Raw genomic sequence first — 72,089 nt, forward strand, 5'->3', positions numbered from 1 at the left:
GAATTTATGTCTCCAGAACGAGTGTCGTACAGTGATATAATATTGTAGGTGCATTCGGCGAAATATGTGGATGCAATCTGCGAAATGTATTGCAATAAATTTAAAAGCAAAGAAGTAATAAATTTAAAAGTGATGCATAATGCGACTGACTGTTTATCATGCTTCTCAATATTTATTGTGTCATATCTCACGAACTGTAGGTGGTACGACGTTATAGTTTTGGACGTACATTCAGATGTGAATGTGAATATTGTCTCACAAGTGTATTGCGAATACAGTTAGTAAAAAACAAATAACATAATATAACGTCACGCCTGATCCGAAAATGAATGGCGAAAATGTAATAAGCAATAAACATTTTCACGTTCATCGTTATCTGGTGGGTGTTAGCGAGAAAATGCGTCCTGATGGTTTGAATTTATGTGTGAACTGTGTTGCAACCCTCTAAATGCTTTCTTTCTCAAATATAAGAGGAATAAAATGTTGATACTCCCGTGTCGTGGGCTACACTTCTTTTTCACCCCCTCCGCCTCAATCCTTTGATAGGTAGGTTGTTCTTCCCACATATCAATTCTTTCCAGACAGTAAATGATGTGTATATCAAGTTAAGTTGAATCGGTTCAGTGGTTTAACCGAAGGTGAGCCTCATACATAGATATATTTTTATTTTTCTTGCGAATACCTCACAATCCAATTAGATGCTCTTTCTCGTAGCGTTACTTGCTCCCTGGCTGAAAAAAGGCTTAAAGGTACCGGTGGCAGTCCACCTCCGCCTCATATGGGTGAGGAGGATGAAACAACAGCAACAACAACAAAACAATGGCTATTGATGGTTGGCTTGTCACAAAGACGTCGAACAAATGATTATCTCAAATGTAAGCCCATGTCACGCGACCCTGAACACCGACAGCTAGCCTCACATTCTGTTTCTTCTGCTTCTGATTTTTGCTTTTATTCCTCATATTCTGTATATTATGAAATTTTTAAGTCATTTCATATAAATTAATCTTATAACAAGAAGTCTGCTTCACGCAGCGTCCTTTTTGCTTAAAACATACGGCCGACATTGCATAAATGCACTCTTTTGCCTTCCAATTAACATTTTTACAGGTGTACTTTTGCATTGTTTATAGTTGTTTTCATATTTGTAAAGTATTTGATTTACACAAATTGTACACAAATGTCTACTACAGAGAGTCTTCCAGTTTTGAATAGGAAATATATAAAATTTAATCAGTAACTGCATGTACGGTGTTGTGTTTATAGGATTGTTTGAATACTTATTATTTTCGTAAATGCAGCGCATGAAGTGGAGGGTGCTAGATGGTTTGCCTCACCAGTGAAGCAGAGACCAAATGATGATCAAGAGTGTAATGCTCTGCCGACAATACCTTAAATAGTGTTAGTCGGACTTCCATTTTTGTTTTACCTCTCACCTTAATTTTTAGACATCACTGCAGTCCATTCAAACCCGTTGGGTTCTATGTTAGGGCCACTGTTTGGCAGCTTGCACAAGGGAGTAATCTTATTCAAACCTTGTTCCACGAAGAGAGTCTTTCAGTTTCCCAAAGGGATCATAGTCACATGGAGCCAGCTCACGACTGTAAGGCAGGTATTTCAGTGTTGTCCACCCGAGTTTTGTGATCGCTTCCATGGTTTTTTGACTGACATGTGGCCGTGCATTGTGATACAGCAGCAAAACATCCTGCTTTTGCCGATGTGGTCGAACACGAATCTGTCGAGCTTGAAGTTTCTTCAGTGTCGTCATATATGCATCAGAATTTATCGTGGTTCCACTTGGCATGATGTCCACAAGCAAGAGTCCTCCGGAATCGAAAACCGCCGTAGCCATAACTTTTCCAGCAGAAGGTGTGGTTTTGAATTATTTTTTCTTGGGTGAATTTGCATGATGCCACTCCATCGACTGCCTCTTCGTCTCTCGTAAAAATGATGGAGTCATGTTTCATCCCCTGTCACAATTCTTCCAAGAAATTCATCTCCACCATTCTCGTTCTGTTCCAAAAGTTCACTTCATACAGTTTTTCTTGTTTTTCTGTGAGCCACTGTCAACATCCAGGGGACCCAACTGGCGCAAACCTTTTTTAATGCCAACACTTTCAGTATTCTGCAAACACTTCCTTCCCCTATCCAAACGTAGCTCTTTTCAACCTCTTGTGGATGTTTCCCACTGTCTTGTTTTTACAACACAGGAATTCTATGACAACACGTTGCTTCTGACGAACGTCAAGTGTAGCAGCTCTCTTGAAGACATGTTGTGATGGCTCCACTCACGGGAACAGGTTGAACTAAGTTTGAAAACAAGCGGGAAGGATGTATCTACACACTGTAAAAATGTAAACTGTATTTTTACAAAAATAGTGTGCATTTATTTTGGAGTGACCCTCGTATTACAAAATGTTTACATCAAGTAAATTATAAGTACATGTTAGACAGTAAGTGAACACTTACCCGCTAGTGTGAGAAGCGCGTCGTCTCATACTGATTTCTATTCCAGGCGACGTCCTCTGCTTGATTTCTCCTCTGGTTGTCCGGCGGCGCTGCCGCCGTGTCGCGGCCGGTGGGCCGAATTTTCGCGGCGTTCGCATCTCGTTTGGACAGCCCTGAGAGGAAGTTGGGATTCCTACCTGGAGAGGTCGGGACGATGGTGCGGGAAGTGACCAAAGGCTCCGTTCCATGAGAGGCTGATCGCTATTGGTTTTCTATCGAAAGTGTATTGCCGCCGCCGCCTATTGTGTTGCTGTCCTTAGAAGAGATCTCCTGGTAACAAGCTGTCAGTTGGCGTTTCACTTCAAGCCTTTTTCGTCGTCAGTGATTTCATCAGGAACGACCATTGGTTGCTCGGTCGGTAGTCTCAGCGGACGACGTGCACTGAGTCTCGTCTACGCTTCTGATTTCTGTGTGCCCCTGATTAGTTGCGGTTCGTGCCTGTTTCAGCACAGTGATAGGTTTTAGTATTTTTTCAGTTGCTCGTGGTATTGTTTTTTGGTGGATCTGTGAAGGGGTCCAACTAATGGGAGTCCTAGTGGGATAGATAGGGCAACTGTTGCGCCGAGTTTTTAAATGATTTTTTTTTTTTTTTTAAATTGACGTTTGGATTTACAATGGCCATCCAGTGGTGCGTTCGTTAGACACAGCGGCACAGGGAGACGGCTGTCATGTAGCAGATGCTGTTTACTGTTGATGAATGCCCTAAGTTGAAAAGGTGCAGTATTTGTATTTGGTGAAATTGTTGAACGAGCAGTCAACCGTAACGCTGTCATAGTACTGGACTTGCAGATTACATTGAATTATTCTTGTCATTAAATATTACGCACATGTTGAAATGTTCGTCAGTATATACAGTACAGATTTTTTTCACAGTTACGGAGGCAAATAATAGTTTCAGTGCAGTTATCTTTGATTATTTCTTGGGTTTAAGTTTTATAACCCTTTATTTAAGCGCTTTTTTTTTTTAAGAGAACAAATTTGCAGAAGGTTCAAGAGATGAATTAGTATTATGTTTTACGTAGTTAACGTCTAAGTTGACATAACACTGATATGTAATTGTCGGTATTGCAGAGTAGTCTAGTTAGCCATATTGTACGCTGACACAGTTCCTGGTTGTCCGACCGGTCAACAAATCGTTCCGGTGTGCCTCACCAGCCGGCCGACTCGAAGACAGGAGAGCTAGCGGGCAAGGCTCTGATCGGAGACCGGTACTAGGACCTCATTGGAACCACCATCCCGTGGCGAGTTGCGGTTGCGAGTCGTTGGTCACTTAAATTCTCATGGTTGTTGCAAGGCTCCGTCCCTGGGATCATCTCAACTTTCCGTTCCTCGTTAACTTTCTCCTTGTCTGCCTTCCCCTCCCAGAATGAAACTTCAATTGTGCAAATAGGAAGGTTTCAAGACATCAGACTGTTAATACATTTCATGAAGTTATACTCTGTTTCATGCTTAGCTAATCACATATATATATTTCGAATTATTTCCAATTTACCAAACGCTTAAGCCTTTACTGTCCTCCTTGGTGTAACTGTTTTTAGATTTGCTGTATACATGATAGGCACCACGATGGCCCACTTGTTTTGAAGTGGGGCATTTACTCTCTTAAATCCTTCTGGGAGAATTGTAAAATACGTTGATCAGTTTCTGTTAAAATGTTTTCTTTCTTACTTTATTCTAAGTCTTCTTGGGCTCTGTTTTGATCTTGACGTTCCTGTAATACTTAAAAAATTTCAAGGCAAGTTTGATCTTGTTGCAAATTTCTTAGAAGAGAATTTTAAAATAAATTTCTAGCATTCTGGGGCTGTGTGATTATTGATGTTAATCTTGTAGTAATTTTTTTTAAAAAGAGGATACGTTTCAAAGCAAGTTTTAAGCCCTTCTGGAGCTCTGTAATTGTTTGCTGTTAACTGGCTTTTCGATTCATTCTATTGTAAAGGAAAATTTTAAATGTTTTAGTGAAATAAATGTAGATGTAGTCAGCTCCAAGTCATGTTGAACCTGGGGCCTGACCCTTCTATGAATTCCTGCACCAACCAATGAAATAACATTTAAGTGTACACGTATGATATTAAACTGTTCATTTTAAATTGTACATTTACTACTTTTGGAAGTGCGAAGATATGTATTCCTTGCAAGACAGTTCCAGCTTTATACGTTAGTAAAGTGGAGCAAAGCCTCTGTCCTTATACGTACATCGCCACACGTAAGGCGGTTTGCACTTACGCTTCATGTAAGTAACTTCATCGTGATACTATGCAACAGTTGAATTTTTGGAGGTGCTATTTCTGCTGTTTTCGTAATATTACCCGTACGTATTGGTCACATGTTTCTCAATAGTACGCTCTTTCCAATTTTATTCAATGTCTTTTTTCGTTTAGTTCCTTTGAAAAATGGCCTTACGCTGGAAGGCTTAAGAACCGGAGAAACACACTGGAGCGCAAAACTTAACGACTCAAGCAGATCTCTCATTGCTGGCCGTGGTGGTCTAGAGCTTCTAGGCGCTCAATCCGGAACCGCGTGACTGCTACGGTCGCAGTTTCGAATCCTGCCTCGGGCATGGATGTGTGTGATGTCCTTAGGTTAGTTATTTTTAAGTAGTTCTAAGTTCTAGGGGACTGATGACCACAGATGTTAAGTCCCATAGTGCACGGAGCCATTTGAACGATTTAGATCTCTCATGATGTGTCACTGCAAATTGACATAGCCCGATGCAACCTGTACCATAGATAGAAAGAACTACAAAAGGTAGTTGAAAAATATGCGCGATGACAGTGACGGAAATAACACTTCTATGCAAAGAAAGGAATTACAACGAATTCACAGCGAGTTGTGGTTGTCCCCTGTGCTTTAGGAATGGCGAGACATGATTCTCAGTAGATAGTATGACCACTTTTGTGGCGGTGTTCGTAGCGACAAGCAATTCGCTGTAGAAACGGCTTACGAAGTCACCGCCACACTTTTAATAGCGGGCCGACCGGTCCGCTGGAACAGTGAACACAAAGATGAAAACCCAAACACTCTGATTAAATAAAAGTCGGTACTTATCTTTATTAACGAAGATACAGACATACAGTAGTGGACTCCGTGTCTACAGAGATCTGTCTAGTTCGAGTCGGAGCGGCTAGGTCAGCGTCGGCTGACGACAAACAACAACTCTGCTGCGATGAACACACAACTGACTAGCAAGTACACAATTCGGTGTCGAGTATACAACTGAGCGGCGAATACAGAACTGTCCTAGCGCTCGCGACTCCAGCGCTTAAGAAACCAGAAGCCAGCGGTGGCGCGCGCAGACTTGCGGCGATTTCCTGTCTCGCTGGCGCTGCTTATGCTGACGGCGTCCGGACTTTGCTGCTGCCAACCTTTTGGCAGCGGGCTCGGGTGGCATTACTGGCTGGGATATAACACTCCTCCCCCCCAAATCGCCGCACCGTCGTTGAGTAATGACGTGGCGAGCGTCGACGGCGGGGGAGGGGTCTGGCCGCAGGCGTAGCAGAAGAGACCGGGGCGGAGACTGTTGTCGGTGGCAGTCCCCGGTCCGCACCCCAGCATTGGCTGCGCGGGGCCTCGGGAAACACCGACTGAAAACCGAGGTCAGGGTGCACGCCTGTGACCACGGGCGCAGCTTCTGGCACTGGGCGCGACGGGGCGTCGGGACCCACGAAGAGAGGCAGCGTCTCCTGACGCTGCGTCGACGGCTGCTGAGTGGGAGCCGGACAAGGCGCTGCTGTGTCAGACTCCTTGGGGGTGCCCAAGGAAAGCGGCTGCAGGACAGGCTGCACAGCCACCGCTTGGGAAGGCGGCCCGGCTGAGGGGTCGACGTCCATCAGCTCCGAAGGCGGTGGCGACTGAAGAGGGACCGCAGGCGCCGGAGCGACCACCAGGGGAGCTCCCGGATGAAGCTGCGCGGGAGGCATCAACGGGACGGGTTGTCGGCGTGGTAGCGGCGATGGCTGCTGCTGCTGCTGCTGCCCTGGGGGCGGCAGCGAAGTCGGAAGGCGCGGCTGGAACCCGCCGCGGACCAAATCTGTGGACAAAGAACGAGCGGCAGAATCCGGGCGGCCAGCGCGGCGCAACTGGTTCTGATGCCTCCTGTGCACCCCAGTAGCACCTTGAACAGTATAGAAACCGCGACCCTGGACACGTATCACGGTACCACGTTCCCAACGACGGCGACCGTGATAAACTCTGAAAAAAACGGCGTCGTTGCGCTGAAAACGCGTGCGATGCTCAGAAGCGGCGGGTCGATCCGGGGGGTGCAACAACCGTAGTAGGGTGCGATGACGACGGCCGTGGAGAAGCTCCGCAAGCGAAGGGCCGTCGCGTGGCGTGGTCCGGTACGACGACAGGAACGTGATGAGGGCCTGCTGACGAGAGTGCGTAGCACGAAGGCGGTCCATATGATCCTTGAATGTGCGTACAAAACGTTCCGCTGCACCATTCAATTTAGGGTGGAACGTCGGAGTAAGAACATGGCGAATGCCATTGGCAGAACAAAAACTTTCAAATTCAGCAGAGGTAAATTGTGGGCCATTGTCAGACACTAAAACTTCTGGAAGACCCTCAATACAAAAAATTGAAGTCAACGCCTGTATAGTTTGTGCAGACGTTGTAGACTGCATGGGCACAACAAACGGAAAATTACTAAATGCATCTTTCACGATGAGCCAACGAGAATTCCAATATGGACCAGCGAAATCAATATGTACTCGCTGCCAGGGACCGGCAGGGCGTGCCCACTCAAAATAGCGTTGAGGCGGAGCAGCTTGGTGTTCGGCACACGTCGAACAATCTGTAGACATCTGCGTAATCTGCTTATCAATGCCGATCCATGTACAATGACGGCGGGCAAGCTGCTTGGTGCGGACCACTCCCCAATGACCTTGATGCAACAAGTCGAGGACCTTGGATTGGAGCACTTGGGGAACCACTACACGAAGCTGGTCATTCTCGGTGCGTAACAGCAAAACTCCGTGCGAAACAGACAACAGATGACGTTGCGGATAATAGCGACGAACCACAGGATCCGATATGTCCTTTGCCTTGGACGGCCAACCACGTTGAACAAAACGTAATAGTAAACTCAGATGAGGATCCGTAGCTGTCTCACGTGCCACCTGACGATAATCAATCGGAAAATCCCAGAGGGATTGATGCTCATCGGCGTCAATCTGATGGCAAGAGTCGTCAGAGGAATCGCAGACATCATCCGCGGCAATCGGCAATCTAGAAAGCGCGTCAGCGTTTGCATGCTGAGCTGTAGGGCGATACAGTATCTCATACTGGTATTGTGATAACAAAAGAGCCCAACGTTGTAGTCTCTGAGCTGTCCGCTGAGGAACTGGTTTAGACGGATGAAACAGTGACGTCAGGGGCTTGTGATCTGTTACCAAATAGAATGGTCTACCATAGAGGTAGTGATGGAATTTTGTGACACCGAACACAATAGCCAACGCTTCCTTGTCCAATTGGCTATAATTACACTGAGCTTTGTTTAGCAATTTAGATGCGAACGCAATAGGACGTTCGGTGTTACTGACTCGGTGAGACAACACAGCACCGAGGCCGAAAGAAGAGGCATCACAAGCTAACACCAGAGGCTTGTTAGGGTCGTAATGGACCAGACAACGATCATTCAATAAAGCCTCTATAAGCTGCTGAAAGGCTGATTGGCAATCAGCTGACGACACGAACGGAACATTCTTACGGCGGAGACGATGCAACGGTGCCGCAATCTGTGATGCATTAGATATAAACCTAATATAATATGTCAATTTGCCAAGAACTGCTTGCAATTCATGCAGATTGCGAGGGGCGGGCAAATCACGAATAGCTGCTAAATGTGACTGGGAGGGATGAATGCCTTGAGCATTAATAACATGTCCCAGATACTCCATCTCCGTAAGGAAAAATGAACATTTATCGATGTTGCAACGTAGGCCTGCCTGAGACAACACTGTAAACAAACACTCCAAATTACGGAAATGTTCAGCAGGCGTCCGACCGGACACAACAATATCGTCTAAATAGTTGCAACACGATGGCACATTAGCCAGAGGTTGTGACAAAAAACGCTGAAAAACAGCTGGAGCTGACGCACAACCAAAAGGCAAACGCAGGAAACGGAACAACCCCAACGACGTGTTTATGACAAAATACTGTTGTGATTGCTCGTCGAGGGGCAATTGCAAATATGCTTCACGGAGATCAATTTTGGAAAAGAAACGAGCTTCCCCTAACTTATCCATCAGCTCGTCCGGTCTAGGCAAAGGAAAAGAATCAATGACAGTCTGAGGATTAACTGTCGACTTAAAATCAGCACACAAACGTAACTTGCCAGACGTTTTCTTTATAATAACTAAGGGAGAAGCCCACTGGCTCGCTGAAACGGGTTGAATAACACCGCTGTTTTGCCAACGACGAAGTTCATCTTCTACAGGGGCCCGGAGGGCGTGAGGCACTGGACGAGCACGACAAAATCGAGGCTGAGCATTATCTTTTAACGTAATATGAGCGGCAAAGTTCGCAGCACAACCTAGTTCGTCTTTAAATATGTCACTGTATCGTTTACACAAATCGGTTATGCTGTCTTGAGGAACAACAACAGAATTAATTTGCAACACATTGTCTTGGATAGACAGGCCAAACAAGTCAAAACAGTCTAATCCGAAAATGTTTACACTGTCTGTAGCGCGGAGCACTGTGAATGAAACTGTTTTTGTATTGCCACGGAATGTGGCTGGCACGCTACATACACCTAACACAGGAATTTGTTCTCCACTATAAGTAGCCAAAGAATGTTTTGCCGCTGAAAGTTTAGGGCGGCCGATAGCCGCATACGTAGCACTATTTATGAGAGTCACAGACGCACCAGTGTCTAATTGAAAATTGAAGGTCTTATCCTGGATACGTAGCTTCACAAATAGTTTATTACACTGTCTCTGGATCGGCGCATTGGAGGCGGAAGACACAAAATCAGCGCGTTTAGCGCGTGTTCGCTGCTTACGACAACTCGTGGGTTGGGCGGGTGGAACAACAACTCCTGCTTCACTTGCAGTCTGTACATTACGTTTTACAGCGTTTGAATTACGCTTGGGTCGCATAGCAGAGGGCTGGGTCGGTGGCTTATTGCGAACAAGTTTATTACCCACACGAACCGTGGAAGAGTCTTTAAACGCGACCTTCTGGGCGGGCTGGCTTCGAATAACATGAATATCCATGGGCTGGGCAGCACTAGAATTGTTCTTGCGTTTACGCAAACAAACAGTCTGGATGTGTCCTTTCCTTTGACAAAAGTGACAAACCGCGGTTCTTAACGGGAAACGTTCACGAGGATGAGCAAGAACACACTTAGGGCAAGACTTAACTCTATCATTTTGCACACGCGGCTGACGAATGTGTTTAACATGACGCGGCCGGCTAGTGTTTACAGTCTGACTCTGCCGGTGGGGCCGCGGGCGTGACATAACTTGCTTAGCACAGGCAATTTTCAGAAATACATGGCTGATCTAACTCACACTCAGCATAGTCAAAAGTATCTTGGGCTTCAATGATGTTCATCACAGTCTCTAATGACGGGTCAGGCAACTTTAAGATAGCAGCACGAATACGAGAATCTGCAATGTTTTGAGTAATAGCGTCTCGTAACATGACATCACTGTAGGAAGCTCCACACACACAATTAAATCGGGACTGACGGGTGAGGCCCCGTAAATCTGTTAACCACTGTTTATTAGATTGATGTGGCAGTTTCTTTAATCTGAAGAACTTGAATCTGGCTGCTGCCACATGAACTCGCGACTCGAAATACTCAGCAAGCTTGTTAACAACAACGTCATAGTCTAAAGCTTCTGGCTGGGATTCCGGGAACAACTTACAAAGTAGTTCAAATGGTTCAAATGGCTCTGAGCACTATGCGACTTAACTTCTGAGGTCATTAGTCGCCTAGAACTTAGAACTAATTAAACCTAACTAACCTAAGGACATCACACACATCCATGCCCGAGGCAGGATTCCTGCCTGTGCTTGTTCCTTTTGTGTTGGAGGATTAGCCGCTTGTTTGGCGATTGCTTCCACCAGACTTTGTATTTGCTGACTCTGTAACAAGATCAACTGTTGTAAGTCGGCAGACATAGTGAACACAAATTAAACCAGCCCCCAAAATTTTATCGCTATAATTAGTATAACCAGAAACAAGTTGAACCAGCCCTGCATACGAGTTCGGAAGTCCTCGTCGCCAGTTTTGTGGCGGTGTTCGTAGCGACAAGCAATTCGCTGTAGAAACGGCTTACGAAGTCACCGCCACACTTTTAATAGCGGGCCGACCGGTCCGCTGGAACAGTGAACACAAAGATGAAAACCCAAACACTCTGATTAAATAAAAGTCGGTACTTATCTTTATTAACGAAGATACAGACATACAGTAGTGGACTCCGTGTCTACAGAGATCTGTCTAGTTCGAGTCGGAGGGGCTAGGTCAGCGTCGGCTGACAACAAACAACAACTCTGCTGCGATGAACACACAACTGACTAGCAAGTACACAATTCGGTGTCGAGTATACAACTGAGCGGCGAATACAGAACTGTCCTAGCGCTCGCGACTCCAGCGCTTAAGAAACCAGAAGCCAGCGGTGGCGCGCGCAGACTTGCGGCGATTTCCTGTCTCGCTGGCGCTGCTTATGCTGACGGCGTCCGGACTTTGATGCTGCCAACCTTTTGGCAGCGGGCTCGGGTGGCATTACTGGCTAGGATATAACAACCACCATGAAGAGCATTGTATGCTCTTTACGTGTTGCTGCGCTGGTCACGAGGTCGGTAAGGAGTTCCTGTGTTAGGGCGTACCATTCCTGCAACATGGCAGATCACAGCTCTTGTATGGTCGTTGGTGTAACTAAACGTGCTACGGTAAGTCTCTCCAGTGCGCCCAACATGTGCTCCATGGGATTAATGTGGGGGGAACGGGCAGGCCTGTCTATTCGTCGAATATCCTTTCGTTACAGAAACTCCCCACATACGTCGTTCGATGCAGTCACCCATTGTCATCCATAAAAGTGAAGTCTGGGCCCAACGTACTCCTGAAAAGACGCACATGTGGAAGGAGTACAGTGTCGCATTAACGTTGGTCGGTGAGCGTGCCGTCTCCGAAGATTTGAAGATCAGTTACCACATCCAAAGCTATGCCTCTCCACACAATAACTTCTTGACCACGACAACGATCATGATCGACAATGTCCCTGGATGAATTACGTATTGTCACCTCTCACCACGTGAGGCTAATTATAGAATCACTACGCAGACTGAATCTGTTACCATCCGAGAAAAGCCCGCGAGCCCTTTAAGCGTTGCTCCAGTCCCTCTGCGCTTGGTAACGCAGCTAATCTTCGAATACGGTACACTCGCTGATAAACGTTATTATGACAGTGTACTGCATACCCATGTGCATCTTTCCAAGAGTGCATTCGTCCCTGAGTGAGTCTTTATGCATGACAAAGCGTGACCGGGACGAGGGGCACATTCAGCTAACGAACTAGTGTCTGCGTTCCTGCTACTCCAGTTCCATGGACCACATGTGGAATGCTTCGGGAGAACTACAACAGCTAACGATATTGAAAAAATCGCAATACAAAGAGGGTGTAACCTCCCCCATCACTTATCGACCTTAATGACAGTGAAAAATTAAACCGCGTGCACCTAATGGAAATTTGGGAAAAGCAATCGTCACCGAAGTTAATTTGTCGGTAAAGAGGGAGGAAAGGGTTACGTCTAAATGAAAGGAAAAATGCAAATGAAATTGGTGGAAATTAATTTAGAGAAAAGGGTAAAATTAATAAAGAAAGTAAATTTGCGGTCGTTACATTAACAATTAATTGGCGTTAATTAGATATTTGAGATTTGGGGAAAATTACGGTCGCCAGTCCTATGGACAACTACTGTAATAACTGAAAATGAAAGATTAATGCACATATATACTCCTGGAAATGGAAAAAAGAACACATTGACACCGGTGTGTCAGACCCACCATACTTGCTCCGGACACTGCGAGAGGGCTGTACAAGCAATGATCACACGCACGGCACAGCGGACACACCAGGAACCGCGGTGTTGGCCGTCGAATGGCGCTAGCTGCGCAGCATTTGTGCACCGCCGCCGTCAATGTCAGCCAGTTTGCCGTTGCATACGGAGCTCCATCGCAGTCTTTAACACTGGTAGCATGCCGCGACAGCGTGGACGTGAACCGTATGTGCAGTTGACGGACTTTGAGCGAGGGCGTATAGTGGGCATGCGGGAGGCCGGGTGGACGTACCGCCGAATTGCTCAACACGTGGGGCGTGAGGTCTCCACAGTACATCGATGTTGTCGCCAGTGGTCGGCGGAAGGTGAACGTGCCCGTCGACCTGGGACCGGACCGCAGTGACGCACGGATGCACGCCAAGACCGTAGGATCCTACGCAGTGCCGTAGGGGACCGCACCGCCACTTCACAGCAAATTAGGGACACTGTTGCTCCTGAGGTATCGGCGAGGACCATTCGCAACCGTCTCCATGAAGCTGGGCTACGGTCCCGCACACCGTTAGGCCGTATTCCGCTCACGCCCCAACATCGTGCAGCCCGCCTCCAGTGGTGTCGCGACAGGCGTGAATGGAGGGACGAATGGAGACGTGTCGTCTTCAGCGATGAGAGTCGCTTCTGCCTTGGTGCCAATGATGGTCGTATGCGTGTTTGGCGCCGTGCAGGTGAGCGCCACAATCAGGACTGCATACGACCGAGGCACACAGGGCCAACACCCGGCATCATGGTGTGGGGAGCGATCTCCTACACTGGCCGTACACCACTGGTGATCGTCGAGGGGACACTGAATAGTGCACGGTACATTCAAACCGTCATCGAACCCATCGTTCTACCATTCCTAGACCGGCAAGGGAACTTGCTGTTCCAACAGGACAATGCACGTCCGCATGTATCCCGTGCCACCCAACGTGCTCTAGAAGGTGTAAGTCAACTGCCCTGGCCAGCAAGATCTCCGGATATGTCCCCCATTGAGCATGTTTGGGACTGGATGAAGCGTCGTCTCACGCGGTCTGCACGTCCAGCACGAACGCTGGTCCAACTGAGGCGCGAGGTGGAAATGGCATGGCAAGCCGTTCCACAGGACTACATCCAGCATCTCTACGATCGTCTCCATGGGAGAATAGCAGCCTTCATTGCTGCGAAAGGTGGATATACACTGTACTAGTGCCGACATTGTGCATGCTCTGTTGCCTGTGTCTATGTGCCTGTGGTTCTGTCAGTGTGATCATGTGATGTATCTGACCCCAGGAATGTGTCAATAAAGTTTCCCCTTCCTGGGACAATGAATTCACGGTGTTCTTATTTCAATTTCCAGGAGTGTAATTAGAACTAAAAGCGTGGCAACTGAAGGTTGACACGTGTTGTGTGAAAACTGAATGATTGTCAGAAGTAATAAATTTCACTACACTCTGGCTTAATTTAGCAAAAGAATTAATAAAATTAATAAAATTTATTAATAAAATTAATAAAATAAAATTAATAAAACTGGAACCGTAAAGCGCGGCAACTCACGGGAGCGTAACACAACACACCTGCTCCACCGCGCTACTCCAGCCAGACTCCCTGTGCCTGCGCTCAATGCGGCAGAGTTAACACTACCAAAGATCCTAAACACTCTGGTTCTCCACACAACCTATCGATGTAGGCGTTCGATAGCATAGTTTTCCCTAGACCAGACCATGCGTAAAAGTACAAATAATATTGACAAATGGTTCAAATGGCTCTGAGCACTATGGGACTTAACATCTGAGGTCATCAGTCCCCTAGAACTTAGAACTACTTAAACCTAACTAACCTAAGGACATCTCACACATCCACGCCCGAGGCAGGATTCAAACCTGCGACCGTAGCGGTCGCACGGTTCCATACTGAAGCGCCTAGATCCGCTCAGCCACACTGGCCGGCATAATATTTACAGTATATATATATATATATATATATATATATATATATATATATATATATAGTAAAATAATTACAATATGTAAAGACAGAAATGTCGTATCTTCAGGTAACAAAATAAGGAAAAAATTTATAGTACAATAGATGGAAATACGAGGATATGCATTTCCGGCTTTAGAAGCGTTCAAAAAGTTTTGCACAGTCGTCTCGAATTTTGTTATTTATTGCAGGAGGAGAAGGAAATTTTTTGTTAACATACTTGGAACATTTAGCTATAAGTTGGTGTATAAAAGTATTTCCTTTTATCTGCACGTGAGCCATAATGGACCGTGAAGTAGATGACAGGTTGCGACAACGGTCGGTGATGGAGTTCCTCTTCAACACTCACGATGACTCTGCCACATCGATTAACACTAAGTTCCTCCCTGTTTATAGGGAGGACACAGTGGATCGCAGCAGTATGCAGCGGTGATTGCAGAGGATTGAAGAAGGTGATTTCTCTCTACCGGACATCCAGTGAGTGATGTGAATAAGGAGACCATTGATCAAATCATCCAAAATGACAGATATGTGACGACACGACAGCTAGCTTAAACCACTGGTTTGTCATTGGGTAGTGTGGTATCACTGGTACAGTCAATGGGTGCAGAAAAATCTGTGCACGTTGAGTGCCTAGTTTATTGACAAGAGAAATGAAAACGATGAGGAAGAATGTGTGCGAGGGTTCCTCGACTGAAGAGTGGAAACCGTGTTTCTACGGCGTCTTTACCCAGGATGAATCATGGTTGCTTTTATCCGAACCTGAGAAAAGACCCCAGTCCATGGAGTGACGTCATCCGGGATCCCCTCGGAAGATAAAACCAAGACTTTCACGAACAAAAAGCGGAAAGGTGATGGCCCCCTTCTTCTGGGATCAGTGTGGTGTCATTTTCATTGACTTTTTGGAACCTGGTTCCACAATTAACCTGGATTGTTACTGTTTGCCACTGGACAAGCTGCGACGCGCCATCAAGACCCACAGACCACAGCTTCAGGGTCAGCTTTGTGGCCGTGCGGTTCTAGGCGCTTCAGTTTGGAGCAGCGTGACCGCTACGGTCACAGGTTCGAATCCTGCCTCGGGCATGGATGTGTGTGATGGCCTTAGGTTAGTTAGGTTTAAGTAATTCTAAGTTCTAGGGGACCTCAGAAGTTAAGTCCCATAGTGCTTAGAGCCATTTCAACCATCTGAGGGTCAGCTCATCAGACTACACCATGACAATGCCAAGCGCCATACAACCCATACGACGCAGGAGAAAATCAGGAAAATGTGTTGGAAAATTGTCCCTAATCCTCCCTACAATCCGGACTTGGCTCCGTCTGATTTTTACTTTGGTCGTCTGAAGGGCCACATCCGCGGTTAAACATTTCATGGTGAGGAAGACCTTATTTCCTGTGTGAGGCGATGGTGTAATATTCAATCCACAGAATTTTACCAAAGTGAATTTACATTATGGAAAGAACGTTGGGCCAGATGCGTCACAGCTGATAGAGGCTAAATTTAGTCGGCTCAATGTATAGCTAGATGTTCCAAGTATGTTCACAAATAGTTTCATTCTCCTCTTGAGGAAAAAAAAAGGTAAATTAGAGACGGCTGTGAGAAACATTTTGAACGCCCTTTGTACATCGATATTTTCATCAAAATATATCGATGTATGTTATCAATATTTCATTTCTCAGCATGTCTAATAAAATATCTATACTTAAATGTACAGCCGATATATTTATATTCCAGAACGTCGATTTCTTCTGCTACGGATATGTCGATACACGGGTACTTCTTACGACACATCGACTTCCGATAACGATTTTTCTCTAAATATCGATACATCGGATTTTCGTTATCTTTAAAAATATCAACAGTCCTAACTGTAGCATGCCCATATTCACCAACGACCATTCAGGCGTTGCAATCTGCTCTTTCGAAGGAATGGAACGTCCTACCACTAAAACTCCTCACCAGTATTTTGGCCAGGGTGGGAAATTGCTGCATAGCGTCCATTTCTGTCCGTGGTGACCACGCACCCTATTAAGATACCTACTCACTCTTTGTTATATCCAGGGGATCACCATAAGTAGCGGTGGATTATGTGTAATTACTGCCCAGGAATAGAAGTGTCACTTCTGTACGTCTCATTTCTTTCAGTTACCTCCTGTACTATACAGTAGCAGTTCTTTCTATGTATGGTCCTATAGTCTTTTCAGACTACGGGATAGCACTAGGCGACCTCAGATCTGCTTACTGTACAATCAACCATAGACTGCTCTTCCAGAAACTCTATGACAAATCGAGAGATTACCATTTTCACAATACCGTTGAGTCTCTCCTTCAAGACAGACAACTTTGCGTCGACAGAAAAACCAATTAAATGTACTGGCCGCGGGAAGCGCCTTTTTCACCTATAAACTAACGACCAGCCAGTACCTAAGCAGTGTATTGTATGGTAACCGGGGGCCCAGAAACGACGGAGAGGCTCCGTCCCCGCCGCAGCCGCAGTGGTCCATCATCCCACGACGACTAACGCAGTCCACTTCATCCCTCCGCCACCCCACACCAAATCGCTCTTTCGGGTTTATTGTGCGGTTCAGCCCCCAGTGGAGACCCCCCTCCCCCCCCCCCCCCGCCCCTCCGCCGTCGAGGGAACGTCTCACACCATACGAGTGTAACCGTGTGACCTCCACCTCAATTATAGACCTTAATGACAGTGAAAAATTAAACCGCGTGCACCTAATGGAAATTTGGGAAAAGCAATCGTCACCGAAGTTAATTTGTCGGTAAAGAGGGAGGAAAGGGTTACATCTAAATGAAAGGAAAAATGCAAATGAAATTGGTGGAAATTAATTTTGAGAAAAAGGTAAAATTAATAAAGAAAGTAAATGAGCGGTCGTGACGTCAACAATTAATTGGCGTTAATTAGATATTTGGATTTGGGGAAAATTACGGTCGCCAGTCCTATGGAAAACTACTACAATAACTGAAAATGAAAGGTTATTGCACATATAATTAGCACTAAAAGCGTGGCAACTGAAGCTTGACACATGTTGTGAAATTAATAGTGAGCTTCGTTTCTGAAGCACTACGAAATTCAATAAAATAAGGTTAGTCTTGGGCTACCTCAACAATCATTTCAAAAGCTACTTGAATCTACGCAATTTAGAAATAAGAGATTTAACTTTGAACTTGAATGAAATGATTCTGAACAATTAACAATAGTAAAATTTAGCAGTCACAGGTACGCTAAAATATGGTAACAAAACTCGCACTTTTAATTTGTGCTTGTCTAATCTAAATATTGTAGCCAGCTATGAATACCTTAACTGAATTTTGAAATTAAAGCAGTGAAATCGAATGATATTACTTTAATGCTGGCGTTTGAATTTCAACGACACTCGGGTTCATTCCGGAAAAGGAAGGGACCCTGCTTGGTAATGCAGTTGGAACAATGAGCAACAAAGGTTCATGCTACGTTGCTGTAATTTAAAGAGGCAAATGGAACAATTTTAAAAGCTGAGGTCTGCCATACAGTTCTAAAACTTTACGTGCTCGCAGTCTTCCTTGCTGGTTGATTGAAGGTTTGAAGTCGTCGATCGAGGAGATGGCGACAGTCACTCTTTGTCGGCCGTCGCTGTTGCAGAAGCTGGATGTTGGCGCGCCTCCTTCTCGACACGGTCACCAGGTGGAACGGGCTCTTGATGTGAGCCAGCTAATGCTTCCCGTCCGCGACACCGTGTCAGAAACTATCATAGCAAGTCGAGCGCAGTTACATGCTGCCAAACCTCGAAAGCGCGGCAACTCGCGGGAGCGTCTCACAACACACCTGCTCAACCGCACTACTCCAGCCAGACTCTCCGCTCTGCCCGCGCTTCACGCGACAGAGTTCACTACTAAAGATCCTAACACTTTGGTTCTCCACACGACCTATCGATGTAATCGTTCGATAGCATAGTTTTCCCTAGGCAACACCCAGCGTAAAAATACAAATAATAATTACAAAACAAACCAATTATACACCGACATAAATGCATAAATATATATATATATACAAATAGTAAAACAATTACAATATATAAAGACACAGAAATGTTTTATCTTCAGGTAACAAATAGGGAAAAAAATTATAGTACAATGGATGGAAATAGGAGGATATGCATTTCCGGCGTTACAACCGCTATGTTTTCGTGGTAAAGCAATGGTGGTGTACGCATAGGTGGAGAACTTGTTTGCGCAGATATCACCGACATAGCGTAGCTGAGGCGGAATAAGGGGAAGCAGCCCGCATTCGCCGAGGCTGGTGGAAAACCGTCTAAAAACCATCCATAGACTAGCCAGATCACCAGACCTCAACACTAGTCCGCCGGGCGGATTCGTGCCGGGGACCAGGCGCTCCTTCCCTGTGTTAGACCGCACGGCTAACCGGGCAGGCTACCTAATCATACTAAGTATTTCCGATACGAAAATGGCCTTGCTGGGCTTTGGAGGATACAGAGCAGAAGCTCGAGAAAGCACTCAGAGTCGCGTCAGAATATTATCACAATAACTCTCTTAAACTGAAACCTTCGAAGGCTCAAGAAAATTCTTTCCATCTTTGATTTCGGCAAGCAAAGCGAAAGCTCAATATTGCGTGGAATAATGCAACATTAGAACACACAGATAAACCAACCTATCAGAGTGTGATGTCAAATGATATGTAGATACCATTTTCGAAATTGGCCTACAATAATAATATCTTGCGGAAAGTCGTAAATAGCAGATGTGGAGCAAAGCCTAATGTCTTGAGAATCACGCACCACTGAATGTACCACAAAAATTACATCATTGTACGATACTTACCGCAGGAGATATAACATCATAAACACTTAGTTGCGTGAAAAACTACCGCATCACACAAGACGTTGAAATTTAGTATCTCGTTGCTACTGACTCTATTCACAACACATTTCGCAGGCAGTATCTACATAAGCCGCTGAATATACCTTCAGAAATATGACACTGTATGAAACATTATTCAGGAGAGATATAACGTCAACAACACAGAGATGCGTAAGAAATTGCCGAATCACGCATCATGTTTTAATTTATTATTTCTTCACTAATAACTAATTCAGATTTCATTTCGCTGACAGTAGGCACATATACCAATGGTCGCATCTGCAAAAGTATATCATTTTACATCACAGAGTTCAAGAGATACTACGTCTTAAACACTGAGCTTCGTGGAAATGAAAGTGCTGGACAAAATTTGCTAGACATACACCTCAAATTTGACAAATGCGCTTGAAATTTGTTAAATAAATGCGAAATATATTTGACATGGGCGTATGTCGCAAGGCCGTCGGTAAAAAGCTCATCCTAAACCCTTGGAACGATTTAAATCATGTATAGTACATACATTATTTAAAATCTGGAGAGCAATACTGCAGGGCTAAGAACCACCAGTCTCCATTTGGGGTGAGCGTGATAAAGTGCTAACAGAAGGGAGGACGAGGTGGGGGGCAGAGAGCAAGCGTGAAGGAGGAGACAGACACAGATGGAAAGCGGAGGGGATGGACGGATATAGAGGAGCAGAAATGATCAGAGACAAAGGAGAGGAGGAGATGGACGGAGAAAGAAAAGAAAGGAAGATGGACAGAGACAGGAAGAGGAAGATATCAGAGAGATGGGAGAGAAGAACAGGATGATTCGGAGGAGGAAATAGAGAGAAAAATTGAAGAGGAAGAAATGAACAGAGAGAGGGGGTGAGAGGAAATGGACAGAGAGAGGGGCAGGAGGACACGGATAGAGAGTGGGAGATGCAGAAGGTGATGAAAGAAAGGAGGTAGTGGAGATGGACAAAGGCATGTGGAGGGGGGGGGGGGGAGGATATGGAGTGATAGATGATTGGAATAAATACGTACCCGTGAAACGCCGGGTAAGCAGCTAGTGAAAAAAAAGAGGATAACAAAAATAAATGGCAGTTAAAACATGTACGAATGCTGTCTGGAATAACAAGGGGCGGTAACAAGTGACAGGAAGGCGCGGCGCCGGCGTGGCAAAAGCGTAGCTCTCTGCCTGGTCTGGATTCAGGTTCTCGGCGACAGGTGGAGCGGCAATATGTTGAGCGCAAACCAATGATGGCAGCGCGGCCGTGGCCGGCGTTAACGCCGCTGGTTTAGGGCCCGAGAAATCAGGCGCGCTCGTAATTGAGCCCGACACCTCCTTCAAACGCCGGCTTTATGGCGCCCGTTAACCAGGGAGCCGGGGAGCGCAGCCGGACTGATAAATGTGAAATAGCGGTCGCTACCGGAGCATTACGAGCCTCGGCGACTGCCGACTTTATTGTCTCTTTCGCGGCAGAGAGTCGATTTCGCAGTTGGCCACCAACCGACGCCACCCCACTTTGCAGCAGAGGTGGCTCCGTTTATCTCCAGTCTTTTCCACTCGTTGACCACTCGCCGGCACGTCTCGTAAGGAACCACTGTGACGTGACTGTAGCAGTCGAAACGACGTGTTGTAAAGATTTCTCTTACAACACCTTTTAATCTCCACTCTTTGGTTCCAGTAATCTTGAACGGTTCGAAATATAGAATCATAATGTTCAGCGAATATGAGAGTGGAAAGATTCCTAACTATTCTGCAGTGTTTCATATTCACATTAAAATTATTACTGTCTTCTTTCTTAATCGTAAAAATTTACTCTTTCAATCGTTAATCAGTTGGTAGTGCAAAAGGTGTCAATAATACGACGAATATAATATTCATTGTGGTACATTTTAAAAATTAAAGGAAAAAATCAGAAGAAATATTAATGCAATTGAGACAGAAATCACACAGCACTCAGCAGATTTATCCTGTTATTCAAGTTTTTCATGCCAGGAAGTAAAAATGTGATGTGCTTGAGCACTGTCACACACACTCAGACACTGCAAAGCAGTTTCATGGTTGAAGTCGTCATAGATATAGAGATGCCGGAGTGGAAGCTGTGAGGTGGGGCACAGGGCAGATCACGGCTGCAGAGAGACGCTGCGGCAATCTGTAAACGTTTTACTTTCCTTTGCCTCAGGCGGTATAGGTGTCCGTCGTCCCGCTCACGTCGATTGCCATTCACTCGGCGGCTTGGTCGCCCTACTTTGTTGAGGACACGAACCTGTTGTCTGTGGCCCATTTTCGACAGCCACGGAAAGGCTCACCACTCCCTCAGCCAACTCCTCGATGACGGCCGCGCACTGGCCTCCAACGTCAAGTGGCACTCGTGCCACGCCGATCCGCTCCCCGCGATGACGAAAGGCTGATACTGATACATGAATGTCCTCTGCAGCGGCCGGGATGTGACCCTACATGCCTCCTGGCATGAGTCGACCAGGGTGCTGAAGGGCCTGGTGCAGCCCGCTGCTGGCTGGCTCGGATGTTCAATAGCGTCCGAATTGTTATTTTGTACCAGGAAGGCACACGTATGTGTGTGTGTGTGTGTGTGTGTGTGTGTGTGTGTGAAATCTTATGGAACTGCTAAGGTCATCAGTCCCTAAGCTTACAGACCACTTAACCTAAAGTATCCTGAAGACAAACACACACATCCTTGCCCGAGGGAGGACTCGAACCTCCGCCGGGACCAGTTGCACATTCCATGACTCAAGGGAAGTGTCCAGGCGTCTCGGAGTGAACCAAAGCGATTTCGTTCGGACATGAAGGAGATAGGGAGAGACAGAAACTTTTGATGACATGCCTTGCTCAGGCCGCCTAGGGGCTACTAATGCAGTGAATGACCGCTAACCACGGATTATGCCTCGGAGGAACCCTCACAGTAACGCCGCCTTGTTGGATAATGCTTTTGGTGCTGCCAGTCTTATTACGACTCACACTGTTCGCAATAGGTTGTATGACGCGCAACTTCACTCTCAACGTCCATGGCGAGGTCAATCTTTGCAGCCAGGACAGCATGCGGCGCGGTACAGTGAGCCCAACAACATGCCGAACGGACCGCTCACGATTGGGATCACGTTTTTTTCACCGACGAACCGACGAGTGCCGTTTATGCCTTCAACCAGACAATCGTCGGAAACTTGTTTGGGGCAACCCGGTCAGGCTGAACGCCTTAGACATACTCTCCAACAAGTGCAACAACGTTAAGGTTCCCTGCTATTTTGGGATGGCATTATCTATGGCCGACGTACGTCGCTGGTGATCGTGGAAGGCGCCGTAACGGCTGTACTATACGTGAATGCCATCCTCGGACCGTTAGTGCTACCATATCGGCAGCATTTTGGCGAGGCATTCGTCTTCATGAACGACAATTCGCTCCCCCATCGTCCACATATTGTGAATGACTTCCTTCAGGATAATGACATCGCTCGACTAGAGTGGCCAGACATGAACCCTATCGAACATGCCTGGAATAGATCGAAAAGGGCTGTTTATGGACGACGTGACCCATTGATCTGTGTAACTATTTTGATCTGATGAGTAGTTTTCGGGATACGTGAACGTCTTCATTTAAAATGAAAACCGTATATGAGACAGACAGAACGAGCCACAGGACGCGATGTAATGAGATATATGGGTGACTCTTTCAATACAACTGACAAATTATTTAGAAAATACGTTGCTACATTTTTGTTTTACATCGACAGTAAATGGTAGAGAAACGTGCCTCAAAGTCTATGACACAATCATATTAGCATATTTAAACATTAAGGTGTACTCGAATTAAAGTGGCAGACTGCCGTAAAAGTTATCTCGGAGAAACGGAGGCAAATTGTTCAATTAAATTTAAGGGACATGTACAACGGAACAAAAGAGCTAAATTTTCCATTGGAATGCAATGAAAAATGGCAAACTATCAGTAGTATAGAACAGTTTGCCATATTGAACGAGGATAGTTCCACAACTAACTTTTTGTGAAAATTTTTATATTTTAGCCAGTTCCCATAATCTACGCGTTTGTTTGCTTCAAGCTGCTTTTTCATGTGCGTCACAAAATCGACAGTTGGATAGTGAGTAAACATTACGCAACGCGGCGTAATCTGTCATGTCAGTGGCTCTAAAACTTCGCCACGACCTTAGAAACGCATGCCAATCATCGCGACGTCCGCAACTCCTATCGCTGGCTCCAGCACAACATTGCTATTGCTGTTTTCAAACACAAATGAAAAGAGAGTATTTCGACAAACATGAAATCGTAACGTGCTCCGAACCATTCCGGAGCACCTTTACATTTGTGTATACATGCTCTAATATTTTTTTCTTAAGGGTATGGTACTCATTCCCCTTCTCTGTCATCATAGCCCTTTTCTGAAACATGGTTTTGATTGGCTCGCAATAGAAGTCAAAATTTTCACTTGTATTGTAGCATATCCACCATCGCTATCTAATGCATGTATAGCAAATTCTAGAACTTTTTCATTATGATCAGTCATCTTCAGTAGGTCAGATTTGAGAACGAACCAGTTGGCTCGAAACTAGTCGCAATAATATAAAATAAAGCAAAAAATCTGGTGTCCTGAATTAAAGCAACAAACCGCTGTTTCCCAGTCGTGTGTCTAATTCACGAGATTATCATATAAACTGTCAACGGATTTCCGTATGATCACGCTCTGCACGGAAGATGGCATTCCGATCAACGGACAACAGGCCAACGATGACATCAGGGCACCTATGAAACGAGTTAGTGTTTGCCGTGTAGCCTCACATGCACAAGCGCCATATACAGAATCACAGACGGTTCAGTATGGCACAAAGAAGATGCTTACCAGACTCTCTGCGGTGGAGGGCCATGGAAAGCACGGTAGCAGGACAGTTACAAACTGAATTGGCCCAATGGCTTAATGTGAATTGTTCTGTTGTTCCTCGCAAGTGGCGACGGATTGTAGAGACCGAAACTATATCCCGAAGGCCAGGTAAGGGCCGACCTCGTGTGATTTCAAATGAGAGGACCGTTATTTGACTGTAAGCGCAAGTCGTTACAGCCTTAGTACTGCACGGCAACTGGCATGTGAGCTCACAGTATTCACTGGACGTGTTGTATCGAGGCATACGGTGTGCAGATGTCGGAGACATGCGGTATGTCTAACCCTAACGCGTCTTCACAGAAGGGAAAGTCTAGAGTGTAGTTTACAACATGCCACTTTGACGGTAGAACTGTGGGCAGATGTTTTCACAGATGAGTCCCGATTTTGTCTGGAGAGTGATTCTCTATGGATACACGCTGGAGGAAACGTGAAACACGATTTCGGGACCCAAACATTGCGGGAACAGACCGAGATAGAGGAGGATAGTGTGTGCAGGGATAATCTTACCACTCGAACCACTTTCATGAAATTGTACGAGAGAATCGGCGAGGTTCAACTGCTATCAGGTACCTTGACGATGTCTTGACACCTCATCTGCGGCTGTTGCGAGGTGATGTGGGCCCAGACGTCGTCACATAAAAAGAGAGTACTACGGCAAATATAAAATCGCAACGTACTCCGAATCATTCCAGGTCATCTTTTTTTTCTAAGGGGATGGTATTCATTCTGCTTCTCTCTGACTATAGCTCTCTTCTGGAACCTAGTTTCGATTGGCTCACAATACAAGTGCTGGACGATAGCGCTCAACACCATAGAGTGTTTTCTTGGAAACGGAAGATATTACACGCATGGTGTGGCCTGCTCACTCTTCCGATTTGAATCACATAGACCATGTCTGGGAAGCACGAAGGAGACGGCTTGCATTACGTCAACATCCACCAAACACTCTCCAAGACTGCGAAGAGCTCTGCAGGAAGAATGGGCGTTACCGCCTCAACATGAGACTGATGACATCATTAACAGCATTCCACGTCGTTGTCAGGCTAGTATTGCTGCCAGAGGTTCACACACCCCTTACCAGTTGTCGGAATGTGTGTGAAAATACGTTAAGTTGGGGAAAACAAAGAACATTTTTGTCTACCGCTATGCATCTTGCGATTGGTTACGTTATGTACTCCTTAAATTATTTCTACTTTACTATCACGTGTTCATATTGTTTTGTGGCAAAACAAACGCAGTGTTGCAAAATTCCTTTTTCTTGCTTTAGTTTTGGACGCCAGTGTATATGCACTGCAACTGTGACGGATTTGAAGTAAACTCCTTATGAAATTAAAGTGTTGCTGGTCCAACATCAACAACATAGTGAAACAGCCGAATAATTTCGTAAATTCAATTGCATATCCATTTTCTCTCAACAAACCTTTTACGTAATTACTTTTCTGTTTTACTCATAAATAATTTACTTTTATGTTTTCCTCACAGGTTCCTTTTTTGCAACATAATTTGAGAAGTACGTAAACGATTTACTTATTTCAAAGATTATTCAATTTACATTTTCATAAAAGCTTCATGTACGCTGATTCTCATACCTTTGATCTTCACTACATTCATCCGTATTCCACTGTAGTTCATAAGAGTCTTTTCAAGTCTTATGAAGGATTGTTCTCTGCACTTTGTCAAATACATCTTCCCAGCAAACAAAACAGATTTACACACCTCTTAAATTTTAAGCTTTTTTACAGATAATTCTCAAAAATGTTCCTTTTATTTTTCTGATCTTTTCTCAAGTATTCCTCAACTTTTCTTTCTGCTGAGAACCAGCGTGCACCCGATGTTTTTGGCGTGTCATCTGAAACTAATTTTAGAATAATCCTTGTAAGTCCTACTGTTTTTCGATTTCTTCTTAGGTAAAAGGAAAGAGCCGTTTTACCGACATATTACGCTACGCAGCGTATCAATTTATGATTTTCCAGACATTACGGCAAAAAATAACATCATCGAATGTTGGTCTGGCGGTTGCTATATCAAACTACAAATATACACGGATTCTGCGTCAAGATACTGTTAACTTGCTAATTCTGGACCCTTTTCGAACCCTCTACAACATGCGAAAAATAGAGAATGATTTTAGCGTGTGTGATAACGACGGAGCCACCGTTGCGGGTTTGGAAGCCAGGTAGGAGGTTCGCCATAGGCGGCGGATATCGGTGTCGGCTATGGCCATTGGCATTCATGGCTGGGGGTGGTATTGCCCCCGCAACAGGTAATGCGCGACGGAACGGCCAACCTGACCACGCCAGCTGCTGCCGGCGGCGACGTGGCTCTCCACACAGTGGTGGCCTCAGGGCTGCCAACCTCCCCGAGCAGGATCACGATCTTCTTGTGTTACAGGAAACTCTCTGAGAGGAACAGTGCAGGCGCATTCTACAGTTCTCTCCAACACTACACAGCTTATTATTTTCTCTTCTGTAAACTGACCACGTTTCTAATTTCCTCCTTGGATGCGTATGCGAATTTCTAAATGTAATTATACGATATGAGAACTACACATGCAATACACAACGTTCATTACAGTTTTTGTTTTAGCGATGCTAAATACTTATGAGTGCTGTGCTTGCGTAAATAGTGAATGCTGTGAGCAGTGCTGAGTTAACAACACGTGGTGGAATTGAACTGAACTTTTATTTCGTATGTCATCTGCTGACAACAGCTAGTTTGGTTGCAGTGAATATAATTGAAACAGCTTTCACAGTTTTGTGAATGAGAGGTTGCGTTCGCCAATAGTGGTCGAGATATCAGTACCTTGTGGATTACCTTGAGTCCGAACATCATATACTGAGCGTAAATTTATATATAGATAACGTGCACCTCTAGTTTTTTATGCTACAGTGATTGGAATAGCTTAACATACAGCTAACAATTCATCACTTTTAGTCGTGTAACAGCCCATAGCATGCGTAGACGGTGTAGAAGCAACACATAGATTCTTTATATTTTCAGTGTTATCTTAAGACGACCTATAAATATTGACATACTTCGTGCGAGACACCCTACAGTATAAGAAGTATGTATGAACATTTTACATGAGACTCAAAGAGGATGTGACATAGTGAAGAGGTTCGTATGGTACTAAATACTTCAATTTTATTGAAATTTCTCTCTTGCTACTTCTGGCCTGCCGTGTTTAGACTAAAATGATCTCCAACTTGCCCCCATTTCCCTAATGGATGTAATATATGGAGCGACTTAGAATCCTGGTCTACTGCTGACACGGACCATGGCTCATCCATTCGTTTTATGATGTAGAGCTTTCTCCGACATTGTTCTGAATGCTAAAAGTAACCATACGTTGATTTCCCTAACATTCAGACGACGCACCACGAAGAAGCCTTGCAAACTGGTCACAAACTGATATCAATAAAGATATCGACGCAAAATACAACGCTTTCAGCTTTGGTGGCCGAAGGAGGAATTACCACGCTTAGCTGGCAATGATGGTAAACTTGGGATATGTCAACACAAGAGCACAACGTCTTTGCAAATTTGACTCCTTATACTGAGTTGGACAGTAATCATGCCTCATGGACAGGTGCGTGAACAATATACCTAGGATTTGAAAGAGGACGTGTAGTTGAGCTCAAAGGAGCCAGTTGGAATAACCAGCGAATGGTTCGACGTTTGGATAAGAGAGATGGGACTGTTGGGCGATGTTGGAAGAAATGGGTAAACAAAGACCGAACAAAACGTCAAGAAGGAAACGGTCGACTTAGAGAGATGACAGATCGTGAGGACCAAGCAATCGTCACAGAGGAACTCATTGCCCCGGATTCACCATTGTAATCTATCCGACATGCAACTGGCGCTTCAGTGATTAGAAGGACCATTAGTAGGCGGTCCACAGAAAGAGGGCTGAGCTCATCGCGCCCCTTGCGCCGGCTACCATTAACCTCTCTACATCAACAAGCACGTTTCGGTTGTGTCTTGCACATGAGGCCTGGAATCTCATTAATCTGCGTAGAACTGTCTTTAGTGATGAGTCTCGCTTCAAGTTGAGCCCCAGTGACCAGCCAAGACGTGTCTGAAGACACCCCAAACAGCGCTGGGATATCAGCCTTACTATCCCTCGCTATACGGTCCGACAACTAGGGCTGATGCCTGGGGTGCCATTTCTTTTCGCTTGTCATTCGCAGCACCTTACAGCGTAGAGGTAAGTCGACAATATTCTACACCCTTTGTGTTGCGCCGGCCGCTGTGGTCGAGTTGTTCTAGGCGCTTCAGTCCGGAACTGCGTTGCTCCTACGGTCGCAGGTTCGAATCCTTCCTCGGGAATCGATGTGTGTGATGTACTTAGGTTAGTTAGGTTTAAGATGTTCTAAGACTAGGGGACTGATGATCTCAGATGTTAAGTCCCATAGTGCTTAGAGCCACTTGAACCGTTTGGTTGTCCTTCATGGCAAGCCATCGTGGGCTCACATTTCAGCAAGATAATTACCGTCCAAAAACAGTGTGAAATTTTACTGCTTATTTTCGTGCTTGGCAAAAAGTATCTTCGCCAGCAAGGTCGCTGGATCAATTCACAAATGAGAACGTTTGGAACGTTATAGGGCCCTTTAACCAGCTCGGGATCTTCACTATCTGAAGCACCGGACGGACAGAATTTGGCACGATATGCGGCAGGAGGACATCGAACAAGTCTGTGCATCAACGACAAGCCCAGTAACGGTTTTCGTAAGGGCTACAGATGGACCAAAGCATTATTTACGTTTTCAACTTTTGAAGGTCTGTTGAAAGAATCACCCAGTTTTTTTGAAATGGTACTCATTTGCAAGCTTGTACATATCTACCGATTTCCGCCCGATTCAGATAATCCTTCGTATTTCATCTTAGAGCGGATACGGAGTCTTTTCGAATCCTGGTCTACAACAAACGCAGAACATGGTCCATCCATTTATTTTGTACTGCACAGCTTTCTTTGTCATAGTCCTCAAACATAAAACTGACCGTATGTTGATTTTCCTGATTTTATCGTCCTCACTGCAACATATTCCAGGTATGCGGAACTTTACACTTTATGTACAAAATTGCGTATGATAAGGGCACCACACACGAAAGTAGCCACCTCTTGGAGGCATCACGCTAATACACCGTAACACCGCCGCTGGCCCAGATAATGTCCTGAACTGGGCGAGGAGGACAGTTCACATCTTTCTTCAGGTCTGCCGTAGCCAGGTAACGGTGGAGGGTGACATGACGGAATAGTTCCAGTTCTACACCATACACAGCAGAACGGCCACAGCGTGCCAAACTACTGTGTGTGCTGTGCGGGCCGCGGGCGGTCCAAGGCGTTACCTGTGTGGGCTTTGCGCGTTCTCTTCCGGAAACACTCGGTACAGAGTGACACTTCATTTGGTATTGCAGTGTGGCGCTGATTTGGTCGGCACGTCTCTCCTCAGATCGGTAGAATCTTTGCCTCAGTGCTGTTTACCCTTCGCGTTTTCTTCGTAATATGGAGGACGTTTCCTAAAAAACAGGCAGTCTAGAGATCTGTGGTCACAAGCCTTTTAAAAATGAGTGGTACTGATATCCGAGAGAGATGCGAATTCTCAGTATCTATTATGCAGTTGCAAATATGTCATGAAATGATATTACAATGACATGTGGAAACAATTTAAGGATTCGGTTGGCAATAACATTACTACGATCGACAGGCAGGATACATGGTTCTGTACATCAGCAAGTATATTGTGCTAAATTGGCAGGCATGCAGATCGTGAAGAAATTGGTGGCACGAACAGTCAAATTTCTTGACTTGCACGCATTATTCCACTGTCAATTGCAACAATTTTCCATGGATCCCAAACAAGAGTGCGGGGACTCTATATACTGCTGCAATGTCAAGGGGCATGCTGGGAACGATTTTTCCATTTAAAACTCGCTGTTGTTCATTTATAAGGGAAAAAGGAGTGCAGGAGCGGAAATTGGAACATTGTAAATGGATCGTTGACGACGCATGTTAAATGCATTTGACTGCTCACTGTCCATATTAAGGCACTGAAAAGTGTCAAACAACTTACTGCTTTTTGATTTGGTGGGGATACCTTTATGAAGAGAAATGCGTTATAGAAGAGATACTTTCAAAGTACTGTAGTTAAAGAAAATGCGACCTTTGAATTCATTGGGCCTTCAAAGAATTACAAGGATAGTTTCCTAAATATTTTGAGGAAATTCTACCTTACATCTGTTTTCGAGACCCAATGCCGTTCCAGTTGAAAACTCTCCTGTGCATATGCAGATGTAAATGCGTTTGTATAGAGTTGTCAGTGCTAACAGAAATGTAATACCGCGGGAAATAACGGCTGAAATCTATGTGGGACTTACGATGAACGCATCCGTTAGGGCAGTGCGGCGAAGGTTGGTATTAAGGGGACGTTGTATGTCCTATGCCGCGCACATTAAATTATCGAAACTTGTGACCCATTATCTTGAAAACTTTTTAAGACATCAACTTATAATTTTCCATAATTATTGAAGGCACCTTTATGGATACACTGCACTAGAATTTTTACTAAAATTGTATTGTGGGGCATATTATTTTTTATTTTTCAGTCACTCAATTTCTTACATAATTTTGTAAATAAATTAACCTAAAAACAAAACAACTCATGATATTTTAATTATGACAGTTCATATGTGTTGAATATCACACTTTGCATGCTGTGAAAATTTTACGTCTCTACCATCATTAATTTTTTAGAAAACGGGTCATTTATTGCAAAAATTCAGAGATATTGACGTTTAAACCTTTTTTTATTACACACTTACATTTCTGCGTCTTTCATGCACTACAATTGCCCTGGACCATAGTCTGTGTTTTCTTCAGTGTCACGACAGCCCAGTGCTTGACTCCTCCTTTTCGTTAATGCTTCTTTTGTCTTTTGTTGAGCAGCTAACTCTGCTTCAGGTACACGAAGCTCATCCAGCTCCCGCAGTCCTTTAGCTGTTTTCTGTCCAAATCTTACCCCCAACTTCTCCACAACCTTACGTCTTTCATAGTTCCCACCATTAAAAGTTATTACAGCATCAGAAACTGCTAACTTTAGAGTCATATGGCCAACAAATGCATTTTTAGGCACACGGCACCACACAACATTATTGAAGGACCCATTCAAATTCAGGGTCTTCCATGTAACCAATTCTTCAGAAGCTCAGGATTTGCAAATCTCTGTAAATAGGTTTGATTGCCTCCATTACTGAGAAAGGAAGAGAATGTTTATGTGTAAATTCATGCAGGGTGCCAGACAATTCAGCTTGCCTAAATTTACACCAAGTGTTTGGTGGAGGTGGACACAAAGCATGACATAGCTTTTCATCGGTTGATATTAGATGAGAGAAAGTGCTCCACATAGCTCTTTTCATCTTCTCTAAACTGTTACAATTATCTCTAATGGTCTTCCAGAATATTCCTGTAATTCATCAATTGCTTCCTCCGTTAGTCTTCCAGCACAATTTATTGTCGTGCCATCAGACAGTTTTGTGTTACCCAGCTTGGTTTTTAGGTTACACAGACGTGTTCCCATCCTTTCCTTGACATGGCCTACACACTCAAGTTTTCTTATAGGAACGTCATATGGCTTACTGTTTTGTACTGCAATGAAAGCCTTTCTGTCTCCAACACCTAAGTTATTCACATGTCTGACACCTCTCTCTCTGCGAACGCTGGAAAATGTTAACTGCTCCTTTTACCTCTATTCCTTCACTTTTGCCATCATAATGTTTTATACACTGCTGCTTATGAAGTAATCTGTTCTTGTGGTTCACTGTACGGCCTTGGCAGTACTTACTGAGAGCTTCAAAATCCAAAACTTTTCCTCTGACAATACTTATTGCAGACGTAGACCAAATTTTAGAACCAAACCCAAGCTTCTGCCAGGATCCATCCACGGCAAAGCTGATGTCTGTGTCACCCATATTTTGTTCAACAGCTTCTGATGTAGCAGCAACCACTGAATCTTCAACCACAGCGTTTACAGAGTTCCCAATTCTGTTACGTATTTCATATACCTAGAAGGTGGTCTTGCCAAATTCAACACAGTACAGAGAACATTAGTGGCCCTTGCACCTTTATCAATGCATCTAAGGCCATAGAACAGTCTCACATTAGTTTCATACAATTCATTACCTGAAAACTTTGATAAAGTATGAAATTATTTTTCGTTTTTGCGCCTCTGACATTTAATAATTAATTTAGACTCGACACCTATTCAAGCTCAAATATCCTCATAAGTTTAACTTCACCACCACAAAGACAGCAAGAGGGAGTTTCGGAAAGAACTTGTGCAAGGATTTGCAGATCAATAATGACGTTGTCCATAATATCATTACTTTGACCACTGTCACCCGTTTCTAAAGTTACTTACCTCGTCGATGCACTAGGGGGCGAGGTCTCTTCAGATACATTATTGTGGGTTCCGTCACTGCTAGCACACGTGTTATCAAGTAATTCAGAATAAAATGCAGGTATCACATATCTGTCGCCCGCAAATTTACGTTTCTTGAAGTTAATTTTACCCTTTGTCATTTTATTTACATATAAAAAACAGTAGAAGTTAGTTTACTACAAAAATAGCCGATAATCGCACAACTTTCAAAGAAAACTTTTATGAGAAACAAAGGACTGATTTGTTTATTCGTAATGCCAACTTCTGAGACGTAGCAGTAGGCCAAAAACAAAACAATTCACAGCGTTCTAGACTGTGTTGTTTCCAAGATATGATTGCTCAATTGTGGCAGTATATGCGTAGCCGCGAAATTTGGCAGTTCAAAAATGGTTCAAATGGCTCTGAGCACTATGGGACTTAACATGTGAGGTCATCAGTCCCCTAGAACTTAGAACTACTTAAACCTAACTAACCTAAGTACAGCACACATATCCATGCCCGACGCAGGATTCGAAACTGCGACCGTAGCAGTTGCGCGGTTCCAGACTGAAGCACCTAGAACCGCTCGGGCACACCGTCCGGCTGAAATTTGGCAGTCACACGTCAACATTCAAAATATTATTTTAAGGACTCACAAATGTCTGATTTTAATGTATTATATACCAAAATGTTTAGGAAAGTTATGGAATAGAAAACAGAAAACGTCAAATTTAATCAAATTTGACATACAGTTTCCCATTAATCTGGTAAAGCAGAAGACGACAGGCGTCACTCCCTTTGCCAACAGCACAACATCGCTTGGCCACATCGGTTGAACCCCAGGCAGCCGGAAAACCCTGCCCTGCTGAGATGAGCCCCGATTTCAGTTGGTAAGATGTTATGGTATGGTTTCAGTGCAGCGCAGAACCCCACTGCGCTACGGATCACAGTTGTCAGCAAGGCACTGTGCAAGCTGGTGGAGGCTCCATAACAGTGGTGACCGTGTTTACATGGAATGATCTGGTTGCTATGGTCCAAGTAAAGTTCCTTAATATTATCTGCATCCATTAGTGGACTTAACATCTCAGGTAATCAGTTCCCTAGAACTTAGAACTACTTAAACCTAACTAATCTAAGGACATCACACAAATCCATGCCCGAGGCAGGATTCGAACCTGCGACCCTAGCGGTCGCGCGGTTCAAGACTGAAGCGCCTAGAACGGCTCGGCCACCAGCGGCCGGCGAGCAACAAGAGTCAGTAAGGAAGAGGTAGGGGATCCAATATTAGAATCAGATTTGGAGAACTTCAGATCAAATAAGGCGGAAGGGATAGATAAAATTTCATCAGAATCTCTGAAATCATTGGAAGAAGTGGCAATAAAACGACTGCACGTTGCTGTGTAGAACGTATAGGACAGGCGATATACCATCTGACTATCAGAAAATCTTCATCAACACAATTATTGAGACTGTGAAAGCCTACAACTGCGAGAATTCTTGTACAATTACCTTAACAGCTAATGCACACGAGTTGCTGATGAGAATAATATACAGAACAATGAAAGAGATTAGATGGCGATAAGCTTGGAATTAGGAAAGGTAAAGGCAGCTGAGACAACTGTGGATGATAGTGGAAGCAAAACTAAAGAAAAATCAGACACGTTCGTAGGATAAGACGACCTGGAAAAGCTATCGACAGTATCAAATGGCGCAAGATGTTTTACTTTCTGGGGAAAATAGGGGTAAGTTTTAGGGAGTGCGGGTAGTATACAATATGTAAAAGAGGCAGAAGTCAACGACAAGAGTGGAAGACCAAGAACGAAGTGCTCGGATCAAATTAGGGCGTAAGACACGGATGTAGTCTTTCACCTCTACTACTCGATCTATACATCGAAGAACGTTCAATAGTGTAATTAAAATTCAAGGTGAAGGGATATCTATGATAACATTCGCCGATGTTCAGTGAAAGAGAAGATGAATTACATGTTCTACTGAATGGAATGAATTCTAATGTGTATAGAATACGGATTGAGAGAAAATCGAAGAAACACGAAAGCAATGAGAAATATGTGAAATGAGAACAATGAGAAAATTTTCATCAGAATTGGTGATGAGGAAGTAGATGAAGTTAAGGAATTCTGCTCTCTATAGAGCAAAATAACTCATAACGAAAGGAGCAAGGATGACCTAAAAAGCAGACTAGCAATGGCAAAAACGCATTGCTGGCCAAGAGAAATCTACTGATATCAAACAAAGGGATTAATTTGAGAATGAAGTTTCTGAGAATGTGCATTTAGAGCACGGCATTGTGTGGTAGTGAAACAAAGACTGTGGGAAAACCGGAACAGAAGATAATCGAAGCATTTGATTTGTGGTGCCACAGAAAAATCCTGAAAGACAGGTGAACTGTCAAGGCAAGGAGTGAGGATGTGCTCCTAAAAAGTGGCAAGAAAGCAACATATAGCAAACACTGAAGAGAAGGACAGGCTGGTAGGACATTAGTTAAGACATCGCGGAATAACTTCCATGGTATTAGCGGGAACTGTAGATGGTAAAAACTGTAGGGGAAGAAAGAGAATGGAATACATCCAGAAAGTAATTGTAGACGTAGATTGCAAGTGCTACTTTGAAATGAAGAGGTTGTCACAGGAGAGGAATTCGTGGCGGGCTGCAGGCCGCATCAAACCAGACAGAAGTGTAACGACTGTCTCCGGGCCACAGCTGATCGTTATTAGTTTGTTGATAGGACGAACATTTTGGATAATTAGACTTAATGAAGTGGTACTCATGCCTCGCGATATGAATCCCCTATAACTTTTATGGTACATAACTGAGAGCTCAATTCGCACACAAAATCCTGCACCAGCAACACTGTAGCAGTTTTGGAGGCAGCGTGACTCAATATTTGTGCAGGGAATTTCCAGCTACTTGTTGAGTCTATGCCACGTCGAGTTTTACTGCACTAAGCCAGGCAAAATGTGATTATTTTCAAGTCATATTCAGCCAACGAGTACTGAACCCACTTTACTTTCTCTAAAGAGAAGACACGCGACTCTGGGGATATAACGTAGTGTAAACCACCCATTGCCGTCTTTAGTGACACACCATCTGAGCCAGCACTGTAGTGATTTAGATTTTCCATTAACCATTTTTCCGAAGCTACATCCAAATCACAGTAGGGTGTTGTGCATTGTAGTCAGCAGAAGCAACTAAATTACTACTAGCACCATCCAAAACATGCAAAGCAAGTTCCTTCGGAATAAATAGATAGTCTGTAGCGGGAATTGTTGGTAATCAATGAGAGGGATGTTTATTTTTCTGGAATAAAGAAATCATAACAACGAGCAGTCTCAAGAAAAATCAAGCTATAATTACTAAGTATTGGAGAAGCTTCCCTTACCTTGAGTAGGATGGCTGATTCCTGCAGTGAGTACACAACTGAGGTGAGACAAGCGTCTAATCAAAATTTGTAGATAGCTAACAAATGTCTCTGAGATCGAAAAACTGCGAGAAGTGCGTTACAAACGTACGTGAATCACTGCATTCCTCTTCAGAGTTTAAGAAGGAGAACCACATATTGTATGCTTTAACCCACTAACTCCTTGTACACGATGTACCGAGCCTTTAAAAATAAATGTCGTGGTTTCAAGGGTCTGTAGCATTTATCACATTCAATTTGGATATAAATAATACATAAAATGGAAAAGCAACTCAGTTTTTCCGACGGATGCTCACTGTGAGCACCATTCGTCACATGGCACGCATTCAGCCAGCAGGTGAGTTCTCCCCAAACCTTGATGAGTGTGTCTGGATTAATTGTTGCAACAACTACTTAAATCCCGTTTCTTAGGTCAGGTCGATCGACCGGTAGCGGAGGCACATAGTATGGTCCTTTGTGAGCCCAAAAAGGTAATAATAATTACGTACCGTCACATCGGGCGAACGTGGAGGCCATGCGAAACAAACTCTGTTATCGGCACCCTAGCAGCCAGTCCAGCGATCCAGTATAACGGCCTTAACCAATCGCCTACTGAGTTATATCAGTGAGGCGGCGAGCCATCTTCCTGTCATTCAAGTTCTGCGATTCATACGCTTTAAACTGAGGAAAGAGCCATAGATAAGAAACACCAGATACAGTTCCGTCACCAAAAAGAAAGCCCATGAACGTTCCGCCGAGATATGGCACAATAAACACTCAATTTACGAGAGCCTCGTTGCAATTGTACCACCTCGTGGGCATCTGCTGAAAACCCAAATGCACACGTTACATGTGTTTATATTTCCTTAGGTAAAATTGATTCGTCGCTGAAGACGACACCGTATAGTTCACTCACCAGCATTTCGTTTGGGAATAGTAGTCTATAGGCTTGAGAGCTTGTAGCAACTTCAGACGATAAGGATGTGGTTGTAAGCGTCTCATTAAAAGTCTGCACACAGACGTCACTGGAATTGCTAATTCACGTTAGCATATCTTGGTGATATGCGTGAAAGGCGCTGTCACATTTTCACACGTTCTTCAGTCACTCTTCGTCGCCACATACTTATTCCATTGCGAAGACCCCCAATGTATTCAAACTGATGATATCATCTATGGACGTTGTTATCACTTGGAGGATTTTCTTATGACTTAGAGGATTACAACAGAACTTAGAACGTAGCCCTGTAACAACAGATTAAGTCCTCGCAAACCGTAAAACATAAAAAGGTTTCTGCTCAATAACCGCCATACTTGCTATTACAGTTTTCTAACGGAAGACACAGGAAAAACAGCATGCGCATGCGCACCGTTATACAAAGCCTAATCTTTGATTGGTCTTTCATTTGACGTATTATTTATTATAGTTAGTTATAAGTAATAAATACTGCAAAACTTAAAAATTGCGATGTTTGTTTTGAAATTATAGGTAATTTACACCATTAGATTTGCAATACAGGGTACGAATTTTTTGGGAAGTGCTTTTGTTTGCAATTTAATGCTCTCAACAATGACAGTCTTATTCCTCTTTATCTCTAATACAACACTGCAGTACATTTCACACACTTGAATCGTATTCCTCACGCGAAAATCAAACGAATAATTGTCTTAGGGATATTTTGACGAACTGAGGTGGACAACCTCTTTATACAGGATGGAAAAATAAGGAAGCCTGTGATGGCTACTCATAGTAGTAATTTCATTTGTCGTTTGATTACATTTATTCAAATAACAACAAATAATATTAACCACAGTAGTGATCAGACTCCCTCTTAACAAACAACAACCAAAGGGTAATTACGTCAAATGTGTATAACAGAGAGATATACGCAATAAACTACAGTAGCATTTCACATTAAAAAATACATAAAAATGAGGTCTCGGGAACTATTCTCACATTTAGTCTGCACTCGACCGGGCTGTGTTGCTAATCGCAGAAAGTACTACAATTACAGTACAAGCAAAAATTTCGTAAAAGCATACAAGCTATTTATAAGTAGGATAAAAAGTTCCTTATATCAAGAAAATTAGGTAATATACCGTTAAAGCCGAATATTCCCCGCTTTTTATAAAAAAATATTTAAATGAATAAAACTAAAGTGACTCAAGAAGGTACAATGTCATAGCAGTACAATGGCAGCTCAGGCTAAAGCCAGTTAAAACAAAGACCTTCAAATAAACTATGAATATCTAATTTTTCAGATAAAGCTGGTGCAGTACAGCTACTTAAATCTATAACTCTAATAAGCAAGATGTTGTGAGGGAAAGGGTACAATTTAGAACGAAAATAAAGGGAGTAAGACACACAAAACAACTTAAGTTTCTCGTTCCAACAGGCGGCCTGAATTACTGTGCTCAGTTCAATCCCCGTGCCACGACACAAGTTAACAAACAACAAGGCGGCGTGTAATGTCAACAGGTCCCTACGCCCGTGAGGCATAGAGAAGTCTGCTGCCAGCTTAGGCAGTTTAGTGCTGTTATCAAAATGCACTAAAGAACTGAGGGCCAAGTAAGTTATTTAACAATTGTAAATTAAGCCCTTACGAGACCATACCAAAGAGTAGTAAGTTATCTGTAACTCATGTAAGAAAGATCTCTGCTCAAGGGAACATGATAATTAATGGTGGCCTCAAGCTTTTATCAACTGGCTAGTCGCACTATAATCAAAGGCTCAGTGATAAATACAGCCTATAACTGTCAGGCTACCAAGCCGTTTGTTGGTTTATATTACAATAAGGCAAGAAGGAACGTGCTTGCGTCTACAGAACTGTAATTTAACAGATTCTCACCCCCATTGGCTGCTTACGCAAAACTGTAAGCAAGGAAATTTATAACAAAAGCTGCATAAGTAATAGAGATGCAAGGTTGAAATCCACCTTCCCCCTCCCATTCCCCATGAATAAAAAAAAATGAAAAAAGGCGACTGCTGAAATAACCAGCAGCATGAAATATAACCAGTAAATTTAAGTGACTTTAGACTCATATGTTCATATGGCTAATTAAACATTTAAGTTCAATCAGAATTTCACGTACCCATTGCAGCGGGACATCCTTCGCTAGCATAACACTTCCTATCAGCAGTTGTCGATACCAGTATTATTTTTCGAATTTTGGACAGATTAATACTACCTCAGTTCACTTTCTGAAACTTTGCATATCATTTTACAATCAGTATGTTATATTCCAAGCTAAAATTTATAAAAAGGAAATACTCTGCAAAATATTTTGGTTTCGATGTTGTAATCGATAGGTATTAGTTCTGAATGTAGAGTTAAAATTGTGTTTTTTAGAAATATTTGAAATTATGAATTATTTGCACACTTAAAATTTCTATTATTAATTACATAATCCTGTACTGTTTGCTATGTTTATTTCTGGACTCATGTATGAAATAAGAATCGTAATTAATAATGTATTGAAAACTAGTAGGAATTCATTTATTAAGAAAAATTATAAATCCTTTGGAATCTTGTTTTTGCTTGCCTCTGATGTTATCGGGCGTAGTTTTGTATAATAGGAGCGAAAAACGTAATTTTGGCTTTGTTACTGTCAAAAATCAAAATATTGTATGATACACTAAAATTTGAGAATATGCATTTACGTAAAAAATTCTACAACAACAATTTTCCAGTTCATTTAGTTCAAACCAACCGCGAGGATCTGATGGAGACCCCTAGAGAAGAAGAACTGAAGCCATCTCAACATGACTAGTTAAGTACACTTGAAAGTTTATTGTAATCTTCGCTGCTCTCAAACTTTCACAAAAGACTTTGCTTATCAATTACTTGCACTGGGCATTGTTTAATGAGGACAGTATATGGAAGAAGGAAGGACGGGGAAGATTACATCATCCAAAAGACGCCTCTGACCCAGTTCTACCATAAAATTGTTCAAAGAATACTAAAGGACTAAACTTCAGTTAGCAACAGTCTTATTAAAAAAAATGAGTTGCACCGGCATTTGAATAAAACAGGGAACCCACAAGGTAATCATCAGTGCAAGAGAAAGACAGTATCTTCAGTTAAGTAACTGTTTTTGGCCACTGTAACTGATGACCAAACTACACATGCAACAAATAACGCAGTAAAACACCCTTAGAGAGGAACTGAATGGCAAAAGCACGCAATTAATAAAATTGCCCATAAATAAGAAAGGTGGCTCAGTCAGTAATCACACTAAATTCAGCCCTTCAGGAAGACACCAAAACCTGGCAAGGTCAGAAGCTCTCGTAATACGACCACTATGCATGAAAGATGCAAAAGGCGAAGGAAAGTTGAATATTGTCAGGGCAGCATTAAATATCCAGTTGCACACAGCACCGAGTCACTTGAATCACAAACCAACGGACGTTAAGACAAATGGAATTTGTGCAACAGGACGCCGTCTCCCTAAAAAATGCAGTATGCGAGAAACGCTAAGGGCGTGACCAAAAGAAGCACCCGAGAAATATGGCTGCCGCTCGTACTTCGGGCCTCTGGTCGTGCCGGTCCGCAGCACACAGCTGTTCGCTTGCCCTCGTCGTACTGGCTTCCTCCACGTTCCGCCGCCACCTCGATGCATCGCCAGACATGTTGCTTCACAAGGAGACTGGATACACAGATGCAAATATGGCGGCATAGACGCATACGACTGCGAAAAGCAGGCTGGAATGGATAAGAATCCGTCGCCACGTCTGTTACATTTATTGGATTGAATATGCTGCAGTCAGCAGAAACTATTTCCTGTATGTCTGTAAAGCCAAAATTGTGTATCTTCCTCTTCCGAGGGCTATATTGAACTTGAATTGCCATGTTTGGTACTAATTTTTGGCGCAACACATTCAGTTAAACCTAGATGGAGAAATGCTAGCATCAGACGGACATCAATTTTAAGACGTTCCATAGCGATATTTCCTTTTCCTCGAATATTTTGTTGTATAATTTTTGAAATATCTCACTATTTCCGGAGGAGGAGGAAAACGACCAAAGGTTCTGAGTAATAAACTACACTACCCTTCTTTTTGTAAGATAACCAATCTGAACCAGCTTCACTTTCTGTCTACAATTTAACAATGGTTCTCTCATATATTAAGGTATTTTGGGAAAAGTGTCTCTCTTAAACACATCCCGTACATGTGGCATTTCCATTCTTTTGTTGTTATTTTCTAAGTCTGTATTTGTAAGAGTCCTTATTGGATGACTGTTTAAGGAGAAATTTTTCTTGTCAAATACAGGCCAACAGCGTTTTGCCTCTATGTTCATAAAGACAGCTCATTGCCTTCATGAAATGCTAACGTTACCATTGTATGGTTATGCCTTTGCATCTCAGTCAGCTGTTTGCTAGTGGCTTTTGCATCAGTAACAGCCTACGTAAACCCCTCCCCCCCCCCCCCGCCCCACATACACACTCTCACATTGCCCCCACATGCCCCCCCCCCCCCTTACACTGCCGCCTCATTGCCCTCCCCCCACATCTCCAAGTAATCAATGCAGCAAATATTGGAACGGAAGGTAATACTCCAGTTGTGTCTGGGACGGGTATTACACTCTCTCTGTCGAGCGATTTTGGTTTTAGAGTAACTTGTGAAGCAATTCTACGAGCTACTTTACTGCTGCTATGAGTTTACTGCCCAGCTTTATACACTTAACTGTGTTAACTGTTTACTTCTTTATATTTTCTGCTGTTTCTTTTGATACGATTGTTCATTTTAACCTTACTTTTCATTGCACCAGTCACTGCTAAAAGAGCTAATTTTCCACTGAGCTTAGCGACTTTTACTTTCACGCTACGCCATGCTGCTTCAACCAGAATCTGATCTGTCTGATGTCTGCGTGAGATACCGTATGTGAAATAATGTTCTTTACGTAATGTATGTAATGGACTGACTCCAACGTCATTTCTGTTTAGTCATTTCAGCAACTTTGTTGCCAGCCCACAGCATTACTTGCCAAGTACATGGGTATGTTGCTAATAACACGAGCAAGAAATAATTACCTTGTTTCTTCTCCTTCTTATTAATTGTTCGAAATCCACATGAGAAGTGATGTACTACAATCCAGAAAGTGCTCTTACATATTATTTCCTCTAAAACAGAGGAGACCTTAGTGTGTCTGAATATGCGACTTAAGAAGCACGTACATTAACTTCCTATCAGTCCTATTACTGACGAAAGTGGACTACAACCACAAAACAGCAAGGAGGAACAATTACATGCGTTATATCTGGAACTTCCTACAGTACTGTGTAACGTTACGCGTATGTGGGACCGTTATTCGTCCACGTAGGCCTGGTATTGCAGAGAGAAGCATTTGTCGCAGGTCTGAACGCTAGCACGCTAGCACGCTCAGGGCACATGGCGCGCCGTGGGCAGCCTGGTTAGTTGACCGTTTGAACTCAGGTGCAGAGACAATGAGCGCGTCGCTGAAAACGGGTAAATACCAGAGCAGGGAATTTGGACGGCTGATGCTCGCATTGCCTTTGTGCAGAAAATGCTCCAGGAAATGACGAAGTGTCACACACTATTCAAGAAGGACATGTTACAGCTCTTTGGGATTCGACAATAACTCACATCAAATATTAATGTAAATCTGATTACATATGCTATCTCAGAAGAATAAGGCAAATTCTGTGACACAACAGTATGTCCATATCTTTAAAACTAGAGAAGTTAACATCTCACAACGAGTAAATATTTTCATAATGAATAACAACTTATAATCGCAACATGCGATTTCAGCGAACGGTATCTCAGATGGAAGCGTTGTACTATACCCATCATCCCAGAAAGCTAAGTGTCTGTATCTGTTTTATTACTTTATTTGTTAAGTTTGTCAGAACATCGTATTCTCCTCATCTACACAACAAATGAACACTGCAAGATCGCCTTACGTACTTTCATACTTGTGTAGTTATGTAATAAACAGTTTACTATTTGGCAGTGGCTTTATTGAAACGTTGATTGCAAGTGCAATTAAAAAACTGTCCTCATTTAAAACTGGACATTCGCATGTGTTATCGCACACCGAATTGAAAGATTGCCAGATGACCCTTCTGTCAAGCAGCCATAAACAATTGTTCAAGTAATTTTAGCGACAGCCTGTTGTCATTTGACATGAACGCACTTGCTGAAGAATGCTGGCTTATTTATTTATAAACAAACTTTTATTTATAGATGTTGTGAATATTCTGAATGGAACCGAACGTTTATGATACTCAGTTATTTAAATGTTATTTGAAACACATTAGGGTAGCCCGTGAAGTGGCCATGTTGAGTCAAATCGTGTGAAGCCTGAGAACGATGTATTGTTGGTGTGGACAGCCGTCAGCCAATGAGAGTTGGACGGTGTGGAATATGGCTCGAGTCAGGTGGAGACTTCGTCCCGAGTACGGGAACAATGCGGACCTGTCTGTGGTAACGTGCGTGATTCAGTCGTATAGGCTATTGATTCTGGGCGGTGAGCGGTCGCTACAATACTCCAACTTCTGAAGGAAATTTATATTTCGAGAGGTCTGAATGTTCTCCACTGTAGGTCTCAAACTTTTCCAGCTTGATCTAAGTAACTGAAAATAGAGACAGTGTGAGTTACTATTCTTTGCATCCTGCCTGTTAATTTGTGAATCATAATTCTGAATTCTGAACTATTTTGAGCTGGAGAATCTTTCGTGTCTTATAATCACGAAATGTAGTTAGTTTTCACGAGTCTTTGATGACTGTTTGGGGATTTTGCTACCATTCTCGTAATGCTATCAACCTAATTTTGCTACATTTGATAAGGGTATTTTGACTGAACGTAGTAGGACCATTTGCCGTTTATTTCAGATGTCCTTTCTTGAATAAACATTATTCAGCATAATTCTCTGCCGTCTACATCAATTACAGACGTAAGAATAGAGCCCTTGTTACTAAGTTATTTATTTATCTTTTATCGTATATGTCTGTTTATTTTAGTAATTCGCAATTATACCCAATGCATAGACCATTTGACAGCAGGATAACAGATACAGGTTATTATTTGCAACGAATTAGCTGCGGGGCATGAAGGCAGAGCTGCGCCGCACGACCTTATGACTACATCGAGCCATTCTTTTTTTTAAATAGAGCGTGCCTAGCCCCTCTACCCTAGGTACGAGTAACGCAGCTAAAGCCTCAAATCGTTTGCGGGTGTGGTTTCTGTTCAGAAGAGCCACTACTCAGCAGTAACGGTCAGGTACCGTAGCAGCTAACTGTGTAAAAACGAACGTGATTATTAAGCTTCTCGTTCATGAAAATGGTCTCATATTTAAAAAAGTACATTTTGTCTTGCTTCATTAATGTAAGTATTCGTTTTTCGGACAAGTATTTGAATACATGAAACATGTAGGATACTTCACATTTTCAAATAAGACGGATGTAAAATCGTCTGATGGATTGCTACAATTTTCGACGGCATCATTTGATGACCCACCTAGGCAGCGATGCATGTTAAAACACTCCTTCCGTTACAGTAACGTATACTGAGCCCTGATCTAATACAGTCAACGGATTAAAACTAATCAGGTGATTGACTGGCCAGCTTAGATGTAGTTTGTAGGTGGCTCCCCACATCCGACTGGGTGAATGCTGTGCTAATACCCAAGTCCCCCATCACTTACATGATTTGACTTTGCGGATCCTTTCACTTGATTTGTACTAAATGCTGGGAAACACACATTCTGTCCCACGGCGTAGCGGGTCACCCCTTAAAATATTCATACCAAATCGTTAATAACCCACAGATGCTGCGAAGATCTGGGATAGGGTTTCCAGAAAGAGAAGAATAAAAAGGAGATGGTATCATTTGATAAACAAAATCATATGAAGGAATACTTTTCTATGGATCATCGCTATGAAGGTGGAAGGCCAGATCTTCTAACACGAGAAGGAGACAGTCCAAGATGAAGACTATGAAGCCAGAGAAAATAATGTATTTAGTACAGAAGAAAGTTGAGACATTGGAGGAAGAGGAGGAGGAAGACGATGAGGAGGATGGGTTGGGAGCGATGAAGAAGAAAATAGGATGAGGAATATGGTGATAATGATGAGAATGAAGGAGACATGAAAAAGAGTTATAGCAGAAACAGGAAGCAGACTGGCAGAATAATATTTTTTAATAAATCAATAGACAAAATTCATAATAATGTATGTCATCCGATCTGTACTGATTTCAGGACTGTTGATGATCAGTAATTCACAAGTAACTCTTGATCGAAATGATTTAAAAGCTCAGAAAGTAAGGTACCTATGATTGGGAGGATTATATAATCACTTGATTAAAATTACATCCTATAAAACTAGTTTTGCAATACGAGATCTACAAAATCATGGAAAAATTATCGGACCTAAAATTGCTCATAAACTGCACTACCTCTCCAACACACCAGTAAATTCCAACAGAGGCTACAAGCGTACAGTGTCGTTAAAGTTGAGATCATTGTCGTCGGATGATAACGTCATGCATGAAAAGTAAAGTGCACTTAACTTGAGCAACTGAGAAGCGAATCGAAAGTATGTGTTGTTTTTCGTCTCTGAGATATGTCTCTGAGCACTATGGGACTTAACATTTGAGATCATCAGTCTCCCAGAACTTAGAACTAACCTAAGGACATCACACTCATCCATGCTCGAGGCAGGATTCGAACCTACGACCGTAGTGGTCACGCGGTTCCAGACTGAAGCGCCTAGAACCGCTCGGCCACACCGGACGGCGGTCTCTGGGATAAACCAAATGAACTGGTAGAGTAGTTAAATTTCTTGATAATTTTGAAAATGGTACGCAATGATTCACTCGATAATGAAACAATATGTAATGAAGACGTTCTTCCTGAAGCAGCGATTATGGTTTTCAGGTTACCTGATTGCCTACAAGATTCTTAACTGTTTCTTGCTTTTGAAGTATACAGCACGAGGGCGTTCAATGAGTAATGGACCACAGTTTTTTTCTACATGCAAGTTGGTTTTATTCAGTATTCGAATGCACAATATTATTTGCCACTCTTTTTGCTACAAAACCATATTATTCAACATATTCCCCGTTCAATACCACTGCCCTACACCACCTTACTGAGAGGACCTGTACCCCACATGGTAACACTCTCGTGGTCGACGTCGGAGCCAACGTTGCGTCAGTAGCGTCACCCTCATCACATACTGCTTTCCGCGGAGTGCAACCTTCATCTGGCCAAACGGAACGCGGAAGGTGCGTGCGACATGCGGGCTGTAGAGTAAGTGAAGAAGAACAGCCAAATGAAGTTTTGTGAGTTCCTCTCGGGTGTGTAGATTTCTGTGACGCTTTGCATTGCCATAGAGAAGGAGTTCGTCTGCATCTTAGTGGAGACGAACACACCTAATTCGATTTTCAGTTTCCCGACGTTGGCACAATACATCTCAGAGTCGATTGTAGCACTATGAGGAAGGACATCAAACTGAATAACATCTTCAGATCCTCAGAAACCCGTCGACATGACTTTATCGGCTGAATGTGTGGGTTTGGACTTTTTATTCGAATGAGAGCCAGGCCGGCCGCGGTGGTCTCGCGGTTCTAGGCGCGCAGTCCGGAACCGTGCGACTGCTACGGTCGCAGGTTCGAATCCTGCCTCGGGCATGGGTGTGTGTGATGTCCTTAGGTTAGTTAGGTTTAAGTAGTTCTAAGTTCTAGTGGACTGATGACCACAGCAGTTGAGTCCCATAGTGCTCAGAGCCACTTGATCCATTTGAATGAGAGCCAGTGTGGCGACTCTCCATGGATTGCCGTTTTGTTGCCGGTTCCAAGTGATGATTCATTGCCTGCGACGATATTCGACAAAAAAAAAAGTCATGATCTCCCTCATAAAGCGCAAGAAACTCGGCGCACTTGCTCTTTATGGTCTTCTGTTAGGGAACGAGGAGCCCAGCCGGTAGACAAATTTTGAGTACACACACTGGTGCACAAGTGTGTCAACACTACCACCACAGAGATGTCTAGTTACGCAGCGTAGTGTCTGATTGTGATTCGACGATCACGTCGAATGACAGTGTCCTCAGTTTCCAACACTGCAGCCGTCACAGCCGTGGGCGGCAGACAGGGACGCTAGAGATCGAAGGAATTCGAGCGATCTTGATGCGATAATGACAAACTCCCCGAACAACGATTCACCGAGCTTTTGTTCACTGTCAGGTCATAGTAGACATGCTGCAAACGCCTATGAATACCAACGATACTCTGGTTTTCCGCCAAAAGAAACTAACGCCAAGAATTTGCACGGAGCGCACCTCTGTTATTATGAAGGCCATGTATAGCACAGCCATCTATCCGAACTTCATGAAACTTTTGGGCTGATGCGTGAGTATCCCACGATGTCCCACAACAAATTCCGCATTTTTCAATCGAAATTGCCGAGAAATAATGTATTCCATTATTTATCGAGCGTCCTACGATAATATGAATTTATTTATTACACTTCACTGATTCCAAATCAGTGTAACAGACTTGTCGATAGATTTATGAATGATACGTTATTCATAATTTATACTGTTTCCCCACGAAATGTATTTCAGTGTCATTTCGTTGAAGGCAGACACAGCTCTCAAAACTTTGTTTCCTGATGGCCACGTGTGACATACTTACTCGAACTGCAACAGCCTATTCTTTGAAATAGGCGATGTTCTCAAAATAGTTCAAGATTAATAAGAATGTGAATTAAATTCGTACGTTCTTAGATCATATAGTTTGCACTGTGTGACAGTAAAACATAACAATGTTTAATGTGGTTTACAACTAGCTTTCTGTGTGAAAGTTCCCAGACTGTTGGTTGATGAGCACGGAATCTAAGCTGTAAAGTAATTTCTACATCTTGATCATGAATCCCTGATAAAAATCACGGGTTATCATAGAACACAATTTTTCAACACTATGCCTTCTCTCTAGGCATATTCAGAGGTGCAGTAGGGTGTAGCAAGAGGCACATTTCGTCTAGTGTAGCTTGCGTCTGGGCCATGAATCCACATACTCAATCGCTGACTTGACAAGGGCTTCGCAAAGATGTCCGTTATCTACAACGCTGAAGTTGTCAAGAACTTCTCACTCTTTTATCCAGTCGGCCCTAATAGTTGCACTAAAGTCGGAAGATGTGTGCGTAATATCTTTCTGAGATTTGCGTATGCATGTGTGTGTGTGTGTGTGTGTGTGTGTGTGTGTGTGTGTGTGAGTGTATGTGTGTATGTGCGTGCGTGCGTGCTTGCGTGCGTGCGTACTATTGTGTGTGATAGAGAGAGACACAGAGCGAAAGACAGAGAGAGAGAGAGAAGTTTTTTCATCTATTCAGATGAAGCTTACGTATTTTTTTATGCTGTGTGTGTACATGTCACACGACAGATAGAACGTTTGACATAAACATTTTGAACATGCCAGCATATTGGGTTGACATGTTAGAGGAGGTTTACAATGCACACCTTAGATATTTCCGCGGTTTTGAACTTTTTTTTTTCAATTTTCCCTCCATCGACATCTTGGACTTTTAAATTTCCCTCCACCACCATATCCAACTTTCTTGCCGACTCCAGAGACGTCTAACGGCATCCACTTGAATTATGTGCTGGAATCCCCACTTCCATACTACTTGCGTTTGTTTGATGCAAGGCGAGAAATTCCTGAAGATCACGTTGAGAGGCTTTATCCTTACATAGCAGAACAAACACACGAGCGTTTTCGTGCCTATGGGATTACACCTCATATTGATCTTGATGATGAATGTAAGTTCGGAATAGAAACATAGCTGAACAGTACAATACTCGTTATCTGATGAACATCTCCACAAAGCTTGGTATATATAGGACTAGTGCTTCATTGTGTAACATTGTTATTTGTGTCGGTACATGATGCTTCCAAGCAAGAAGATACTGTCATTAGGTCTGTGCAGGTTTCTTCCCCCATAATTCCGCAAATAGTCATTAATTCCGTCTGTTATGATCATTTTGTTGTCAAAATTTCCGTCTCTTCAACTAACATATTGTGCCATACCATCATTAGTGATAACTTTGACACAAACACACATCGGCAAGAATGGACTTGACAAGCTGAATCACAGAGCAAGAGCTGCACATATTACTGTAAATAATAGACATAGAGTCTAGAGCGCAACAGGAAGGCTACTTCAAGTGAGGAATGACGCCACTAACACTAATAGCGAAACGGAGGACCGCACACAATGTCCTGTAGAACAGATGAAAAACCCAAGTCGAAGCCAGTCGTAGGACGTTTCATCTTAGGGCGAGAGGCTCGAAATATTGCTGAGGTACCCGTCCATGGGTGGCTAGAAGTATTATATAGGTCAATGGCTACCCAGGAACCAGTGGCGCAATGTTTTTCTGAGGTCTCCCTCCTGGACAGTATCGACAGCGAAGTTTACAAATCTAAACTCTTCCCTTTTTATCGACTTTCCTATATTCCTTATCTGAAGCATTTCCATTGATCAGTTTTTTAGTTGAAAATCTCTACGTTTATCTACGGTGATAAACTAAGAACCTGAATTAGCCTTAGAACAGAAAAACAGTCTTGTTTGAACATGACAGGTATATATAATCTTCACATGTCACGCATTTCGCTTCTTCCAGGCATCGTCAAACAATCTGGGGGAACTGCAAACTCACGTAAGTGTAAATACAATACACACTCCCTCGTAACGAGCAACCTATAAGGAATTTGTTCTCTACGCCAGGTGCCTAGAAAACTGGGTGTACAGAAAGTTCCACCGAGTATATCGGTCAAACAGGAAAATCTTTCACTGTTGGGTTTTGGGAGCATCTACTGACAAAAAAACCTCAGGTGAAAAATTTTCCCCCTTGGCCCAGCACCTCAAATCACCTGTCTGTCGGCCCCCATATTCAGAAAGCCTTACAATTCTTCATGCGGCAACAAAGGCAAGAAACGGATTTATAGGAGGTATTTGAAATTTCTAAGCATATCTTTTTCAAATTTCCGGGTCTAATAAATGAACAAATCTTTTCGAAACATCAAACACTTTTGACATTATGGTGCGTATCTTTAAATGATCGTTGCCACCTACATTACTCAATAATTATTTTATTTAAGTTTTAGCCATCAGTTAGTTAACTTTTAGCGCGCCACCTTGTGAGAGTTGTCTCACTATGGCTCCGCGGGGCTTTAACACTTGCTTGGCAGTCTAGTTGCCGGCACGGCAGCTTGTGCTCACAGTTTTGAAAACAGATCATATTTGTGTTCATCAGGTGCTTACTTCGTGGCTAAATTATCATCGTTGCAGTTAGTTTTACGATTTAGCGTTGCTTATGGCTTCGTTGCTTCAGATTTTACTAAAAAAATTCTTATTTTCTTATTAGTGCTCAGTCGTTTGCGAGAGGTGTACTAACATAGCCATTATATGCCTATATTTTGCACTCGTTTTTTCTGCCCACTGAATATACCTATTTGCCTAAGCTACGTACCCGTTGCACGCTTTGATAGCTTTCTTATTCCTTCTATCATTAATTTTTTTCGTGTTGCTTCTGAGTAATGTGATGAAGTATTGACAATGGCTATCTCGCTGTTACCTCCCAGTCCTTTGGGACTCTTAACTGCGTTCGACGCCTCGGCTACGATTATCAAGAACTATTATCGGTGAGTTTAGTTATTGTCAAATATTTTATGAGTTGAAATTTATACACCTAACCAACCCGTGAAAAAAATTGTTGCTCTGTGATCCATAGTCCTATCGCAGTATGTCTTCCTCTTGTTATTTTTAATTTATCCACTTTTTATTGTCTTTAAATGCAACCTATACCAGTTTGCAGCTTCCCCAGATGGTCTGTTGATGGCTAGAAAAGGCGAAACGCGTCACATGTGAAGATTAACGTCAATAAGTAATACATTAGTTTTTGAAAGCAGTTTGGTATTATTCAGGATTACAGCACACCGTGTTATTCACTACTCTTTTGGCTACAAAACCCTACTTTTCAACATTGTCTCAGTTCAAGGCGAAGCCTTACGCCACCTTGCTGGAAGGGCCTGTATGCCTGCATTGTAACACCCTACTGGTCGACATCGGAGCGAACGTCTTGCAGCATCAGTATCCTTCCCATCGACCACATTTACTGGCTGAGGGTGCAGCTTCGAAATTTTTCTTCGGGGGAGAGATGGTATGGCGCCACTTTCACGGTTTGCTGTTTTGTTTGCAGTTCGAAGTGATGAACCCTTGTTTCATCGCCTGTGACGACAATCGGCAAAGAGACTTCGCGAGTACCCACGTAACGTGCAAGCGGTTCCCCACAAATGGTCCTTCTTTGCTCTTTTATTGTCTTCTGTTACACGGCGAGGAACCTAGCGGCACACACTTTTAAGCGCCACAAGTGGTGGCCGAGTGTATCACCACTGCCAACAGACACATCCAAGTTCTGCAGTGAGGTGTTTGATTGTGAACCGTCGATCACCTCGAATGAGAGCGTTCGCACGTTCCAACAATTCAGGAGGCACAGTTGTATGCGGTCGCCCGGCGTGCGGAATATCGAACTGATTCAAAGCCCACCGACTCACTGTGCTTTTGTTGACGGCCAGGTCTCCGTAGACATACTGCAAGCGCCTGCGAATACGTGCCGAAGGAAACTCAATGACAGCTCTGATAAATGGATACAACTTAATAAAAAACAGCGAAGAACAGTACGTGTTCTGTCTCAGCTAGCAGACCCTGTGTTGTTATGAAAGTCAAGACTTGCACCAACCATCGCAAATTCGCCGCGTCGTTTCTTCAGCTAACCACGTGAGACGCAGCCGGGCGCGCAGATTTCGCAGCGCGAGCGCGACTCCGGCCGTTATCCGGCCCGTACTCCACTCGCAGACGCGCGCCCCTTCGCCCCCAGACATCCGTCTCCTTGAGCTCCGGCAGTCGCGGGGCCGTTTCTTTGCAGCGGCAAGTGTGGAGGCCGAGGCTCTGGCTCTGGCTCTCGTTATCTCGTCGCCTCGCGGCAAAGAGGCCCCTGGGATGTGTGTAGAGCGCCAGCCGGCAGCCTTATCAACGCTCACCTAACTCCTTTGTACCGCACGCAGCTCCCCTTTAAGCGCGCCTTTGTGACACAGCAGGCGGGACTAATTCTTTCTGGGGAATTCAGCAGCGTCCCATCCCCAAGGTGGAAGTAAAACAGACGGAAATGGCATCAAGATTCTAGCAAGCGGAGGCACTCGAAGTCAGTGACCATTTCAGGCATATGTACACGATCTGCTGGAATTCAACATTAGGAAAGATCGTTCAACAGCCGAACAGATCCGTAAGTTCGAAAGCAACGGCAAGCATTATACTCTACAGTCTAAACATTGTGGAGTTCAGTAGACCGCAAAGTCCTCGTCAAAATCCTTAATGAATTTGGGATTTGCTTTAAACTGCTGGAGTGAGTTAGAACCACCTTGATAGATACAAACTCCAACACAAAAATTCCTAGGAAACCTCTTAGATTCTCTTGAGAGCATCTCAGGAATCAGACAAGACAATGGGCTGTACCCGATGCTGGGTTCATTGAAAAATATCGTGAGTTCCTGGCGAACGAGACTGGCGAAAATCGATTACAGCCCGATGATAATGGCAGCTAAATACAAAGGAACCATGGTACGATGTCTAGGTTTTGCTGATGTTACTGCCATTCGGTCAAACGATGTAGAAACCTCTAGGATTAGCGAGACCGCCGAACCAACTGACCTACAGATATAATTTGAAAAAAAAAAGAAAAGCAGAAAAAGGACTAACCTCAAAGGTGACCCCCAAAACTGCGGACGAAGTAGAGAGACATCAGCACAGGAGAAAAATTTAAGTATGTGAGTGAGATACATTAACTTGAACTAGAGCGCTAAACGTTGCACGCGATCAACAACAAAAAGTACCTTTCACAAAACAACTACAATACATCAGTATGAAGCGGGTTTGGAGGTCCGTAGTTACACATGCAGCCGAAACTCAAACTCTAAACGCAAATAGAGAGCTCCTCGAGGAACTGGAGCGCAGGATCACGAGGCCAATAATCCGATCCAAATACAAGAATGGTTTCCACCAAAAGAGATCCAACAAGGAAGTCTGTCGCAAATTAGAGAAAATTGTACACACAATCCCCGAAAGATGTTAACACCAACCCAAATGACGCGAACTGTTTGACCAAGAAGGTTTTCCACTGTACTCTTGCAGATATGTTGAACTGCCCATTTCACGGTGTTCGCTGATTTAAGTGATAGTCTCTTAACTCTCAAATTGGCTACCACTCTCCACGTGTTGCTCAAATGAGTATGTGGCCTTGATGATCGGTTCGCTTATATGTTTATCTGTAGTGTTTATTCCACGTCGTAGATAAAGAGTAACTTGGACCTCCTCCTTATGTTTCCGTTGTTCTTCGTTATTTAGGATAAATACCAAATTGATAAAGCATGCAACAGCAATTGAGAACTGTATCACCGCACTATGCTTACTTCATAATTTAATGCTTTACACAGAAGATACCATGCGGCTGTGTTCACATTTAGAACTACAACCTGCTCATATTTTACGACATGTCACGCAATTTCTCTGCTACAGAAACCACTCGATGACTATCGACCACTTACTGATGCTATCTATCTATCTACCTATTGGGCTCATTATTTTCTTCGACATAGTATGTTTAACATCAGAAGGATCTAAAATATTTGCTACTTCTGTATGAATGGATTGTTGTAACCAAAATATTTTAATGTACTTCATAATTTAATGCTTTACACAGAAGATACCATGTGGCAGTGTTCACATTTAGAACTACAACCTGCTCATATTTTACGACTTGTCACGCAATTTCTCTGCTACAGAAACCACTCGATGACTATCCACCACTTACTGATGCTATCTATCTATCTACCTACCTATTGGGCTCATTATTTTCTTCGACATAGTATGTTTAACATCAGAAGGATCTAAAATATTTGCTACTTCTGTATGAATGGATTGTTGTAACCAAAATATTTTAATTTACTTTCAGTGTGTCCTAATTGCCGCTTTGGGGCTGTAGTGTAATAAATATGTAATGTACTGAATCGACTGTGAGAAAGCTAAGTGGCAAAGACGTTATCTGAGAGTCTCTATGATAATTATATCGTTGACTCGGAATATTACTTTCTCTGTGGTTTGCTCGTAACTAAGGGTAACTACAGTTTTCTGTTCGCTTCTTTTGATGTTATATGGAGAATTGTACAAGAGACAATATAAACCGTTATTATTTCATGAGAACAAAGGTGAGCGTCATGACCGTTATTAGTATTTTTGGAAATATTGAAATAGCAGAATTGTTTCAGATTGAATGCGACGTGTACGGGAAGAGACGTGGACAACAGCGCTCGAACCTGCAATCTCATGTATGAATAGTTGCTAAAAAATATCCAGCCGTCTCTCCCAAGGTTCTTCATACGCGAAACAAACAGTAATTCTTTTAACAGCACTATCAGAGACAATTTTATCACGTTGTTACAACCTTTTATGCGAGCATAATGCATCGACAACAGACAAACAAAAAATAGACAAACACACAAAAGAATCTACCACATTTGGCGACCGTGACAGGACACCATACATGAGCGCACACACGGTTGTCATAGTAACAAAAGTTTGTATGTGTACTGCGATTAATATTGTGTGATGTTAATTGTATTTTCTTTTTCATGTAACCATTTATGACGAAATGAGAGAACAAAGTTACAACAAAGGGGATAAATAGCGGAGATATGCCAGTCTATATCGCAGTTATCTACAATGAGTAAGTGTACGTTGTCATATTATATTCTGTTGACTCGTCTATGGGTAGTAGCAAAGAGTTAAGTGTAGATAGGGGCATGCTTCCTTCGTAGTTTGTGTTACAAATTGTGTGTCAGTTCAATACGAATATTTGTCACGAAACGGTAATCTGCATAACCGTTAGCACATCATTAGCTACTAAGTAAACAGTATATGTTACACACGTTTTTAACGGATCATTTAGTATTAATTATTGTGTGATTATATGGTTAAGACACGATCTTAGACCAAGATGGCTCAATCGGGTGAAACTAGTGTGCCTCTAACTAATGTGCAGGAGGTAGTTGACCCTATGACAGTTTTACTGAAACGAATAGAGGAAATGTCTCGAGAATTTCGAGAAAGTCAAGCTGCGTCTCATTACGAACTACAGTCTGCTCTGCAAAAACAAATAGCAGAATCACAGCCGATATTTAAATCAGAGATTAATATAATGAAAACAGCTTTACAAATGCAGATTGCAAATACGCAAGAGCAACTTAAAACTAAAATAGAACAATTTTCTCTTACGCAGACAGCTTTAATAAGAGAGTTTGAAATTTTTCGGGAAGCACACAAGTACCTACCCGAAGCGGTTAACAATCTTCAGTTACAATTTGATAAAGCGTCACAAAAGCAAGAGCAGCTACCGGCCATAGTTACAGAACTGTCACAGGAATTACATAACGTTACAATAGGGCAAGCTAACGTGGTTAAGCAACAGTTTACACATGAGATGGAACAGTTTTCCGATGTTTTTAATCAGTGGCTCGGTGAGCGTGATTCGCAATTAGCGGACGCTGTTGAGCAGAAAGTTCAGTCTGCAGTCACCGAAGCTCAAACGACTTATTGAAAATTCGGAATCAATTCGAAGAAGTATTGACAGACACAGAGCTTGCACACCAAGAATTTTTCGAAGGTCTGCAAGAGGTGCGTAAACAAATTGACGATATGCGTCAGTATGACCAAGATTATCAGTCAGTAGGTTCCGAGCACATCTACACAAGCGAGAGGGTTAATCCATCTCGCATCCAACAAAATGCTGGTGTACATGAACATCGATATACTGACAATTCTCAATTTAGTAGTGGCATGCAGGATCGTGTATCAGATTATGCAACACTTCATATGGAGGAAAAACTTAATAAATATAGACAATTTCCAACTTTCAATCCGGAAAAGAAAACTATTCATCCCATCGTCTTTATAAAATCGTTTAAAGGAGTTTTACCCAGGATTTGGACAGGGAGACAGAAAATTAGTTATGTAAGTGGACATTGGTAGGAGATGGAGCTATGTGGAGTAGTGAGGCAATAGACACTTATCTTACGTACTCAGATTTTGAGCAGGCTTTTATCGACAAATATTGGTCTCCCGCAATACAGGAAAGGATAAGAAAGCAAGTATATAATCCAGAACATTATAATTCAAGACTTGGAACACTCAGGAAATAGTTTGAACGATATCTCAACAGAACAAAATATTTGTCTGAACCAATTTCTTCCAAAGACTTAATTAGAGTATTGAAATCCAGATTGCCGATTGACATAGAACAAAATTGCTGTATGTCAACTACAATAACCTGGAAGAATTATTTACAGCAGTTGATGCAGTTGATATGCTATTAGAAGATATTAAAGCTATGTCCTACAATCCACATGAGATCAATGGTTTAAATGAAAGGAACAATAGCCATAGTAATCACAACAACAGCAGGCAACAACAATCAAATAGCGATAATGGGTAACAAGGACAGAGTTACGGATCAAATAGTAATTGTCGTCAGGATAATGGTAACAACGTGGGTTACAAATCCCATAACTACAGGAAACAGGGAAGAAGATATAGTCCTGGATATTGTCAAAATCCCAGAACATCAGTTTGGAACCAGTCACACAATAACAAAAATACTCCACACAATTACAACAGTAACAGCAATAATTGGAGAGATTATTCCCCAATAATTACTGATGTTAATGATGAACACAACTTACCTAACAATGGACAGGAAAACTAAAATCGACATACTCTAGCCCCGAAAGGCTGGTCGGAACTTGTGAATGGGGTCGTGACGATAAAATAAAATTGAGTAGATACAACCATGCTGATATCAGGGAAGAATTGCTTGAAGGTGACAAAACTTGTAACTTTAAGCCGCGAAGCATGCCACAAGCGGCTATAGAAGTTAATCTTGAGGGTTTTAAATTCACAGCAATATTAGATACAGGCGCAAGTGTAAATGCTATCTCCACGGCTCTCATGAAGAGGTTACAGGAACGAGCAAATATACCGACCTTACCCGTGGCAAACTACAAAATATTAGGTGCTGTAGGAGGACGCTCCAAGTCAGTGACGCTACAGACAAGAATTAAAATGAATTTAGGTAATGGAGCCATTGATTGCACGTGCCTAATTGTCCCAAATCTTGTCGTACACTTAATTTTAGGACATGAATTACTGAGACAGTTAAATGCAATTATTGATTTCGCCTCCAGTAAACTCATGTTGACTGTTGATGGTGTACCTCTGACAGTTAATTTAATTCAAAAGCATGAATTGCGAGAACGCTACTGCCGTAAGATCGAAAGTAATCTGATAAAGAGAAGTTTCAACAAGAAGATTTCTAACCCTCTAACCGAAAAATCCGAGTTAGCTATAGGAGAACAGATTGATGTTAAAGTAACTGAAGTAAATGCCCTGATATCTCAACAGAAGCATGAGTTGAAACAATTGTTAAGCAATTACACCATGGTATTTGATAAAAAACTGGATGCTATCAAAAATTATGTTTGCCAATTAAATATTAGGCCACACAAAACTTACTGTCGCCGATATTACTCCATTCCATGGGCATTAAGATCTGCTACTGACGGGGAGATACAGGAAAAGATTAGCTGGAACATCATTGAACCATCCAGCAGTCATTATTGCAGTCCTCTACATGTAGTACCAAAGTTAGACGGTAGTGTACGTTTGGTTTTGGGTGTTAGGGAGATTAAAAAAATTATTCTACCTGTGTGAAACCAACCTCCCAATATAGAACAACTAATCCATAAGTTTCCTGGTGTCAAGATTTTTTTTTACAATTGATTTGCGATCCTCATTTTGACAGGTTGCATTAGACATGGAATCAAGGAAGTACACAGCATTCCTTTATAATGGCCGCAGTTATCAATTCATGGTATTACCATTTGGTTTAAACGTGAATTCAGGTGTTTTTATTTCAGCGTTGGATACTGTCTTGGGACCTGAACTGCGTGACTTGGTTACCCCATTTATGGATGATATGTTGATTGCTACAACCAACTGGGAGCAACATACTGTAATCGTTAAAAGAGTCTTAGAAAGTTTTAGATTATCAGGAGTAACTGCTAACTTGAAGAAATCCAAGTTTTCCTTGTATGAAATCAATTTCCTAGGATATCTAATTACATCCTAAGGGATTTTGCCAGCTCAAAAGAAAATTGACGCAATATAAAACGCGCTATCACCACGCAACCGAACATAAAGGCATTTCTGGGATTAGCTTCATTTTATCGTCGTTTTATAGCGACACAGGATCTTAATTCAGAAGCATTAATATCCTTACTTAGGTAGATTGTGTCATGGCAATGGACTCCAAATTGTGAAGAAGCATTCAACAGAATCAAAGTCGCACTTATCAATGCACCCATACTACACCATCCGGACATGACAAAGGATTTTGGACTAATGACAGATGCATCGTCATATGGTTCAGGAGCTTGCGAACAAAAAAAAAAAAAAAAAAAAAAAATTGTCTGTTGTCGATGTATCATTCTCGCAATAAAAGGTCGTAACAACGCAATGAAATTGTCTCTGATAGTGCTGTCAAAAGAATTACTGTTTGTTGCGCGTATGAAGAACCTTGGGAGAGACGGCTGGATATTTCTTAGCAACTATTCATACATGAGATTGCAGGTTCGAGCACTGTTGTCCACGTCTCTTCCCGTACACGTCGCATTCAATCTGAAACAATTCTGCTATTTCAATATTTTCAAAAAAACCACAGAGAAAGTAATATTCCGAGTCAACGATGTAATTATCATAGAGTCTCTCAGATAACCTCTTTGCCACTTGGCTTTCTCACAGTCGATTCAGTACATTACATATTTATTACGCTACAGGGCCTCGGGTTGTATGAAGTTATTCATATAAAATATTTGCACATACGCATACGAGTAAGACATTATGAACATTGACACCGCAGAAGTGAATGTCTCTTGGTGGCATGCAGGGAAATGACGCGGTAAGGAAAGTACGCTATTTAAGCGGGACGGAGACTAATGACGAATGACTCTAGTGACAATACCGAATGCAAATGGCGACAGAGGTCTACATTGACATACATATATATATATATATATATATATATATATATATATATATATATATATATAGGAACGATAGGACGCGGCTTGTGGTATGTTCACACGCTGATGTCGTCAACATCTATGGGAAGTCTCTGTTGGTCGAGTAGGACACAAATTATTGGATGTCCTCATCTCATCACAAAACACCGAGTTTGAAGGCTTTCCCTATGTGTGAAGCATCATAGGCGGCGATCGGTGACAGGTTTGACGATAGGGTACAATGGTCGTCCGAGCATTAGTGTTTCAGAACCCTTCGATTAGCGCACATTGTTAAACATGGGTCTCCGCTCCGCAGCAGACGACGACCCGTGATTGTTCCATTGTTAATCCAACGACATCGGCAACTACGATTTCAGTGTGCGCAGGTTCATCGACACTGGATTATGAATCAATGGGAACCTAACACTCGGTTGGACGAGGCGAGTTTCTTTTTACAGCGGGTTGGCGGCCCTCGTCCATACGGACGGCTGCTCCAAAACATGTCCAGCGCTGCGGACGCCGACCAGTGGGGAAAAATTTATTCTACTGGGGACATTCACCCCGACTTCCATGGGTAATCTGGGAGAAATAGAAAGCACCATGGAAGCTGTGGACCACGTCAGTTTCATTGTGGAACACCAAGAGCATCCATGCAACAATTATCAGTGCAATTCGCCAACATCCGTGTAATTTAGATGTTGTATTATTTTATATTGACCACCAGTTTCGGCATTCACTTTGCCACCTTCAGGCCCCCTATATGCAACTCTCAAAAATAAAGAATACTGTGGCACAGTGCCGCATATTCCTGGATGTCATAAATTCGAAACCGTATTCTAAGTGCTTCATTTGAAGATTTGATTGCAACTAGGTCTTCAGATAAAGCACTTGAAATATGGGTATGAATTTACGACATTCAGGAATATATGGCACTGTATCACAATATCGTTTATTTTTCAGAGATGCATATGGAGTCTGAAGATGGCATAGTGGAATGCCGAAACTGGTAGTCAAAATAAAATAACATCCCATTTACAAGGCTGTTGGCGAATTTATAATTACCTGACCAGCTGATGTCCCCTGTCCATGATGAACCAACAGAGAATTCATGCATCAAGTCGTCCGCGACGGCGATCTTACCTTTAAGCAGGATAACTGTCAGTGTCAGAAGACCATAGTGGTGCTCCCGTGGTTTGAGATGTATAATGGTGAGCTCCGTTGAGTTCATTAATTTCGTCTGACTTGAACGCGATGCAACACATTCGGGACACTAAGCGAGAATCAGCTCCGCACGCACAAACAACTTGACCGCAGTTTATGTGAATTACTTGGTCTGTACGTAGCCATCAGCCATCTCGTACCACATACCTCCAGAAAGGTACCAACAACTTTTCGAGTCCCTGTCACACAGAGTCACTCCTTTATTGCCTTCGAAATGTGGACCAAGACTCAGTTAAGTAGATCGTCATTTTTTTCTCTCAACATTGTAGTTGGCTTGCGTCATGTTTGGTGTTATTCCGAAAGATCACAGTTGAAATGTCAGCAATCCGTTTTGGAAAGTACTCTCCATCGATTTTGAATTCGGAGGAGCAGGAGATGTGGAGAGTCCAGTCTTTCTTGCGCGTGTTTCTAAGCACTTCGGACTTCCACACCATGCCTTCCAAGTAGCTCAGTGCCACAGTAGTATTAGTATTTTCAAAAGAAACTTGTTATTTATTCAAAATATTGAATCATTAGATATAACACAACTGTTGGCAAAATATTTACTGCTCGTCAGACATCAAATGGATCATTATTTGTATGTTGGCCCTCATCGATTTCATACTGCATCTGCAGCAGCGATCACTAACGGCTGTTGATGCGGTGCGAATTGGCCTTGAAGTAGCTGCTTCTAATCCTTCTGCTGGAATAAATTTTCCGAGCCAGAGGATGTTTGAGAAAGGATGGAGAGATGGTGGTGCAATGTCTTTAATAGGCAATGTTTACGCGATTTTCAGTGTTTATATTCCGAAGTCTGATGGAGTGAGAGATTGTGATACTTTATGCTTATCAAATCAAAACTGAAAATCCTAAAAACTAAACCTTCTTCCCTTATTGGCTGCTCCCACTATTGGTTTAACTGTTCTTGGCAGTCACGTTAAACCACTCGCATAATGCGCTCTAACAGCATTTCAGAATTCCTATGATATTTACAATTCCAGAGGAGTCTGTTTTTACCTCTTTGTATCTAACGTTTCGCGTTCCCTGAGAAGAAGAAACATATTGTGCTACTGAGAGGCATCTGTTTCACTCCTTTCATCTGCATTTAACGTAGGTAGTTCTCTCTGTCACTCCCCCTCTGCCTGTCTCTCTCCCTCTCTCTCTCTCTCTCTCTCTCTCTCTCTCTCTCTCTCTCTCTCTGTGAAAGATATCTATTAACACTGCTATCAGATGTAGTAACAGAAAAGTCTTTGACCACCTCAAAATCCCTCTGTGGCAATATTATGTTTGGATTTTTTTCGTAAAGTTCGCTCAGTTCAATTTCAGAGCTGCTGGACGTTCTGCGCATACGTTCTATCTTCACCATTACGCAATTTGCTCAAACACGTTTTGGTGATTGTTGTTTTATTTCTGCTAGGCAGATTTATTCTCGTATCTGATTCTGTACGTATGTAGGCTATTTCGTAACAGTTTGCTCTGATGTAAAAGTGACTATAACTATACGTATACACCGCACGTCACCTGATGGTGTGTGGCGTAGAGGCTTAGTGTACTCTGTCTTTTCCTCCCTTTCCTATTACAGCCGCAAATGTTCCCCGAGGAGGACGATTATCTATAATCCTCAGTGTGAATTCGAATTAGATTTTTTCTTCCAGATACACCCAAGTGGAAGCTATATCGTGCTTGATCCATCTACGTACGTACGCTCTACGAAATATCGCAGTAAACCATACCATGATGTATAACGGGTCTCTTGTACCGTCTGCCTGTGGAGTTGGGTGTGTATATCCGCGACGCTTTCTCGCTTATTAATACAATCTATGACGAAGCGCGTTCCTCTTCTTCCCATCTTCTATATTTCCTCTATCTATCCTGTCTCGTACAGATACCGGACTGACGACCAATATCCAGGTAATGGCCGGACGAGTGCTTTCTTTAGATACCTCTGTCTTGGGTGGACTACACTTATTGATGATTCTTCCAATAAATTTCATTTGGCATCTGCCTTTTCAGCTATTTGTCTTAAGTGGCCGTTTTACTTCCAAATGGTCCTTAATCGTACTTGCAGATATTTAGTGTCAGTGACAGCTTCCTGTGATTGTCCTGCAACCGTGAAATCATACAATAATGGGTCTTTCTACCTATTTCTACTCTTTGCGTTACGTTGGCATATGTTGAATGCCACCTTTCAATTCCTCTGTAGCATATCGCTAAAGCTTTCTAGCGCTGCAACTTCTTCGTATATCATAGTATCATCCACGAAATCGCTCATGGAACTTAAAACGAAATTTATTAAGTGATTTACACAAGAAAAGATAAGGAACACCGAAATAATAAGGAGAATGGAAATAAAAGAAAGAATATATGACGTAATGTATAGGAAGAAATTACAGTGGTACGACGAATGGAGAAAACCAGAATACCAAACTCGATACTGGAGTGGACACCGGATGGGAGAAGAAGAAGAGGTTCACCTATGGCCACCTGGCTCCAAAATGTACAGCACACAATGAGGATAATGGGCGCTGAGGAAGAGGACACACTAGATCGAAGCACCTGGAGGAATATTTTGAAAATATAGTTTAAGAACGTTTATTGTTTGTATTGTAATTTCCAAGTAAATTATTATGTTGGAGATAAGCCTCTGTAATGAGAAAAAGCTGAAAATAATAATAAAATAAAATAACACATACTGAGAAAACTAATAGTTCTGTAACACTCCCTTGGTGTCCGCTCGAAATTTTATGTCTGAAACTCTTTCTCCGTCAAAACTTCGTAATGGGAATACCAAGGTAGTTACTTAGGATTCTTCGTAACAATCATCATTTGCTATATTCCTCATTTTCTGATAAATATGTGCGAGGTTCTTGGGTTAATTTTATCTTCCATGACTCTAACCTGCTTACTCATTCCAAAGCGAGATTTTCATTCTGCAGCGGAGTGTGCGCTGATATGAAACTTCCTGGCAGATTGATGCTGTGTGCCGGACCGAGACTCGAACTCGGGACCTTTGCCTTTCGCGGGACAGTGCTTTACCAAAGCACGACTCACGCCCCGTCCTCACAGCTTTACATCTGCTAGTACCTTGTCTCCTATCTTCCAAACTTGGTACAGCACTTGCCCGCGAAAGGCAAAGGTCCCGAGTTCGAGTATTCGTCTGGCACACAGTTTTAATCTGCTGACTCCTTGTTTGTCGGACTTCGGTTTGTTAAGAAGGATCGAACTCCTGCAACGTTGACTAAGAGAGCATTTGTCTGTTATAATTTAAGTCATCTGGACTTTATTCTACATTACCCTAAGACATCATGTGCTAAAATGAGTTCTAGTTTCTTTTTACAGAATTTTGTTATACTTTTAATGTTTTAATGGTGCACATCAATCACGCTATACGTTGGAGGGGAGTGTCCCTCACTCAGTCCTTGTATTGAACAGCTATTTCCGTATTTTACGCTAACCTTCCTTTCTTAAAAAATCGAATTACTGTTCATTGTTTGTTTGTTTCTACCCTATTCGATCCACGCAATTCCCACGTGGCTCCAACACATATAATGTGCGTCCAAAACCTGTAACAACTTTTTCCTGCTCAGGTAAGACTTTTACCCTTCATTAACTCTATCTTTCCCTCACCATAAGTACACGTGCATATTATACTGTCTGATCATTTAGAGAGTTAATGAGCTCATCATTGACTGTCGAAACCCAACCATACCGTAACTATTTCACAGAAAGTCCAGAAATATGCCAGTGTCATAACGAAAGAAATCTAACAGCCATACATTACGCTGAGAAATACATTCTGGCCGGCCGGTGTGGCCGAGTGGTTCTAGGCGCTTCAGTCTGGAACCGAGCGCCCGTTACGGTCGCTGGTTCCAATCCTGCCTCGGGCATGGATGTGTGTGACGTCCTTAGGTTAGTTAGGTTCAAGTAGTTCTAGGTTCTAAGGGACCGATGACCTTAGGTGTCTTAGGTGTTAAGTCCCATAGTTCTCAGAGCCATTCGAACCATTTGAAGACACATTCTGTAACACGGCGCGCAGACACACATTTTTTTGCGTCAGGTCATAAGAACATCTCTGAAACATTTGAGAACATTTTACGAATACTGTTGGTGAACTTTCGGTGTCACCTGAAGATATTGAATTAGAACGTAACCTACTGTAGCATAATAAACGTTCCTGAAATAGAACTGTAATAGTTTTTATTATCATATAAATTATTCAGATATGGAGCAAAAATTGGTTATGATTGGATAACTTACCGTTTATTCAGCGCCACATAACCTGTCAGGCTTCTATTGGGCTCTCGTTTTGAGAAGGCATGCTGAAAAGTAATGCCTCCGAATTTTGTATAGGATAATCTTTAAAAGATTTTTTAATTAAGGAAATTTTATCTACGATCTACGTCTTGATTCTTCATGTTTGTACACTCATTTCTCAAAATAGTCACCCTGGTGAGGAACACATTTCTCCCAACGAGTGACCAGTTTGTTGGTACCATCACTGTGGAATATTTAACACTGTTGATGTAGTCACAAACCCACCTCTGCTTGCATCACTTCATCGCAATCAAAGCGAAGTTCTCGAAGGTGTTCTGTAAGGTCTGCAAACAGAAAAAATCAGATGGGATCAAGAGGGGACAGTATGGATGATGATATATGACAGCGATCCAAAGACGACGGATTGTTGTAGATGTCCCAGCGTTCGTGTTGGTCATTTGTGGATGAATCTATCGAATTGTTGTTCCCAGTTTTCTGACAGTCTCGCAGTACACCGACGTAGTTCCGTTACTCATCGCCACGTTGTACCTTACAATAAGGAGCCCTTTAGAAGATTTTAACTTGCGTTAGAGAAGTGGGAAACTCCACCGATTAATATGCATGACATGCAATATCACAAAAAATATTGAGAACTGAGTAAAAAATTCTGAGGAACTACTTTTTAGCATGCCTTCGTATGTCGATACCACTGACATGGTAAATATAAAATCTTAATCATTAAAGTCATATATTACGTGAATAAAAGAGACATATTAGATAGGTGGTTAAATTCGTAGCGTTTTCGTTTTGCACTTTGGTATTCTCGTTGCTATGGGTTTATTTATTGTTTGTAACTGTTTTTTGTAGTTCACTATTGCTCTTTAAGTATATGTATTTTCATTTTCTCATTTGGAGATAGCGAGTGGAGCTGTAGGCGCCACAAAACGAAATGGAGAAATCCACATTCAGGAAGACATTCGGAGATAGATGAAAATCGTTCAAACGTATTAATCCGCAAAGGTTCACATCGGTATACTCGAGAACTGACGAAAGTGATGAACTACGATCATTCCACCACGGTGCGACATTTGAATGCAATTGGGAAGGTTCAGAAATTGGTTATATGGGTACCGCGTACATAAGCCAAAATCACAAATATGATGTACATCTTAGCTTACTCGTCCCACCAACTGGCTCGTGAAAATGCCGAGCCGCTTGGGATTAGCCGAGCGGTCTAAGGCGCTGCAGTCATGGACTGTGTGGCTACTCCCGGCGGAGGTTCGAGTTCTCCCTCGGGCATGGGTGTGTGTATTTGTACTTAGGATAATTTAGATTAAGCAGTCTGTAAGCTTAGGAACTGATGACCACAGTAGTTAAGTCCCATAAGATTTCACACACATTTGAACATTTTTTTTTTGAAAACTGCCGCCCATTGCTATCTTGTACTGTTGCTAGTGAAGAGAAATGGTGTCTTTATGTTAACGTAGGAAAAGAAAGGAATCTCTGAGCCCAAAACCATGAGAAACTCCTCGTACAGAGACCTGCACGCATCCATAGAAGATAACGTTGGGCACCTGGTGGAACAGTGACGGTGTGGTGTTCTACGAATTGCTTCCACGAGGTGTAACCATCACTGTTGACGTTTATTGTCTACATATGATACGTCTTGCAGAGCAGTCCAAGGTAAACGACGAGGAAGACTGGGTGATGATATGCTACTCCACGATAACGACACCCTCCCCTTCCCCCTTGCCCCCTTTCTGCTAGACTACCAAAGAGGCAGTATAAAGGACTTGTGTTGAGAATTGATTCTGTAACCACCTTGTACACCTTCTTATATTTCGACCTCAGATTTCCACCTTTTCCGCTCTTTATCGAACAACGTTCAAGGAACTTCCATTCCAGATAGCAATTCGCTCCAGATATAGCTCGACGAGTTTTTTGCCTAAAAAACACGTGCTTTCTAAAGTCACGCATTCGAAAAGTTATCCTGGAGTCTGTAGAATGTTGAAAATAGTGAAGAAAAATGTTTTATCGCCGACTAAAGTATATGTTGCGTGTATCTGTCGTGTGTATAGAACTTATGGAAAAGCGCTACAAGCTTATGCACCAACCTAATAAATGTCAATAAGATACTTATAGATGATACCATATGTCACTATCATAAATATTATTATCAGTCCCCTATCTATGCTCAACAGATTGTGACGTTGGTATTAAAAAAGGAAACACTTTTCTGGCGTTAACTCCGTTTCCTCTTTCCAATTATGGAAATCCGATACTTCAACAACGGATTCAACTTCATTTTTCATGTCTTTTTCCAAATGTAGCGATGTTGACATAATATAGAAATAGTAACACTCTCGTTTGTAGACGCTTTGTATCTAATTTTTGTCCGCATTAGTAATATGTGTGTGATTCACAAGTAATTTTATCTTTTCTTGAGACGTTCAATGGTCATTTCACAATTGCCTAAGAAGATAAAAACTGGTTCTTGACGAAATAAGTAGTATTTACATCACAATAGGGAAGTGTTTCCTTTGTAATAAAATTACAAATTACCAGAATTAAAGGTGGAACTACGTAGGTAGACTCGTAATCCTACTTGTTTCAGCCGAGCGGTCTAGGGCGCTGCAGTCATGGACTGTGCGGCTGATCGATTTAGTCCTACGACATTGAGTAAGCTCGTGATGTCACTGTCTCTTCAGATAGGGTATTCTAATAGTTGGTTTTACTTTTGCAAATACTAAAGTCCATTCCACTGGACACACCTATTAATTGCGCAATGGCACAGATTACGTTATAGTGTAAGAATAACTTACGGAATGAATTAAAAACTGGTTAGTAATAAACGAAACGCTTAAAATCCTAACATGAAAACAACACTAATTAAAATAATAATTCTCAGACACAGAAAACCAAAATGAATTTAGAATAGCTGTAGCGACTGGAGTTATCAATACCAGAGGTGGACTGCTGGGGCCAAATAGTTGGTTTAACACAGAATTAAACAGAGTGAATTATCAGAGCGAGATAAATAAAGTAAACTAACGAAATAACTAATCTATGGAGAGAAGAAAAGAGATCCAGATACATGGAACTTAACTGGGAAAAACTGTAGGTAATGGAATCAGTACTTCAACTGACCGAATGACAGAGGACATACTAAAATGCTCAGGAAAAGACAGGGATAGAGCAGTATAAATCACAAAGAAATTAAATAAATGGGAAGAGTAGGGAAGCTAAAGCTAGAAATGATCCAGCATACAAAGAAGTCAAGACAGCCTGTGGTGAAATAGAGAGTAAATATTTCAAAATTAAGAGTTCCTCGTTAAGAGCGGAGGAGTTAGCGTCTAGCCGAATATAGTACACTGAAGGCCTCTGCGAGTGACAAGGCATGCTCCAATGAAGTGATAAAAGAAGAAACGGGAGTCAGTGTGGAAGACATAGGACATACAATATTAGTCATAGTTTGACAGGGGTTTGAAAGACATGCGATGAAGAAACGCAGAAAGCATAGCTAACATTTTGTAGGAATTTTCTTCAATCATCGAACGTGTTCTGATCTTTCTTAAGTCTCGCTTCTATTTTCAGTAGCAATGTTAGAGCTGACTCTGTTGTGTCCTTTAGATTCCGAACGGCAACCTTATCATCAACTCACAGTTGGACCCGAGGTCTAGGGATAGTATTTTTGATTCGTAATCATAACGTCTTCGGTCCCGGGTTAGAAACCGGCCACCACTTAAATTTTCATTAATAATCAGCATTGGCGGCCGAAGACTTACGGCATAAGAAATCGCCCTCATTCTGCAAACGGCCATGGCAAAGAGGGCGGAGGAGCCGACAGAGGTTCAGGGCACTCACCTGCCCTTCGGGTGGGCAACTGCCCCTAAAGGCGGAAGGTTCAGCAATGATCAGCGGTTTGAGGATGCAGAAGGCAATGGAAACCACTGCATTAAAGACATACAACGTGTCTCCGGAGGACATGTGGACTCTCATTAAAAAAACTTGTCATGACAATCTCTCCATTGGCAAAAGATTCCGGAATAGTCCCCCCTCAGGATCTCCGGAGATAGGGTAGAATAGTCAATGGAAGGATAACGTTCTACTTCTCAGGCGAGGAATATCAGAAACTTGAAGGTGGTAGGGAAGCTAGAAAGTCTTAAAAGGGAAATGCAAAGGCTCAATCTAGATATAATAGGGGTCTGTGAAGTGAAGTGGAAAGAAGACAACGAATTTTGGTCAGCTGAGTGTCGGGTGATATCAGCAGAAAATGGTATAACAGGAGTAGGATTCATTTTGAACTGGGAGGCAGGGCAGAGAGTGTATTACCGTTAACAGTTCAGTGATAGGGTTATGCATACCACAATCGACAGCAAACCAACATCGACAACCATATTTCAGGTACACATGCCAACCTCGCAAGCTGAAGATTAAGAGACAGGGAAAGTACATGAGGATACTGAAAGGGTAATCAGGAGACCATGTGCTTGGGACTAGAAATGAGAGAGGAAAAAGGCTAATTAATTTCTGTAATAAATTTTAGCTAGTAATATTGAGCACTCTGTTCAAGAATGACATGAGGAGGAGGTATACCGTGAAAAGGTCGGGTTGTACAAGAAGATTTCAGTTAGATTACATCGTGGTCAGACAGAAATTCCTAAATCAGATACTGGATTGTAAGGGGTACCGAGGAGCAGATATAAACTCAGATCACAATGTAGCAAGGATGAAAAATAGTCCGAAGTTTATGAGATTAGTCAGGGAGAATCAATACGCAAAGAAGTGGTATACGGAAATACCAAGGAATGATGAGATACGCTTGAAGTTCGTTAAGAATGTACATACAGCAATAATCAATAGACCAGTAGGCAGTACAGTTGAAGAGGAATAGACAGCTCTGCAAAGGGCAATCACAGAAGCTGAAAAGAAAAACATGGGTCCAAAGAAGGTAACTGCAAAGTAACCGTGGGTAACCGAAGAAATACGTCATTTGATCGATGAATGAAGGAAGTACAAATATTATCAGGGAAGTTTAGGCACGCAGAAATACAAGTCGCTGAGGAATGAAATAAATAGGTGGTGTAGGGAAGCTACGACGAGTTGACTGCATGAAAAATGTGAAGAAATTGGAAAATAAAGACAATCGAAAGGACTGACTCATGTAGGAAAGTCAAAACAACCTTCGGTGAAATTAAAAGCAATGGTGGTAACATTAAGCATGCGACGGAAATTCCGCTGTTAAATGCAGAGGAGAGAGCGGATAGGTGGAAAGAATACATTGAAAGCCTCTATGAGGGGGAAGATTTGTCTGATGTGATAGAAGTAGTAACAGGAGTCGATTTAGGAGCGATAGAATCAGAATTTGAGAGAGCTTTGGAGGTCTTAAGATCAAATAAGGCAGAACGGACTGATAACATTCCATCAAAATTTCTAAAATCATTGCGGGAAGAGGCAACAAAACGACAATTCACGTTGGTGTGTACAATGTATGAGTCTGGCAGTCTACAGTCTGAGTTTCGGAAAAATATCATCCACACAATTCCGAATGCTGCCAGAGCTGACAACTGCGCGAATTATCGCTCAATCAGCTAAACATTTAATGTATCGAAGTCGCTGACAATAATAATATAAAGAAGAATGGCAAAGAAAATAAGGGATGTGTTCGATGACGGACAGTTTAGCTTTAGAAAAGGTAAAGGCGCCAGAGAGACAAATCTGACGTTGCGGTTGATATTGGAAGCAAGCCTAAAGAAAAATCAAGACACGTCAAAGGATTTTCGACCTAGAAAAAGCGCTCGACAACGTAAAATGGTGCAATATGTTAGAAATTCTGAGAAAAATAGGGGTAAGCTATAGGGAGAGACGGGCCATATACAATATGTACAACATCCATGAGGGAATAATAAGAGTGGACGACCAAGAACGAAATGTTCGGTTTATAAATGGTGTAAGACAGGGATATAGTCTTTCGCCCCTACTGTTCAGTCTGTGCATCGAAGAAGCAACGATGGAAATAAAAGAAAGTTAAAGGAGTGGAATTAAACGTGAATGGTGTTAATGGTGCGATTCACTTACGACATTGCTATCCTGAGTGAAAGTGAAGAAAAGTAACGTGATCTGGAGAATGGGTTCGACAGTCTAATGAGTAGAGAATACTGACTGATAGTAAATCGAAGAAAGACGAAAGTAATGAAAAGTAGCAGAAATGAGAACAGCGAGAAACTCCAAGATTGATGGTCAGGAAGTAGATGAAGTTAAGGAATTATGCTAGCTAGGCAGCAAAATTACCAATGACTTACGGAGCAAGGAGGACATTAAAAGCAGACTAGCTCGAGCAAAAAGGTTATTCCGGACTAAGAGAAGTCTACTAGTATCAAACATAAGCCTTAATTTGAGGCAGAAATTTCTGAAAATATACGTTGGGAACACAGCATTGTATGGCAGTGAAACATGGATTGTAGAGACCGAAACAGAAGAGAATCGACGCATTTGAGATGTGGTGCTACAGAAGAATGTCGAAAATTAGGTTTACTGATAACGTGAGCAATGAGGAGGTTCTGTCCAAGATCGGAGAGGAAGGGAATATACGGAAAACATTGACAAGGAGAAGGGGCAGAATGACAGGACATCTGTTAAAACATCATGGACTGACTTTTATGGTTCTAGATGGAGCTGTAGAGGGAAATAACTGTAGAGGAAGACAGAGATTGGAGTATATCCAGCGGATAACTGGGGACGCAGGTTGCAAGTGATTCCCTGAGATGAAGAGGTTGGCACAGGAGAGAAATTCGCGGCGGGCCACGTCAATCCAGTCTGAAGATTTATGGCTAAAAAAAAGGAGATCTTCATTTTTTCCATTGTTGTGTATGTTATTTCTGTGAGGGAAATGGATGTATGAGCAGTTAAGCCAGTTGTGAGATACTTTTTGCACTTGTTGGCTTCGCTATCTTTGAGACTGTGTTGATGACATTTTTTCCGAAATTGTGATGATATATCTCCAGTCTCGCAGGTTTTACACATCAGTTTCAATAGTCTTTGAGTTGCCAATTCCACTAGGAAAGTTAGCTAGCTTTGATCGCTAGTCTTCCTGAGTTCTAGTCAGCTCTGACTCTAATACTTGATCCTCTGTATCTTCCACATCGACTCCTATTTGACCACTTCTTCCTCAGTCATGCCATCAGAGGAGTCCTCGTGTAAGCCTTCAGTGTACGCTTTCTACCAGTCCTCTAATCGTAATTTCCATTGCACTCATAGTTTGAATCTTTGTTTTTAATTTCAGCGAATGAAGTTTAATAGTTTCTTAAAGACAGAATCAGATCTTTTCTTCGAAGGCTT

The 72,089-nt window shown here is 42.6% G+C and overlaps 1 protein-coding gene across 1 annotated transcript; it reads right to left on the minus strand.

Moving 5' to 3' along the window:
* Positions 1-2,472: 2,472 nt before the first annotated feature.
* LOC126413149 (uncharacterized) lies at positions 2,473-52,013 on the minus strand. Its single transcript, XM_050083043.1, has 3 exons — positions 51,872-52,013; positions 6,116-6,535; positions 2,473-2,645 (listed from the first exon to the last, which is right to left on the minus strand). Exons 1-3 carry the CDS (start codon positions 52,011-52,013, stop codon positions 2,473-2,475), a joined length of 735 nt encoding a protein of 244 aa, XP_049939000.1.
* Positions 52,014-72,089: the final 20,076 nt, after the last annotated feature.

Source organism: Schistocerca serialis, chromosome 7 (assembly GCF_023864345.2).
Source record: "Schistocerca serialis cubense isolate TAMUIC-IGC-003099 chromosome 7, iqSchSeri2.2, whole genome shotgun sequence".
Lineage (NCBI taxonomy): Eukaryota > Metazoa > Arthropoda > Insecta > Orthoptera > Acrididae > Schistocerca > Schistocerca serialis.

What these genes read in the sequence shown, in the direction of transcription:
- LOC126413149 (XM_050083043.1), bottom strand. Translation starts at nt 52,013, where the DNA reads ATGTCTGGGGGCGAAGGGGCGCGCGTCTGCGAGTGGAGTACGGGCCGG. An exon ending in GACGCGGCGAATTTGCGATG is followed by an intron (nt 6,536 to 51,871) that starts GTTGGTGCAAGT and finishes CTTTGTCCACAG; the next exon opens with ATTTGGTCCGCGGCGGGTTC. An exon ending in AGCTGCGCCCGTGGTCACAG is followed by an intron (nt 2,646 to 6,115) that starts GCGTGCACCCTG and finishes CGACCTCTCCAG; the next exon opens with GTAGGAATCCCAACTTCCTC.